At 61.0% G+C, this 70,367-nt stretch overlaps 1 pseudogene; it reads right to left on the bottom strand.

Annotated features, from left to right (window-relative positions):
• Positions 1–29,942: 29,942 nt before the first annotated feature.
• Positions 29,943–62,622, bottom strand: LOC133747004 (nucleus accumbens-associated protein 1-like; annotated as a pseudogene).
• Between the last annotated feature and the right edge of the window lie 7,745 nt (positions 62,623–70,367).

Raw genomic sequence — 70,367 nt, 5'->3', positions numbered from 1 at the left:
GGGTGGCAGGGAGCTTCTCAAGCATGGGGCTGGTCAGCTAAGGTCAGGGTGGGGCTTGACCTTGGCCTTCCGCTCCTTGTCCAGTGTTCTTTCATTTCACTGCCGCTGCCTCTGCACGGAGGTGTGACTGTGGAGCCGTTGTCGTCCAGGTCTCCCACATCCCCGTGCACCTCCCACAATGGGATCAGCCAGCGTGGGACAGCCTGTGGTTGCCTGAGCCTTGCAGCGTAGGAGTGACCGGGACTATAGACGAGAGTGACAGGCTGATTGGTGGCATTTCTGTGAAGCCGAGACTGCTTTTGTTTTTAAACAAAACAAAACAAAAACTGTAATTAAGATGACAAGGCACACAGCACAGTGGAATCACTTAACAGATGCGCACTTAACAGATGCTGCCCCTGGCACCCGGACCCCAGGCACCCGGGCCCCTCCCTGGCACCCAGGATCCTGACGTCTGGCCCCATACCTGGCACCCTGGACCCTCGACGTCCAGCCCCTTTCCTGGTACCTGGGACCCCTGATGCCCGGCCCATTCCCTGGCACCCAGGATCCCGACATCAATGCCCCCACAGCACCCCACCACCCTCCAGCACCCCACCCCACCACGACCCCCTCTACAGCTCAGCTGAGTCACCTCGCCAACGAGCAGGTCTTGCAACCTGGGGCATTTCTGGGGAGATGCCCAGTCTGAGGGCTGCTGGTACTGATGGGGAGGGACAGGCATCAGGGAAGGCTGGGTGACCGGGTCCTGACAGGGTGGGGGGGGACAGAGCCACGAGGCTGGCAGGGTGGAAGAAGGCACTCAGCATAGCACCACCTCTAGGGGACAGGGAGGGCTGGCCTGGAGGGGTAGGGACGCTGGAAGTCTCGCAAGAGTACAAGCTGGCCCCAGGGGCGCCTCCTGGCAGGGCATCCTGCTGCCCAGCGGAGGCCTGGCGACCAGGATGCCGGACCTGTCCCGTGAGCTGGCCCTGCTGCCCTGCCCAGGCGCGACGCCAACAGATGCTGTGGGGCTGGAGGTGGGGGACCCTGAGCCGGTAGCGGCCTGCGCGGTGAGCACTAGCCTCCACAGCTGCCGCTGGCGCCCCCCACCCCTTGCCACTAGCTGCTCGCCACTGGCTCAGCCTTATGGATGCACTGTCCCTCTGGTGTGTGAGAGGAAGACAGATCGGCCCCAGTGAAGCCCCCCAACCCATTCCATCCCAGCCCAGCTGCATGCGCAGCCCCTCCCACAGAGCTCTGCTGGGCAGGGGCCGAGGGGGCCCCACCCCTCCAGGCCTCTCGGGTGCTGGCTTTCTGGGTGCCGCGGGGCTCTCATCCCGGGCTGGGCCACAGAGAAGCTCCCTCAGCCCAGAAGGTGCACAGGACACATGGGCTCAGACTGCCCCCACCGGCAGCGGCCACCTGGGGCTCCCTGGGTGCCTGGCCCTGTCTCTGCAGGGTCCAGAGTATGGTCATCGGTGACTCCACCCCCAGCCTCCGGCCATGCGGGGCGCTACCTGCGGATCCCGGAAGCCACTGGACATGCCTAGCCGGCTGGGTGGCCTGCCCTGCTCAAGGCACCTGCACCCCTGAGCTGGCCGCCCCCACACCACAAAGCCTGGGCTGCGTCGGCACCAGCTCCTCTCTCCCTGGCCCTCGATGGCTGTCTTGGTCACAAAGGACAGCAGCAGGGGCCGCCCAGGCCGCTCCCTAGTGGAGCCTTGGGATTTGAACCCAGGCCGCTGCAGCCTGGGAAAAAGCCTCAGAGCAGAGCTGGAAAACCCAGTCTCCAAATCGGCCTGGGGCAATGCCTGCAGGGCCCCTGCCCTCCTTGGGGGAGGACAAAGGGACCCCGCCCTCCCCTCAGGGCCCACCCTCCTCCTCAGGCCTGGATCCCCCCCACGGGGTCACCCGATGTGACCTGGATGGACACATGCTGGCGGTGGCCAGGCCCACAGGGCTCCCCGTGGCTCTGGTCATGGGGTCCCTGGGTGGCTCTGGCTTGGCTGTGCGCCCTGAGCCTGGCCGGGGTCAGAGCCGAGGTTCCCCCAGCGCAGGGCGCTCCCAGCTCTGCTGTCCCGGGGACCGGCTGTGAACATTCCCCTCCCAGAGCCTGCCCTGCTGGCAGCTCCATCCCAGGGGTCCCCCAGCCTGCTGCAGGCTCCCCCACAGTCCTCACGCACAGCCCAGGCCAGGACGTCCTGGCTGTCTGTCCTGACAGCGTCACTCAGAGCAGAGCTCATGGGCAGCCACCCACAGACCCGCAGGAGCCCCTGCAGTGGCCGCGGCCGCCCACAGGAGCCCAGGGACGTGACTGTCCCGCCGCCCCGCCACCCTGGCCGCCTGGGAAGGCCCCAGAGCCCTGGTGTGGGGCAGCCGTCAGGGTCACTCACGGCACTCCCGGCAGCCCGCGGGTGGGGGTGGGGGTGGGGGCTGCTGCTGGGGCCGCCGGGGCTCTCACTGTCCACGCAGGCAGGCTGGGCCCATGTGGTGCCGGCGATCTGGCCCTTCCTGCAGGCGCAGCGAGCTGTTTGCCGAGCGATCGTTCTCCGCGGTGGCTGCTGTCCCGGTCCAGGGTGACAATCTCACAGGTGCCCGCGGCCAGCTGACCTGCAAGACAGGTGCAGAACCATGCTGAGCAGCCGCAGACGGGGGACCCCAGCCCAGCCACCCAGGCCTGCAACAGGAACCCCCCCCCCCCCCCCGCCCAGCACAGCACCCACGGCGCAGGGACGCTGGGCCCAGAGGAGCCTCCTGGCAGCCGGCACTGGGAAAAACCAGCAGCTGCCAGGCGGCAGGTAACCAACTGCAAGGGGCCTCACCCCTGCCACACCCGGAAGTGGAAGGGCGGGACCTCGAGGCCAGCAGCAGGCCCCTCCCACACGTCAGCCCCTGACCCAGGGAGAGCCATCTGTGCATGGCGTAGCCGCCTGAAACCCGGTGGAACCCTCGGTCCCCTCCCCACCCCACCCCACACGCCAGCACAGGACTGTAGAGGCCACACAGCCCCCAGAGAGCAGCCTCCCCCACCCGGGTGCACAGGCAGCCAGTGGCGAGCAGGGACCTGGCCTCCAAGCCAAGAGGAGGCTAGGACTCCCTCTGCACACCTGCAGGACAGCACACGGCACACGGGGCACACACAGGCAGATGCAGGTGGCACGCGAGTGTGAACACACCAGGGCTGGGAGGCAGGGAGGCTGGCGGTGCTGGGGTGCTCCTAGCAGGGCAGGTGCTCCGGCACCCACCGGCCCCCAACACCCGCTCACCAGAGACTCCACCTTGTAGGCACCCCATCGCTGGCTGGCGGGAGGGGCTGGGCCTGGCCCAGACCCAGAGCAGAACGGCTTCCTCCCCTCCCCAAGAGGTCAACTCACTGGCTTCCTCTCCCCCACCTCCTCCTTGTCTGAAGGTGCAGCACCTGCCCCTCCCAGGGGCTCCACCGTGCAGATAAGCCCTCGCCTGCTCAGCCATGGAGAACGCAACAAGGCAGGTGACAGGAAGAACCGCCCCTACCCCCCCCCCGCCCCCAAGCCCCTGCCGGGCTGTGACTGCTCTGCAGCAGACACAGCACCCCTCGGCCACCCAGGTCCCCGGGATCAGGCTGCCGACCTCCCACCTGGGCGTCCACAGCCTGGTACCCCCCGCCCCCGCCCCGTGCCCCCGACTCAGCCTCCTGCAGCCTTGCTGTTTCGCTCACTCAGCCAACACTGAGTGCCTGCTGTGCCGTCCCCTGCGTGGGCCCCTGCGGGTGAGGCTCCAAAGAAGCCCGCACTTGGGGACCCCAGCCCACCAGGGTGAGGGGACGGCAAGGAGGCAAAATGCAAACCACACAGGCTGGGGAGCAGCTGCACATGCAGCAGGGGACCGCGGGGACACTGAGGCGCCAGTGTCCTCCCGAGAGTAGTGGGCAGCACTTCCACCCGCAGCCCTGAGCCAGGGCCCGAGGCTGCCCGCCTGACGCCCTTGTCCCTCAGGGGCTGCAATGCTGGGCCTCGCTGGGCAGGAAAGGTCAGGCCCGTGAGGCCCACACCCCAGGCCCCGGCCTGGGCGGCCACTCTGACTCTTCAGGTCCAGGACAAGGGACCCATGTGCTGCCTGACGGACACGACACTCGTCTCTCACAGCCACGGGGTCAGGGCCACATCCCCAGAGCCACTTGGGTGGCCGCCGGCTGACCTCTGGCCGGAAGCCGCACCTGTCCACTCTCCATCACCACGCAGCCAGCTCCCCAGTGTCCTCCTCTCCCCACCCAAGAGACCCCAGCATCACTCTATGTCTGCGAGCACCCCACTTCCAAACAAAGCCACATCCCCAGTGCCACAGACAGAAAGCTGAGCTGCGTCTCACGCCATGGACCACCCAGCTCTGCGTGCACACCACATGGCTCTGTCTCAGGAGGACCAAGCATCTGCTGGCACGACTCCTCAGTGGCTGTCAACACATCTGGTTCACCCTGAGCCCCCCGGCCACCCCCCTCCCCCACTGTCCCACAGTGCCTGGGCGGCCTCTGCCTGGGCTCCCACCCTCGCCTGTCACCTCTGATTCTCTCCTGGGGTGACTTCTGTCCCAGCCGCCTCACCCTCCTCCAGGGAGAGCCCCCTGCACGTCCCCCCCACTCCTCCTCCCCTAGGGCTTGGGGGTGTCTGCACTGGGTGGGGACTGGCCGTGGAGGGACGGTTAGCGCTCCCAGGCAGCATCAGTGACCCCCACACCTGCCTGAGATGCTCAGAGGGGAGGGTCTGAGTCCCGGGGAGTTAATGGCCAAAGCCCAGGGTCAGCACGGGTGGCCGGAACATCACACACGGAGTGTTCACAGTGGACACGGGTGTCGCACGGGTGTGGCTGGGCCAGGGCAGTGGTCAGGGACAGGCAGACGAGGAGCCGGGTGTGGGGAAATTAGTTACATGATGGTGCCCAAAGGAAGTAAGGTGGGCGGAATCCAAAGTTGTTTACCACTAAAACTAATTGGCTATGCAACATCAGGGGAGGTAACAAAACTAGTAACAAGTGTATAGACATATGGCTAGCCCTATAGAAATCCCCCCGTAAAATGACCGTTTAAGTGATTGGTTGGTCTTAGCCCTGCCCCAATGACTCTGCAGTTTTGTACTATAAAAGGTTCTGTTTTGCACAAAGTAAATGAGTTCTTGCTAGACTTGGCTCCCCGCTGCGTCTGATTGTCTCCAGGATTGGGAGGCTGGGGAACGGCCGAGCGGCACACTTACCTTTCCTCGGACCCAGTCCATCCTTGTACGGGTGGACTAAGACCCAGCAGCCGGGGGCTCGATGGGCTGGGGCTGCCCCTGGGCCCGCACCCAGTCCTGCCTGGATTTTGCCATTTGGTTCTGGGCGCCAGTGACGGATTGCAGACTGGGGTTTAAAATACTCGGCGACAACCCCTGGCTGATGCTCTGTGCACAGCTGCCCACTTCTGAACCCACGCTTGGAAGTCGCCATGAGGGAGTGGTGAGAGGCGAGAGAGGCGCACAGGCCCCTGCTGGCTACCACGTCCCCGCCCCCGTGAGGACCAGGATGCTGGGGAAGGGCGGGCAAACGATCATCACCGCATCCCCAGCTCTGCTGACGACACCGTGTCCATCAACGCCAGGCCTGGCTTCGGCCTCCAGCCCGGCCACAGGCAGGGGCATGGCCCCCGGTGCAGCCACCAGTCTGAGAATCTGTCTCCCATCTCCGCACACACTGTGTTGGGCAGCGCTGGGGTCTGCAGGCCACACAGGGACGAGGGGACGTCACCCTGGAGGCTGCAAGGCTGGGAAGGGCCCTGCACTCAGGCACGGCGCCTTCTCGGATGAGAGTCCCGGGTCCCACAGACACATCCTCACTTCCATCAAAAGCTCAGCCATTTGTCTTGCACTCCTGTCCGGGCTGGGAAGTGGACCTGGCACAACCCGCGGGGCCCAGGGCAGCTGGCTGTCCATGGGAAACTCAGGAGGGCTGCCCAGAGGAGGAGGAGCTGGAGGAGGGCCCAGGGCCGGATAGGGTGGTGGAGGGCTGGCTAGGGTCCACCTGGGCCACACACTGGGCTCCCCTGAGACCCTGTGTGGGCCAGGTCAGGAGGGGAGGGGCCCCGTGTGGGCGAGGTCTTGCCTTTGTGAGCTGACGACGGTGACCAGGGAGCCAGGGGCCTTAGTCTAGGGTCCGGGCTCTGCTCCAAGAGGGAAGGCCTGGGCACGGAGTGTGCATGGCTAATGTGGAGCCCACCCTGAGGTGGCTTCCTGGGACCCCCAGCACCAGCCTGGCCGCTGCTGCCCCCGGGAGCTGCCTGCGTGCCCCACTGACCAGGCCGGGCGGCGACTTTCCCTCTGTGGTCACCGCCATGTGCTCGCCTCCCCAGCCCATGCTTCACCGAGCCGGCTGCCACACCCCCTGGTGGATCCCAGGCCCCGACCCTCACAGCAGCACAAGGGGAACACGTGGCAAAGCCACAGCACTTGTGGTGTCTCCTGGAAGAGCAGTCGGAGGCAGAGCTCTGGGGGTGGCATCTCCCCCCCCCCACCAGCTGCCCGCAGTCCCATGAGAGCCCTCATAGAGCACAGGACCCTGGCCCGGGCCAGGCTCCACCTCCCAAGAGGCGGCCAGGTTCTCGGCCACACTCAGCAAGGACCTGGCCTGCAAACCCGCCACCCAGAGCCGAGACAGCGACACACGGAGACGACAACGGGGCCAACAGGGGCTCAGGGCAGGGATGGCGCCACCGAGTGGCCCTGAGATGCTGGACGCACGTCCAGGCCCCAGAGCTGTGTCCAGAGCTGGACAGCCGGGCAGTGTCATTGCAGAAGGGCCCAGGAGGCCCCTCCTCTTGTCCACTCCCCAGCCACGGCTGCCTCGGAGCTGCTTCATCTGATCACTGCTGGCCAACAACCGCCAGCTGCTATTTATTTATTTCATTAATTAGATGGGAACAAGCCGTTCCCCGTCACCGCTGCCGGATTAGCTGGGCTTTGAAATCATTCCCGCTCATCCCTTGTTATACCTGTTACACTCAAACGCCGTTTTCAAGATACATTTCTTTCTTTTTTTTTTTTTTTTGACAGGCAGAGTGGACAGAGAGAGAGAGACAGAGAGAAAGGTCTTCCTTTGCCCTTGGTTCACCCTCCAATGGCCGCCGTGGCTGGCGCACGGCGGCCAGCACACCGCGCTGATCCGAAGGCAGCTTCCTTCGCCCTGTGCTCTGGGTTCCGTGGTGCTCACACCCCCTCCACTCACTCAGGTGCCTGCCAGTGCCTCCCACTGCTGGGGACCACTTTGTCAGGGGCACCCACCACGCAGAACCAGGGCAGCCTCGGCTCTCTCCCCTGCACGATGCCCGGCCTTGCTCCAAATCCCAAGGGCATGGTACGAGTGTTCTGGACACCCCATGAGCACCTACTGGGCCACGGGGGCCCAAGACACCCAGGTCGCCGCCCTCGGGAGACCCCCATTAGGGTGAAGGAGCAGTCGAACAACGACCACGTCACCAGGGGTGCCCAGCACGGCCCCCACCGGGCAGGGCTGGCCCGGACAGCTGGGCACCAGGCAAGAAGGCGGCCACAACCTGGTTGGGCCAATGGGATTCAGCAAGCAGGGGCGCTGCGGGAGGAGGGTGCAGGCAGAGAGAAGAAATGGAATATTCTTTTTTTTTTTTTTTTACAGGCAGAGTGGACAGTGAGAGAGAGAGACAGAGAGAAAGGTCTTCCTTTTGCCGTTGGTTCACCCTCCAATGGCCGCCGCGGTAGCGCGCTGCGGCCGGCGCACCGCGCTGATCCGATGGCAGGAGCCAGGTGCTTCTCCTGGTCTCCCATGGGGTGCAGGGCCCAAGCACTTGGGCCATCCTCCACTGCACTCCCTGGCCACAGCAGAGAGCTGGCCTGGAAGAGGGGCAACCGGGACAGGATCGGTGCCCCGACCGGGACTAGAACCCGGTCTGCCGGCGCCGCAAGGCGGAGGATTAGCCTAGTGAGCCGCGGCGACGGCCTCAAGATACATTTCAAACGCTCTGGAACATGCTTCCCCGACAGGGAAGTTCAGGCTGAAGCCGGAATGCCACCCATCCCCCGGGGATACAGCTCAGAGAGTGTAGCGTCCCGTCACACGCCAGGCTGCGGGCGGCATTATCACACCGAACGATTTTTCCTGCCACTTAATCAGGCTGCGAGATCCGAGCACGGGACGTTTTCCTGCGTGCAGCTTGATGCTCAGCCGTGCTTGCAAGCTCGGTGCTTAAGGGATTACAGAGCAGCAATGCCGACATGGCCCCCAGCAGACATTGATGAAACAGCTCCCAGGGATCTCTGTGGTGGCCCCCAGAGGCACCCCCGGCTGCTGGGCAGGCCGCCCTCCCAGCTGACTAGATCTCACCTGCCGAACACCTGCAGCGGGGCTGGGTTCAGAGAGGGGACAGTGAGGACCTCGTGGCCTGTGTGACACAGGCATCTGCTTCCAGTCTTGTGCAGGGGACCAGGATGGCCCCTGGTCGGTCAGCAGCACCCCCTCCTGGCAACTCCAGCTGGGGCTAGGGCCAGGGCCCGGAGGAACGGGGCAGAGGTGCAATCTTGGGAGGGGGTGCACCCAGATGTTGGAGCCAAGAGCGCTGCAGGGAGGAGGTGGGGAGAGAAGTCCTCTGCCACTCGCGGGCTGCAGCTGGGGCAGGTGGGGTCATGGACACAGAGCGAGGTTCACGCCCAAGTCACCTCCGGGCCCCAGTCCCAAGGTGAGACTCGAGATGCAGCAGCAGCAGGGCTCACGGAAGCCCTTCCAGAACTGCCCAGTGCGTGGCCTTTGCTTGCCCCATGTGGACAGGCTCCTGGGCACCTACATGTCCCTCAGGGCACAGGGCTGCCCGCTGGCCAAGCGGAACTCACAGGCAGGTGCAGAGGGCCCAAGGGGCACAGCCTGGGACACTCCCGAGGCTCAGCGCTGACTGGCAGGTGCACCCCAGTGATGGCACAGACCCACCCTGAGAGGTCCCCGGCCCTCCACTGCCAGCTGCAAGCCATCCTCCACAGCCCAGCCTCTGCAGGGAGCGCTCGGGCACCACAGATGGGGCTGCAGACCTGGCACCCAGAGGCAGGGTGTGGACAGGCGGGCAGCTGCTGGTGACAGGATCCCATGGGGTCAGTCACATCACAGCCGCCCTGGGACTGCTGGCAGGGAGGCGCGAGTCCCTGCACTGCAATCCACAGGCAGGCAGCTGCCAGCAGAGCCAGAGCCCTGGGTTTATCCAGCGCACACGTGCACACGTGCCAGCACCTACCTCATGTGTGCTCCCTGTGTGTGCTCACTCCCCTGTGTGCTCACCTGTGTGTTCACGCTCACCTGTGTGTGCTCACCTGTGTGTGCTCACCTGTGTGTGCACACTCAGCTGTGTGCACTCTCACCTGTGTGTGCACTCTCACCTGTGTGTGTTCACCTGTGTGTGCACTCTCACCTATGTGTGCACGCTCACCTGTGTGTGTGTTCACCTGTGTGTGCACTCTCACCTGTGTGTGCACGCTCACCTGTGTGCTCACCTGTGTGCACTCTAACCTGTGTGTGCACGCTCACCAGTGTGTGTGCTCACCTGTGTGTGCATGCTCACCTGCGTGTGCACTCTCACCTGTGTGTGCACGCTCACCTGTGTGTGTGTTCACCTGTGTGTGCACTCTCACCTGTGTGTGCACGCTCACCTGTGTGCTCACCTGTGTGCACTCTAACCTGTGTGTGCACGCTCACCAGTGTGTGTGCTCACCTGTGTGTGCATGCTCACCTGCGTGTGCACTCTCACCTGTGTGTGCACGCTCACCTGTGCTCACCTTTGTGCATGCTTACCTGCCTGTGCACTCAGTGCTGGTGACACACAAGGAGCCTCCCTGCCTGTGTGTGCCCTGACGGTCCTGTTGGCCCCCACCTATCAGCAGCCCATAGGATCTGCTGGGAAGAGGGCAGCTCTGAACCTGGGGGCCTCGCCTGCACCCCACACCCAGGTCCAGCCAGACCCAGCCCATGGAGCCCAGCCCCCAGCCCAGCACCCAGGTCCAGCCAGACCCAGCCCGTGAGGCCCAGCCCCCAGGTCCAGCCAGACCCAGCCCATGGGGCCCAGCCCCCAGGTCCAGCCAGACCCAGGCCAAGGGGCCCAGGCCCCAGTCCAGCACCCCCGATCTGTCCCCTCCGCTGTGGCAGCCCCAAGCCCCCAGCCCAGATGGCCAGCGTGGAAGCAGCCCCTGCTGCAAGCCCATGGAAGACTCGGCTTGAAAGTCACTCCCCCTGCACCTGTTGGCCCCACGCCCCACAGGACTGCCCGCACCTCAGGGTCCTCCCGCCCAGCACTGAGCGACCCTCATGACCAGGACCTCAGGTCCAGCATTCTCTGCATGGCCAGGGACAGGGCTGTTCCACAAACCGGAAGCCACCAGCCTGGCAGGACCCCTGCTGTGCTGGGAGCCGTCTCCAGCCCCTGGAGAGGAGGGGGTTGCTGGGGGCAGGGGCAGGGGGGACAAAGGGCGGCTCCGGGTGACATCGTTAATGCACAGGACCCTGGGCTCCTGTTCCCTCCTAACTGGGTTCCACGCCTCACTCCCTGTGGTGGCAGGCCACGCCCCCCTCCTGAGCACCCCCCCTTGTTCAGTGAGTCCGTGTGAGGTTCCCAGGCCCAGCCCGAATGGTCAGACCCCATGCCCAGGCCTCTCTCCTCTGCTGAGATGCCCAGGGCCACCTCTGAAGACACCTGGGACAGGTGGGAGTCCAGGAATGTGCCGTCCACTGGCGCCTCCTGCTGGTGGGGCCAGGCACTGCGCCCACACGGAGCCCTGGCCCAAAGAGGCAGCTCTGACCTGGAGACGCCCACAGCCCCATCTATCACCCCTTCCTGGTCCTTCCACCCAGCTCAGAGGATGGGAGGGGGAGGTGGAAGAGAGCCTGGCCCAGCAAAGAGTTCTGTGGGAGCCACCGCTGGCCACACATCAGAGCTCTTGGGGTGAACTGGCTGCCCTGCATCACCACTTCTGGGGTCCCCACGTCACCCACGCTGCAGAGGAAGGAGAGCAGGGGTGGGAACCAGGCCCAGGCCACCCCCGCCCATAACGGGACACTGCTGCCACCACAGGTCCAGCAGCAGCACGACCCACGCCTCATCCCACACAGCAGCCCAGTCCCAGGGTCACTGCCCAGCTCGGGGGTGGCCCAGGCCCCCTGACCTTGCAGGCCTGATGCGGCCTCCTCCTGTCCTGCCTGGCTGCCCTGTGTCCAGCGTCCTCGGTCACAGCTGAGGGGGACTCCCTGGGGTGGGAGGCAGTGGCCATCGGGAGGAATGGGCAGGAGCAGGCGCCATGGCCCTGGGCACCCCCTCCTACTCTGGCAGTCCCGCCAGGCTCTGTTCTGGAAGGTTCCCCTAGGGGGCAAGAGGCTGGCACCCCGCCACCCCCAGAGCTCCACCTAAGCTCCCGACATGGTGGAAAGAGAACATGAATTAAAACATCGGGGAAAGATCACAACCAAAACGAGCGAACATTAGGGGCACATTTTAGCCGCATTCCAGAACATTTCAGGGCCCTGGACTGCTTGCAGTCTGTTCCAACTGGAATAAAAAATGCTGGGGAGGAGGCTGGTCCCCAATGTCAACTGCTCCTCACAATTTCCATTTGGAGGAGAAAAAGAAAGAAGAAGTGAGAGAAAATTAACTTTCAAGTGGATGCACGCCAGCTGCTTCCAGAGGGCTGGGCCCCCAGAGGGCAGGCCCGGGTGGGCGGGAGTCACCCCACTGGTAGCCTCCAAACTCAGGGGGCCCCAGAGCTCAGAGGCGCAGGACCCCCCAGACCCGGGAGCCGGCCGGGTGCTGGCTGGGGGCCATCAGGACCCTGAGATGAATGGGGCCAGTGGCAGGTGTCCCCCAAATACTGGCTGGAGAGCAGCCCCCAGAGACTGAACCCCACAACACGGTGTCACGTGGAGCAGATATCCTGCACACGCCCAAACACGAAGGATCTACAGGTCAGTGCATCCTAGACTCGAGGGGGCCACGATCCAGTGGCCGGAGAGGCAGGGGAAAAGCCAGCATGGGGCGAGCACACACGGGAGCCACAGCCATGGCCGGAGCACCTGGGACGTAGCGGGAGCCGGGCACGGACGCTGCCCTGGAGCCGGGGAGAGGGACCACCCTGGCGGCGCCCTGACCTGGAACTTCTGGTCCAGAGCATGCCATCAGTGCCGTGGGCAGAAGCCACCAGCAAGTGGCTACTGCCAGGCCAAGCCCCAGGCCTCCCACACCCACTCCTGTAGGTTACCAAGGTCTCAGCCCGCTGCCCGCTGCCCGCTCTTGGTGTTCCACCCCTCTGCGAACCAAGCACTGAGTAGGCCTGCCTCACCCTACCCAGCATCTCTGGAACTTCAGCGGTCCCATGGTTGCCGTGGCTTTGCCACACCACATAGCGTTTCACCATGAGAGAGAATTCCCAGCATGCCTCACGCTGCAGCCAGCACCACGGCAATACAGGGACGGCGCCAAAAGGAAGCACAAGCTCAGCCCCTTGGTCTGTCAGTCATTCCCTCGAGACCCCCCCATTCCCTGGCTGCAGCCCACGGTGGGCATACAGCAGGCACTCAATACTTGCAGACCCACATCCAAGCAGCTTGACCCCAGAGCAGCCACAGGGCAGGCGCATCCCCTGGGGATGGGAAGGTCTGGGACAGACTTCACGGCTCTGCAGAGCGCAGGTGTTACAGCAAGGGCTCAGGCCCAGCCATCAGCGAAACAAATCAGAGGCCGCTCGGCTGCGCGGTAATTGGCTAATAAAATCGACCTCTCCCCGGCACTGGCGGTGTGGAGAGCGTGGGCTTCAAAGCCTGTATGACCTCTTCTAAATATACCCGGGACTCACGTGCGGCCCGGGCTGGCTCCACGTGGCCCAGGGCTTCCCCCCGGCTCCTGGGCTTGTGCCAGGCAGCGGGCACAGGGGCCACCTTGCGTGCAGAATCCAGGGCCTTCTAGAACCTCCTCTCTCTGCCCTGCCCAGGTGGGAGGGGAAGCAGAGGGGCAGGGAGGCTGTGAGGACACCAAGTGTCCCCTCCCCCACAGGCCAAGAGAGCCAGCCTTCCCAGCAGGCCTGGGCCTCCACAGCCAAGGGGCAGCTCCCAGTCCCTGGCATGGCATCCCACCCGCACAGCTGTAGCTGTGCCAGAGCCAGGCTGGGAGGCAGGCGCCTGGGCCGGGCTCCCGGGTCCTTCTCCGGCCTCAGTGCCCAGCTTGGGGACGCAGGCCAGGACACCGGACCCTGCCTTTGAGAGTACCGCAGAAGAATCATGACACAACCATGCCTTCCACACAGGGCGGGGGCCGACGAGGGGACGGCACTGCGCCACCACCTCCACAGCCCGCCAGGCCTGGCCACCCCTGGCCGAGACCACCTTCCCTAAGGAGCAGCCAGGAGCCCCTGGAGGCCCCGCACCCCTGTTTCGCTGCTGGAGCCACAGCACCAGGCCTGGCATCCTCTGAGACCGTGGAGACCCCGCACCCCTGCGTCACTGCTGGACCTGTGTGGCTGGCGTGTGCTGGTGGGGGCCGTGCTGTCCCCGTATGAGACCTTGGAGGCCCCGACGTCCTGTTCAAGGAACAAAGGCAGAGGAAAGAGGCAACGGTAGAGGCCCTGTTCGGAACTGGCCGGCCTGGCGGTGCAACGGTGAGGGAAGAGGTAGGGCCACCCTGGCACCCACAAAGACCCCAACCCCCCCGGGCCAGGTAGCAGGGTTCCCCGCCACCCCACCCTCAGGGCGCCCATGCACCAGAGGCCACTTCCAGGGCCTCCGAGGCTCCATCCCAGAGACCAGGAGTCCCCCAGCTCAGTGGCTGCCATCTTCTTAGTGCCCGCAGCCGGCCAGACGCCCCCAAACAGCTGCTCCTGCACCCCCAGAGCATGCGGCCGGCCGTGCTCAGGCCCACCAGAGCCAGGGACCAGCAGGCCACAGCAACGCTCCCCACCTCCAGGGTCTCCACCCAGCACGGCGGCCCCCACACCCCCAATAGGGTCACATGGGAGAGGCAGAAGCGACCCAGCATGCACTGGGCCGGAGGAACCAAGGCTTCCACCCAGTCATTGGGGACACGAAGTCCTTCAGCTGAGTGGCCAGGGCTCAGTGGCCGTGGGGTAGAGCCACCTGAGCGCCCTGAGCAGCGCTCAAGCCCGGCTAGACTAGGCAGCTTCCTTCAAGGACCCATGTGTCACGAGCTGCGAAAGGGCTGGGGCAGCGTCCCCCACCCTCGCGGGACAGGCAGCTCCCCTCCTGCTTCCAGTGACGTTGTCTGGAGGTCGCCAAGGTCACCCAGCCTCAGAAGTCACTGCCCAGCGGGGCTGAAGCCAGCAGCTGGGCCCTCCGTGGGGAAACCCCCAGGCCCCTGCCCCTGCGATCCTGGGAGGATCTGGTCCCCAACTCCACAAAGCCAGCCCAGCACCTCTGCTGGGTCTCGGGCTCTGCACGAGGTCACGGGGCATGGGGGACAGAAGCCGGGCCACACGCCTAAGGCCCCTGCCCAGCACAGGCCGCCAGGGGCAAACCTTCCTCTCCCCACCCCTCAGTGGCCCAGGTGACCCCTGTCACGGTCAACCCAGCAATCAGGGACCTGGAGGAGCCTGGGTGAACCCCGGGGTGACAGCAGGAGGAGCCTGTGCACGAGAGCAGAGGGTGGTCCCCGGCCCCCAGGCCCACTGAGTCTCAGGCCCAGGCTGCTCAAATGTCCTGCTGGCCAGCCTCCCCCAAGAACAGGCCCAGGTCCCAAAGGGGACTTGTGTGGAGTGGCCAGGGAGGGGGGAGCTGACCAGCACAGGAGAGGCATAGGGTGAAGGCAGCCAATCAGAACCTCTGAGTTGGGGGGAGGGCGTGGCTCTTTCACAGAGACTCCTCAGTAACCAGCACCCAAAACCCAGGAAACAGCACTCAGCACCCAGCACGCACCAACCAACACCAAGCAGTCAGCAGCCAGGGCCCAGAGCTCCAGGACGCGGAGACAAGACTGACGCTCCCGCGGGAACACTTAGTGCGCACCAGGATGGCACGGGGGGGGGGGGAGTGAAGGTTGTGCTGCTCTCCTGTGAGGCTGGTGTGTGAGGGTGGGGGCTGTGTTGTCCCCGTGTGAGGCTGGTGTGTGAGGGTGGGGGCTGTGCTGTCCCTGTGTGAGGCTGGTGTGTGAGGGCGGGGGCCCTGGTGTCCCCATGTGAGGCTGGCGGTGAGGGTGGGGGCTGTGTTGTCCCCGTGTGTGGCTGGCGGGTGAGGGTGACCCTGAGGGTGGGCTGGGGCTTGGTCTCAGGGATGCCCTGTCAGGCTCCTGGGACAGGTGAGTGCTGAGTCTCCTGGGCCTGTGCACACGCAGCACCAGGCATCATCGCCACCAGGGCCTGGCTTGGGGTCACGGCTCCACGTACCAGGTCTCCCCACAGCCGCCCCGGGGTTTGGCCGCCAGGGCTCTTCCTGTTTCGAGTCTCTGACCCCTGGGGCACAGCTGCTCCACGTGTAAGGACACACGCCTGCCCTGCTCTGCACAAGCATGGCCACTTTGGGTTTGTTTCTTCCTGGAAAGCCCGAGCTGCAGGTGTGTGTGGTGCCTGTGTGCTGTGTGCTCTGTCTGCATCTCCGTTATGTGTACAGGATGTGTGTGTGTGTGCAGTGTGTCTCCTGGTTTCTGTGTAGTGTGCACATGTGACATGTGTGTGATGCTCTGTATGGAGTGTGTGTGTGTGTGTGTGGTGCCTGTGTACTGTGTGCTCTGTCTGTATCTCCATTATGTGTATAGGATGTATGTGTCTGTGTGCCTCCTGATTTGTGTGTAGTGTGTGACGTGTACATGTAACACATGTGTGATGTTCTGTGTGGCGTGTGGGTGGTGCACATGGTGTCAATGTGGTGTGTGTGAGCTCAGTGCTGTGTGGGGACAGCAAGCCAGCAAGCACTGTGTGTGATGTGTCCTCTCTGTGGTGTGTTGTCATGTGTGGTGTGTATGCTATATGCATGATGTGTGTAGCATGGCATGTGCTGTTTGGGGTATTCATGGCACATGTGTGGTGTGTGGTATGCATGGCATGAGTATGGTTTGGTGTTGGTGGTGTTTGTCATGTGTGGTACTGTGGCATGAGTGGTGTGCATGCCATGTGTGATGTGTGACATGTCTGTGGCACATGTATGGTGTTACATATGTGCCATGTGGCATTAACAGCACATGTGTGGGTGGCACATGTGTGGCAACACCTGTGTGATGAGTGCTTTGAATGGCATGTGTGTGGTATGTACCACATGTGTGATGTATTATGCATGGCATGTATGTTGTGTGGGTGGCATGTGTGGTATGTTTGTATTGTGCATGGTGTTTGTGGTTTGGGTGGCATATAAAGTGTGTCACATACATGGTGTGTGTAGTTTTCATAGCATGTACACATGTTGTATGGGTGGCACACATGCATTGTGCATGTCATGTGTGTGGTGTGCATGGCACATGTGTGTGGCACATGCATGTTGCTAGTGATGTGCATTCCACATATGTGTACATATGTGTATCTCAGATACATGTGCATATGTGTGTAGTGTGTAGCACTGTGTGGTATGTATACCACGTGTGTGGTTATGGCATGAGTGGCACATGTGTCTGTGCTGTGCATGTCACATGTATGGTGTGTGTGGTATGCAGGTAGTATGTGTGTGGCATGTGTGTGGTGTGTGATGTGTGTGTCACATGTGTGCTGTGCAGTGCTCAGGCGCTGACGGTCCCTGTCACCACACAGGCAGGGCTGGTTAGTGGCGTGTGGCCTGCAGGTGCCAAGGGCGGGTGCAGAAGGGGACCTCCTGTAGGCCGGCTCGCAGGGAAGGCAGGGGCCCGGGAGGTCAGCACAGATGGAACTGGCCCCCCGCCCCCCGAGCGTCTGCATGGAGCAGCCACAGGCACAGGCAGGTGCACAAGGGAGCATGTGACGTTGTTGGTGTGTGGCTGTGTCCCGACACAGGAAGCACAGGTGGGTCCCCGTGTCCGGGTCTCGCTGTGTGTGCAGTGCCCCCGACCCCCATGCACACTGCCGGGGGGTCCTCTGCTCCCTAATCACGCAGCTGCATTTCCAATCAGCGTCCCAATGCGTGTTCCTGTATTTGTGCTAAGTGGATAAGGAGATTACACACAACCACACAAATACCCACGAGGGCCTAATCACACAGGCGAGCTGCTCTGAGGAAATGCACCTGGTCTGGCCCAGCACTGGCCCCGGCCCGCCCTCCCTGCCTGGTGCCCCTGCACCATGCAGAGCCAACATGGCCAACGTGTGGAGCACTGGGTGGCCCAAGCCCCGGCCCTCCTGTGTGGGTGGCAGGCATGGGGGAGCCCCCGCCGGCCAGCCCCCCGCCCCCTCTGCCAGTCCCTCTGTGTCTGAACTCCTATGGTTTCCGACAGCAGCTGGGAGAATCCCACCTCAGTGTCATTTGTCCTGTGTCACCTGACAGGCGGTGGTAAATGAGGATGTGTGGGGGGGTTCCTTCTAACAATGGCCAGGCCCCCGGGCAGGCACTACCAGCTCCCTGCTGGCGCCCAGGTGCGGGGGACTGCACTGGAACAGGTCCTGTGCTGGCACAGGGAGGCACCGGGACCCCAGCTGGGGAGGCCTCTGCACGCAGCCCACGGATGCCGGAGGAACCGGCGCTCAGGTCCCGCGCTCAGCCCTGCAGCGTCAAGGTCACGTCCATGGAGGCAGCGTTTGGGGCGCAGGCTGCTGAGACCCTCCTGCCACTTAACTCCCAGCCGCAGCACCTGCCTCCTGCCTTTCCTGAACCGAGAGGCTGCGATTCGGTCAGGCCCCGCCTCCGGACCTGGGCCCACCCATACAGGGTCCCTCAGACCGGGCTGCTGTCTGTCCACCTCACCCAGCGGCTACTTCCGGTGGACCCAGGGCCAGGTCCCGGCCACGTCTCCTAAATTCCTCGCACACTCTTGAAAAAGGAGCTGACTGACAAAGATGTGAGGATGTGTGGGCGCATGGTGCCGGGCAGCGCGTGGACGGTGAGCCCTGCCCCTCGGGCTGGCCACGGGGCCGTGCATGGCCACAGTGCACTTCCCAGAGAGGCAGCAAACAAAGCAAACCCCTTCCACCCCGCTGAGCCCTTGGAGCAGCTGCAGCGGCTCAGCCAGCTCTGGAATTGGGGGCTGGGGACAGGTGCTCGGTGGCTGCCCTGCAGGCTGTCCAAACCAACATGCAAACGGGGCTCTGCGCCGGCGTGCTGAGTCCCAGAATCACGCGGCCACCACCCAAGGGCTCGCGGGGGCCCTGAAACCCCGAGTGTGCACGTGAGGTGGGGGTGGAGGCGCTGCTTCTCCCGCGTGGCCCCAGGATGCCATGGCAGAGCACAGACCCCTCCCTCTCTGCCCACGTGGCCGCACCAGACACAGGGGTCTCCTCCATCCCCACACGGTTGAGGACCCCCAGGGAAGCCCCTGTGCCCTGCCCCATGTGAATCCGGGCCATAAAGGCCCCGGAAGAGGAAGGGAAAGTGTTTTCCTGATTTCAGCCATGGCCTCAGCTCCATGCTCTGAGAGCAAACATTAACTAAGGACATAACCAGCGGCTCCCCTCCCCCATGGCCACTGTGCCTCCCCCACTCCCTCGCTGGCATCAGCTGCGAGGACCCCCACCCAGCCCTCATGGCCACCCCACCAGAGACAGGGCGTCCGCAGCAGCCCCTGGCTGCCCTGGGCCAGGCCGAGTTCTTCCAGAGCTGGGCACAGCCAGGGCTGCTATTAAGGCCCCAGCTGTCCTCCGGGCCCACAGCCCCATTCATCACTGTGGCCAGGCCAGCCGGAGGGGGACGGTCGAGCCCCGGGGTGGCCTGCAGCTCCGCACAAAAGGTGGAGTGTGGAAAAGCGGCTCCCCGCGGCCCCATTCTTCACCCTGAAAAACAGAGCCTCATGGAAGTGGCCATTTAAACAGCTCCTTCCCCACGCCCCCAGACAACAAGTCCCAATTGTCCACTGCCTGCCTCTCCACCTCCCTCCTGCTGCCCGGTTGCAGCCCGCCCACCAGGCCCAGCCAGGGGTCTCCGCGGGGCGCCACGCTGCCCACGCCTCCCACTGCTGGGCCCCTGTGGCTCCTGACCCCAGCAGCCAGAGGGCATCTTGGTGGGGCGATGAGGCCCTTCTGCCCCTGGACTCAGACAGACGCAGCCAGGGTGCTGGGGGTCAGAGCAGCAGCGGGCAACTAAGTGGGGTTGGATGAGCGGCACTCATGGTCCTTACCGCTGTGCTGCATCCAGGCCCCGGCCCCGGCCCCGGCCCCATCTGAGACACACACACACGCACACGCACACATGTGCACGCACACATCTCCTCAAGGCAAACCCTGAGGCCCGCAGACTAGCCTCAAAGTCAGCTCCACTCAGGAACACAGCCGGCCCCTGGCCTAGCACTCCACCCACCCTCTCTCCTCTTGAGCCCAAAAGGCAGGCTAAACCTCAGAGCCTCCCCCCACCCCAGGAGGCCCTGTGCCCTCTGTCACTCATCTCAGCTTGGAAATAGAGAGAAACCTGCACTTCCTGGAAAATCACAACGCACTCTGCGCCCTTCCCAAAGCTGAAGCCCAGGGCCAGCAGGGCCAGCAGGGCCAGCAGGGAGGGGACAGAGCATGGTCCAAGCCAGGCAAAGGGCCCAGAGGAGGGAGCCCTCTGGGTCGTGCCTGGGGGCTGGGCTCCCGAGTGAGGGCGCAGGGGCCACGTCCTCCTGGGCGCTGGTCGGCACTGCTTGCAACTTCAGCAAGGGGTCAGGAGCCGGCTGAGCAGGTGCCCCTCTTCCCTCTCCTGAACCCGCCCCCTGCCCTGTCCACCCCGGCTGGACCCAAATTCAAGGGCAGGAGATGCGCAGTGGTCCCGCCTAGGCGGGCTCCCCACGTACCTGCTCCCTCCCGCAGTCCTGTCTGGAAGACCCTGCACATAGCCCTCCCACCAGCTACCTGCTCACCTCTGGCTGAGACAGGGCTAGGGCCAGCAGGGGGCCTCGGGGTCAGGAAGTTCCCAGGGGTCAGCAAGGGCGCTCCCACGACCCAGGTCAGCTGGCGCGGTGCTACCCGGTCCAAGGGGCAACGACTGAGTCCCAGGATCCAGACCGCGAGAGGAAGCCGGCGGGAACTTGGTGAGGGGTCCGGGCGCGCAGAGCCGCGCGCACCTGCTCCGGTAGCCCGGGCCCACGCGGATCCTCGACCGCGCTTGGAGGGAGGCGCGGGCTCGCAGGCCGCACTTGCGATGCCCAGGGGACCCCAGCCTCGCACCTCCCCAGCCCGGCTCGCGCGCGTGGAGCGCGGCTGCCACCTACTGGAGCCGACGGCGGGCAGACGGGAGGCGCTCGCCACCGCGCGGTGCGGAGCGGGGGCCGCCGGCGGCACCTGGGCTTTGGCCGGGGCTCCGGGGCGGCGCGGGAGCGACCGAAGCCGCCGCCGCCGCCGCCGCCGCCGCCGCCGCCGCCGCGCGCGCCACGACCCCGCGCGTCTGCGCGCCCCGCGGGCGGCCCGCGAACGCCGGGGCTCCGGGGTCCGGGCAGGGTCGCATGGCGGGGCCCGGCGGCAGCACCCGCCGAGCCCCGGTCGAAGGCGGCGGCGGCGGCGCGGGTGGGGGCGGGGAGGTTAGCGGAGAGGCGCGGGCCGCGGCGGCCGCCGCTCCGGCCGCTCGGCCACCATCGCGGGCTGCGGGGCGCCGGGGGCCCGGGCGCGGGGGGGCGGCCGCCGCGGCTCCATGAACGCGCCGCCGGCAGGGCCCGGACGGCGGGCCGCGGATTGCGCAACGGCCGGGGCGCGGGGGTCTGGCCGGCCGCAGCCCCTCCAGCGCCGTCTTCCCCCCTCCCCGCCCGCTACTCGGCTTCGCCTTCCTCTTCCTCCTCCCTCGCCGCCGCCGCCTCCCTCGCCGCCGCCGCCGCCGCCGCCCGCGCTCGCTCCGGCCCGGGGCTCAGGGGGCCTCCGCGCCGCCGCCGCCGCAGCACCATCGCCGCTGCCGGGGCCCGCGCGGCCCGGAGGAGCCCGCCGCGCTCCAACTTGCGCCACCCGGGACCGACGGGCGGGTGCCTGGCGGCCGGTGCCGACCTCCGTGCGTCCCGCGCCAGCTCCGCTACGGTCGGGAGAGGTCCGGGCCCCGCGCTGGGCTGCGCCGCCGCTGGCGGTGCGGGAGGCGGCCCCGCGCCCACAGGTGGGGCCCGCGACGCTGCGCCCGCCCGCCGGGCTCGGAGCCGGCCCCTCTCCAGGTGGCGGCGGGAGCGGAGGGCGCGCGGACGCCGGCGGCCGGGCCCGCGCTGCCTCGGACTCGGGAGGCTGGCACCCGGCTTGCAGAGCCGCCGGCGCGCACTGGGCCGCGCTGGGGACCCCGGGGACCCCCGCCGCCCTGCAGCGCCCCCGCCTGGCGCTCGGAAGGGTCATGCGGGCCGGTCCAGCGGAAAGCTGCGGGTCGGGCTCCACCTAGGCGCCCAGCGGCATCACTGCAGAGCCCACAGCAGCCGGCGCCGGCAGCGGGGACGCGTGGCCTCAGGGCGGGCCCAGCCCCCGCGGCGGCACCTCGAGGCCTGGGGTTAAGCGGGAAGCCCGGACCAAGGTCTCTGAGCCCTGACCGCTGGCCGGCGCAACCAGGGCTTGGCGCTCCGAGCTCCGTGAAACGGAGCATCCGCCTGGAGACGCGCACCCCCCTGGCCCGCACCTGGCTTCCTCCCCTGCCCTCGTGGAGGAGGGGCAGGGCTGTTCGGCCCGGAGCAGGGGTACTGGCCCCGGAGAGCCACCCAGCGAACCCGGAGCCTGTGCCTCCAGCCTAGCTCAGCAAGGAGCAGTGACCCAGTGCTGCCGGTTCTGCCTGGGCCTGCCCCTGGCTTTGAGGGGGGCGGGGTTGTGTGGGTGGCAGCGAGGGGGCCTGGCTCTTACACACACAGTGGTCATGTGCCGGGGAGGGGCAGTGGCCAGAGGCTGAAGGGCTCATGGAGGTCAGCGAGATCAGGCTCTGCTGTGTGCATTTGGGGAAACTGAGGCACACAGCACCAGGTTGGCAGAGGAGGCCCAGCCAGAACCTGAGCTGGCCACGTGCCTGTCCTGCCTCCGACGCAGGGGACTGAGAAGCAGGTCCCCCCACACCAAAAGGAGACACAGGATAGCCCAGACCCCGCCCCCAGGACCCAGCCCAGCAGCCCAGGGGCTCAGGCCCTGTCCTGGCAGGAGCTACCACAGGGTACCCTGGACTCCATGTGCAGTAAGCATGGCGCCCAACCCTCCCAGCCCCAGCCCCAGCCAGTGCTCCACGCCGGTCCTGCCTCTCCCAGCTCCCAAACCCTGACCTCCACCAAGGTCGTTGGCCTGGGCGCTCACCTGGAGTGGGCTCTCCACAGCAGAGGCCTCCCAGGCCTACCGGGCACGCATCACACAGGGGGCCCCCAGACCCCACAGGGACCCCAGCTGCCACGTGTGCAGAGTGCCCGGTCGGGCACACGTCCCTGGAAACCGAAAAGTACTCTGAATTTACTAGGGGAATTAACTTTTTAAAGTTAATTCATTTCCTTTTATTTGAAAGGCAGAGAGGGGGGAGAGGGGGGCAGAGGTCCTCTGTCAGCTGGATCCATCCCTAAATGCCTGCAAACAGCCAGGGCTGCGCAGGGCCAAAGCCGGGCGCTCAGAACTCACTTGGGGTCTCCACGTGGGAGGCAGGGGCCCGAGTGCCTGAGTTGGTGTCGCCCGCTCCAGCGTCCACGGAAGCAGGAAGGAGGCAGCAGAAGCGGAGGAGGCACTGCGGTGTTAGGACGTGGGGTCCCAACCATCCTCTTAACCTCCGCGCCCAGCGCCCACCCCTGCTGGGGGACGTGGAGGGATGACCCACCCAGAGGCTTCTATACAGAGAAAAGGGAAAGAAATCTCACCACGACTGACAGGGCCTGCTAATGCGTTTCCAATGGTGGGACGGGGCCTCTGTGCTGTGGGGGCCGAGGGTCCGGAAGACCACCTGTCGGGGATGGCAGGTAACCGAATGTGTACCCGGAAGAGGAATGGCACGTGAGAAGGGGAGAGCCCTGTGTCTGGCCCCCGACTCCGACAGAGCCGACTGTGGCGGCTCCTGAAAGTCAGCTCAGGGCGGCAGCCTGGGCCCCTGGGCCCCGGAGCAGGACCGAGGCAGCCAGTCGCACAGGCAAGGCAACGCGGGACCCGAAATGGTGCTGTCAGGAGCGAGAGATCCAAAGGGTGAGGGGATCCCCGGGCCTGTGCTGAACAGGGGGAAGGGGCTGCAGCCTGAGCCGCCAAGAGGCTGCACACGTGGGACGCCACTGGGGGGCGCCGGCACCCCCAGGCGTAGGCGGATGTGCGGGGAATCCCGACTGGACTGTGCTATTTCTTTCTTTCTTTCTTTCTTTCTTTCTTTCTTTCTTTCTTTCTTTCTTTCTTTCTTTCTTTCTTTCTTTCTTTCTTTCTTTTTTTGACAGGCAGAGTGGACAGTGAGAGAGAGAGACAGAGAGAAAGGTCTTCCTTTGCCATTGGTTCACCCTCCAATGGCCACCGCGGCCAGCGCGCTGTGGCCGGCGCACCGTGCTGATCCGAAGCCAGGAGCCATGTGCTTTTCCTGGTCTCCCATGGGATGCAGGGCCCAAGGACCTGGGCCATCCTCCACTGCCTTCCCGGGCCACAGCAGAGAGCTGGCCTGGAAGAGGGGCAACCAGGACAGAATCCAGTGCCCCAACCGGGACTAGAACCCAGTGTGCCAGCGCTGCAAGGCGGAGGATTAGCCAATTGAGCCACTGCGCTGGCCTGGACTGCGCTATCTCCCATGGTGCTGGGCGACGTTGTCCTGCCCTGGGACCCAGGCAAGTTCAGCTCAGGCCAGAGGCAGGCAGATGCTGGCCAGACTGCCCGGAGGTCCCCCCAACCATGGAAAATGTGCGTTTCCCTAAAGCTGCACCCCACAGGCCGGGCTCTGCCTCACTGGGACGCAGCCAGTAGGTGACACCCAGCGGCAGGGTAACCATCGGTGCGGCTCTCAGGGTCACCTCCGCCCATGGCCGTGCCCACCCCTACTGCGGTTATAGCCGTCCCACCGCTCCACTTTGTAATATTTTAATAAAGAAGCACGCACATTACTCTATGAAACAGGATTTTTAACATTTGATGGCTGTGTTTTAATACAACTGGCTTTCTTAGTAATTCTGTGCATCGTTATTTAATCCTGAGAGGGGCTCCGGTGGCTTCAGCAGATTGCCAAGAGGCCCAGGGTGCAGGACAGGCTGCAGATCAGACCCCTGCCCCTGCCTCTGCGAGAGTCAGGGTGGAGTGGGGCTGAGGACCAGGCACGTGGCATGAGCGAGATGCACAAAGCAGCCGGGCCCCGGGGTGGAGCCGGCCAGCAGATCCCATGCCTGCTTCCAGGGAGGCCCGCCTGTGCCCACAACCTGGCCCTTCCAAGAGGAACGCTCCGGTATCCCCGTGAAGCAAGGAGCCCCTCGGGCTGTGCTGGGCAGCGAGACTCACGGGGACCAGCCGGGACCTGTGCCTCTTATGCCACAGGCGCTGGCCGACACACGGGGGGGGGGGGGCACAGACACCTGTGTCCTACTGGACGGAAGTGATCTGGGGTGGAGTAAAGTGATCCTAACCGTAGTGACTCTGAGTAAACCCAGTCCCAGAGTGTTTGAGAGACCAGGATGGGAACAGAAGAAACCCAGAGACGAACCAGAGGTAAACAATGAAATCTCGGATGTTAGCGTGACTGAGCTGCATGGAGGGTGCAGCGGCCAGAGGGTGGGCGGGGGATGAAGACCAGGCTTCAGGAAAGCGGTATGCGGGAAGGTGGAAGAGAGTGGACACAGGGATGGTGACCCATGCTGGCCGCCTGCGATTGGCTAGAAACCGTACGGGAGAAAGGCAGGCAACCCAGAGGTGCACACTGTGCAGAGCGAGGCTGACTGCGTCACTCGGTCCCCACGAGATCTGACAGGTGGACCGGGAGCCACATGCTCCAAGGAGCTCGAAACCCGGCAGACGGAGGGCAGCCTGGGCAGCAGCCAGCTCAGGCCTGTGTAGTCGGAGGGAGAGGACCGATCTGGCAGCGCAGCCAGTGGTGGGGCCATCTTCACGCTTTTACGGAGAAGACCCTGCACCTGGCCAACCTGCCAACCACAGCGGCCCTGTCCAGCTCAGCTGTCCCCTCCAGAGAAGCAGCTGTCCCCAGAAAGCAGCATGGGGCAAAGTGAATGTTCACCGGCCAATTAAGCTGTCAGGAATACGCCCGAGGAAGCGCTGTGCCTGGTCCTGGGCCGCAGCCGCTCCTTGGAAGGCAGAAGCCCTATAGGACACAGAGCTGCAACCCGACCCCCGCCAACGGGACGGAGCTGTAAATGCTGTAAATGCGCTCGTTCTGTCCACTGCTTCCAATCAGCTCGTGCGCACAGCTAACCCATCACAGCGGGCGGCTTCAGGCGGATTCTTCTGCACCACACAGTTTCCTTTCATTTCCCACACAAGCTCCAGTGCCCTTGTGTTTCTGGAGAGAGCGACACTCAAGGTGAGCGCACACACACACAGGGAGGTGGGGGGGCCCTGCTTCTTACTGCTCAGAGTAGAAAGTGAGGGGCCCGGGCAGAGGCTTGGCAGCCACAGCAGAGCTCCAGCGCGCGCTGGACATCGTATTTGCTGAGGATAAATAAATGGCCCTAGAGTGAGGAGCCGCAGAGGGGAATGAGAGCTGGGAGCTGTGCAGTCCCCAGGGGTGGGTGGGGGAGGGGCAGGCGGTGCCATGATTGGGAGACCTGGCGTCCCACAGAGATGTCAGTGCCTGCTGGTGTGTTCTAAGTGGTATGAACCCCCTTGGCCTCTCCAACCGCCACAGGCCGTGGCGGTGGAAGGCTCAGCCAGAGGATGTCCATGCAGCATCTCAGGTGGGCGGGGACTCAGGGCCACTTGCAGGGGGGCAGCAGAGTAACCTCAGAATGCAGGGGGGGGGGCTGCTTCTGAGTGTGTGCAGAGCAAGGCGCAGCCCGGGAGGCCCCAGCACAGGTCAGGAGCTGGGGGCAGACCCGATGTGGCCCTCGAGGGACCTCGAGATGTCCTGGGAGGGCCCAGAGCATGGTAGCTGCAGCTCCTGCTGGCCCCTGGGGCTAGGGAGGGAAACAGGCCTGGGTGGGAGCCCAGGACCCCCATGTCACCCTCAGCTGGGATGCAGGCAGCGGCTGGAGGCTTGGCTGGAACCGATCACGGTAGCATCTGGCACAGCTCCCAGGATCACAGGAGGACCTGGCCCCAGGGGTGCAGAGCAGAGGCCATGGGAGCCCATGATGCACACCTGCCACCCAGCTGGACCACAGCAGGTGGACTCCTGTGCTGTCAGAGGTCAAGTTCACTACCAGACACACCCCCAAGGTCACACAGCACAGATACTCAGACCCAGCAGAGATGCCCCCAGTGCAAAGTTTGCTGAACAAAGGCCATGCACACAGAGGCTGGAGGAGGGGGCTCTGTCCAGCCCCTGAGGAGCCAGGGAGGCCTCAGTCCAGCCCCTGAGGCAGAATGAATCAGGGCCCCTAGACAAAGCAGCTCTCCCCGGGGGAGGAGTCTGATGAGGCTGGGGGGGGGGAGGCCCCACAGGGGTGGGGACACAGGCAGAGCTCACAGCGCAGGCTGGGAAGCCTGAGGAGCAAGTGTGCACCGGGCTCTCCAATCTCCACAGGCAGAGCTGCCGGGGCCTAGAACGCACCAGCAGTGTGAAGCCGGGGCGAGGGGTGGGGGCCAGACCCGAGCCAGGGTGTGGGCTGAGTCCAGGAGCGGGGAACAGCAGGGCTGGCGGGAGGGAGAGACGTCCCCAAGCAGGGTGGGTGGGTCCTAGAGCTCCTGGGCCCTGGGGCTCACACATGTGGCAGGAGCACGCTGGGCTGCGGAACAGGGACCCCCCCGTGGCCACTCCCCTAGCAGCTCTGCCCCAGACAGCACTGTGCTCTTGCACCCCCGCCTCCTGGAAAAGGGAGGCGGAGGGTGTGAGCTCATGCACACTCCAACTCATGCACACTCCAACCAGGGGGTGCAAGAGGGACGGAACTGAGTGTGAGGACTGTGTGTATGTATGTGTAGCCGTGTGCATGTGCAGGTCTGCGTGTGTGTGGAGTGTGTCTCTGTGTGCAGTACCTACATGCATGAGTGAGCACTTAGTGCACACACGTGCAGTGCATCTGCCTGTGTCCTGGCATGCGCACACCTGCCTGGCTGTGTGCCTTCACTGCACACGCAGCCCAGGCAAGTCCCCGGCCTCCTTCCAGTACCACAGCAGCATCACGGGAAGCCATGGGGCTGGTGTGGGGCCATCAGAGCAGCTTGGTGGCTGGAGTGCTGCTGGGACCCCAGCCCCTCTGTGTGCCGTGCAGCCCCAGGGAGTAGACAAGAAGGTGTCAACCCAGGGAAGGGAGGGGCTGGCAGCCTTCTGTGCACACACCGGGCTTTGCACAGGGTCTCCTGCAGCCCACGAGGCAGGCACAGAGCCAGACTCCTGGAGCAGGGATGGGGAGCGTCACGCCGGGCTCCTCTTCCTGCGTCCGTGCCCCTGTGCACCTGCACCTGGTGCTGGGCATGGCTCCCGAGCAGGGCCTTTCTTCCTGGGTGGTGTCTGCAACCATGCCCCAGGCGCGACTTGGAGAACAGCCCCCAAAGGGCACAGAGGCAGGAGTGCAGCTGCAACAGAGGGCCCAGGAGGAAGCTGGAGTCTTCCACACCTGAGCTTGGGCGTGGGATCCCCTCTCCCACGCCAGCTGCACTTCACTCCCTGAGGGATCCCAGCCCTCGCCTTGCCTGTCTGTCATTCCAAGGAGTGGGAGAAAGGGGTCCCTGGGGGAGCCTGTACCCCCAGCCCGACCACGGTTACACACACAGGCCCGCCCCTCAGGCTGCAGTTTGCCGATAAGATCTGAACACCACATTCAAATGTCACTCATGTCGACTGCATTTCGTGGTGCTCGCCTCACGCCTGCCCAGACACCAGCAATGGTTCCCCCATGCACACCCCAGGCCCCCAGGCACCCAACAAGGAAGCTGGGCCTGGCCTTGCAGTTTCCAGAAACATCCAGGCCGGCAGCAGAAGTCAGAGATGGGTCCCCGTGTCCAGATGCATGCTGCCTCCCGACACCCCCTCTTCCACATCCCTGCCACCACCCTGAGCACTCACGGTGCCAGGTAACCGACCCACGTCACTGACAGGATCCCGGACGGCTGCCAGTGGGGCGTCCACACGAGGCCCCGCGCAGGAAGGCCAGCAGGGAGGGCCCCACGCCCCAGCCCACACTCCACCAGGTCCTTCATGCAAGGCTGGCCCTGGCCTCAGGACTAAGGCAGTGAGCTCCCCACCTCTGCACTGTCCCCTGGCACTTGGGGACCGGGAACATTGGGCAGCTGAAGGAGGCCCGGTGAGGGGCCGCAATCCAGCGGCCCATAAGCCACTGGCTGGGACCACGAAATCAACACAGGCTTCTGGGTGGCTGAGCCATGGTCGGCAGCTGCACCCCAACCACTAGCCACATGTGGATCTCCCCACACTGCAGGCCTGGCCCGTCACTCACATGTGCTGAGACTCCCCGCATGCGGGTGGCGCACACTGCCGGAGGCTGGCCCCAAGCACTGTCTTCCTCCATGGGCACCGGTGGGGTGGGCTCGGCCACACAGAAGGGACTGTGGTCCAAGCTCAAGCTCCGATGCTGCACCGAGACCCAGTTCCCAGGTGGGCGGACACCCAGCTCCAGCAGCGAGCATCCCGGGGCCTGAACTCCACATGGCTCCTGCTCTGGGGGCACAGCAGAGACAGAGGGGAAGGCGGCCAGTTAAAGGACAGCAGAGGCTGAAGCTGGGGCGGCAAGTGACCGCTGGCTGGTCAGCAGGCGGGGGCTCCCTTCCTGGGTGCACACAGACCTTCGGCTGGTCGGCCTGCCGCTGCACTCTCATTTACCCTTTAGCCGCCTTGGAACCCCAGACAAGAGCGGCTGTGACCTCCACGGCACCCACCTTCCCTGTCCAGCAGAGCCGGAACTGTGGCTGCTTGGTGCTTTGGGCTGCCTGGGCAGGGGACCCACACCCCCTCTCCCCCCTCCTCGTCTCCCTGCTCAGGGGCCCGCCGGCTACTCAAGGCCACCTGGCTCTTTGCTCATCTCCCAAGCCTGTCCTTCATCCTGTACCTGGCCACACCTCCCCCTGCAACACCCCAGGGGCACCCTGTGCCCCACATCCTTGCCCCTGGCCAGGGCCTTGGCTCTGGGTCACAAGGCAGCTGGAGCCTTGCCTGGAGCAGGAGTTCAGTGGCATGGGATAGGAGGACCCTCCTCTCAGCCGCCTGCCCACCCCCAGCCAGCTCGCTCTGTCCAGCTTCCGCCAGCTCCTGCCCCATCCCAGCGGCCACCGGGGCAGATCTTATCTCTGACCCGTGGCCACGATTCCCTTGCTCCCCATTTTGAAATTCTTATCGTTTCTGCACACATCAGCTCACACATCAGCTGCCCTGGATTCTCCCTGGTCACTCAGAGTGGGCTGTCTTTCAATGCATTTCCAAGTGGGGATGGGGGGCAGCCTCTTGGCCTGGGTGGGGACCAGGTGCTTTCTCATCTTGCTTGTACACCTGGGGCCTCTGCAGCCACATGGGCAGGACACCAGGGTTGCCCCCCACCGCCAAGCTAGGGCTCAGCCTGCCCCTCCAGTAAATAAACAGAAACATTTTATTCTTGAAAAACAGTTATTTTCCATTCAAATATCCTTGTAGAAATGTAATTAAATTGAAGATGCTACAGCTGAAGTCCAGAGCACACCCCCCAAGGCCACCCAGCACAGGTGCGCAGAGACAGCCGCTTTGTAACAGCACAGCCTGGGAATATCTCTGCCCCAGCCAGCAGGTGACAGGATACTGTGGAGTGGGGAGGGGGCGCAGATGAACTGGACCCACCGCCGACAACACACTTCCCCACACCCCTGGAGAGCACACTGCAGGGGCAGGCAGGAGCCCGCTATGGTGGGCTAGGCCCCGGCGTGGGCCTCGTGCACGCAGTTCTCGCAGCAAGCGTAGGAGACAAAGATGCTCATGGACCGTGGAGCAGACTGAGGCTCTGTGACCTGTGTCAGCACAGGAGAGGCCAGCCGGAGCAGCATCCACCTGGGCAGCCCCTGTTACTTCCCTCGAGAGCAGAGTGAACGTCTCCACAGAGCCCCTCACTCCCTAACTCACCCACCTGTCCATCTATCCACTCACCCACCTGTCCATTTATCCACTCACCCACGTGTCCATCCATCCACTCACCCACCTGTCCATCCATCCACTCACCCACCTGTCCATCCATCCACTCACCCACATGTCCATTTATCCACTCACCCATGTGTCCATCCATCCACACTCCCACCTGTCCATCTATCCACTCACCCACGTGTCCATCCATCCACACTCCCACGTGTCCATCCATCCACTCACCCACCTGTCCATCTATCCACTCACCCACCTGTCCATCTATCCACACTCCCACCTGTCTATCTGTCTGTCTACCCATGAGTTCCCTCATCTAGTCGTCCATCCACCCATGACCCATCCATCCATCTATCTGTTGGTCTATACATCCACCTGTCTGTCTGTCCACCCATCATTCATCCATCCGTCTGTTCATCCATTACTCATCCATCTGTCCATCTGTCCTTTCTTCCATCCATCCATCTGTCCATCCATTCATCCATCATCCGTCTATCCACCCATAAATCCATCCATCCATCATCCATCCACCTGTCCATCCATCCATCATCCATCCATCCATCCATCCACCTGTCTGTGCATCCATATATCTACCTGGCTGTCCATCTACCCATGACCCATCCATCTGTCTGTCCATACATCCACCTGTCTGTCCGTCCACCCATCATCCATCCATCCATCTATCATCCATCCAATCATCCACCCATCTGTCCATCATCCATCCATCCTTTCACACATCGATCTATCTCCTCTCCCTCCTTGCCGCTGGTCTAGGCAAGGAGTGTTCAGTAGAGAATAAAACCCTCACCTGTTACCCAGAGTCACTGCTCTGGGTCAGTTCAGGTCCACAGGGGATGGCCCTGAGGCCCGTGACCTGCAGCTTTCCTGGGCTCCCCGTGGGCTGAGACAGAGCACACAGGTGCCACAGGGCGAGTGACAGCAGGGCTCTGACCCTTGGCCCTGCAGAGCCCAGCTCAGTGAGCACCAGCTTCCCCCAGGGAATGGTCTCACTTGTCCTCTGCGGCTTTTCTGCTGGCTCCACAGGGGCTGGCCCCAGCTGCCCACCATCCTCGCTCCCTGAGTACAGTGAGCAGATAGGACATGCCTCATCTCCAGCGCAGCTGGTGGGGGAACCCATACAGGGCACCCCTGCTGTGTGACGCCCATCTCTCCTCCTGACCTCTGACCTCTTGGACCTCAATCTGAGTGGCTGGTGTTGGCTGCTCCATGAGTAGGAGCCACAGCAACATGGCTGGACCACCGGGCTGTGGGATCAACGCAGGGGGCAGGGAAGTCCCGAGACTGAGAGCCCGGTGCCAGCCGGCGCTGGGGAGGCAGCATCCTTGTGCTGGCTCTGGTGGCAAGACCACTTTACCTGGGGGAGGCACAGGTCCCCTCCCTGGCCAGGGCCCTTCCCAGACACAGGTGAACACACTAATGGCACAGCCAGCACTGGCCCCTGCTGGCCCCTAACCACATCAGCACAAGCCAGGCTGTTGGCGAGGGGCACAGACTCCGTGTGGCCTGGGAGTCCATCCCTTTGCCCTCCAGGCACCAGCACCTATGCCTGCCCCACCGGACCAGGACACAGAACCCCCCACGGATGAGATAGGCCACCATCCGCTGGAGGCTGAATGGAGATAGCAAGGTGGGGGTGGCCCTGGCCCTGTGTGCTGAATGTCAGAGACGGCTGAAGGTCAAGGCCACCGCTCGGCTGCCAGCAAGCCAGCAGGAGGCTCCATCCAGCCAGTGTCTGGTGCGGGAGCTGCCAGCCTGTGGCTCCCCCCATGGCTGCTGGCACCATCTCCTGCCCAGATGGCGGCCCTGGGTCTCGAGGGGGCAGAAAGGTCACAGATGCCATCTAGTGTAGGGGCAGCTCCCCGAAGCTTGTCAGCCTCTCCCCCTGTGCTCAGGAGCACTGTCCATGGGAGCAGTGCTGGGCCCAGCTGGCCAGAGATGCACCTGGGGAGACCAGCCGTCTCTGTTCGTCAGGGGCCAAGGGCTTTGGGGGCTGCAACCTGGACCTTGTGGACCCCCAGGGAAGCCAAATTTGTGTCCCCCAGCCCGAGAAGCCATTTTGCTGGGAGCCAGGCTCCTGCTGAGACATAGGTGATCCCTGGGTCACTGGCCACAGGCCAGCCCATGGAGCTGCTGGGCACTGTCTGTTCCCCTCCCAGCACTGGAAATAATTGGGGGCTATGACCGCATGAACAGTAGCAGGAAAGGTAGCAGCGGTGGTGCATAAACTAGTAGTGGGGGTGGGCTAACGAGTAGTGTGGTGTGCTAACTAGTAGTTGGGCATGCTAACTAGTAGTGATGTAACTAGCAGTGGCTTCATACTACCTGGTAGTAGGGATGTATAACTAGCATTGATGTAGTAACTAATGGTGGTGTCATACTAACTAGTAGTGGGAATGTACTAACTAGTAGTGATATAGTTGCCAGTGATGTCATACCAATAAGTTGTAGGGTATATAATAGTTGTCATATAATAACTAGCAGTGGTGTAACACTAACTAGTAGTGGAGTGTATAACTAGTAGTCATGTAATAACTAGTAGTGATATAATAACTAGTGGTGGTGTCACACTAACTAGTAGTAGGGATGTGCTAACCAGTGTGGCATAACTGTGTGCTAAATAGCAGTGGGATAGTAACTAACAGTGGTGTCACACTAGTAGCGGGGTGTATAACTAGCAGTGGTATCACACCAACTAGTAGTGGGGATGTGCCAACCAGCAGTGGTGTAGTAACTAGTGGTAGTGTCATACTAACTATCAGTGGGGATGTACTAACTAGTAGTGAGGGCGTATAACTAGCACTGGGGATGTGCTAACCAGCAGTGGTGTCATCATCCTACCTGCAGTGAGCAGCGTGGTGCACTAACCAGTGGCCCCCACTACCTGGTGGTGGTCGTGGCACTGAACCCAGCACTGGCAGTGAGAGCAGCGGCCATGGTGGCTCCAACCCTGACACTCCCACTTGTCCTGTAGGAGCCATCCTGTATCCAGCTGTCCTGTAGGAGCTGCCCTGTCTGCCTCCAGCTGTCCTGTGGGAGCCGCCTTGTCTGCCCACAGCTGTCCTGTAGGAGCTTCCCTGTCTGCCCACAGCTGTCCTGTCCCCAGCTGTCCTGTAGGAGCTGCCCTGTCTGCCCCCAGCTGTCCTGTGGGAGCCGCCTTGTCTGCCCACAGCTGTCCTGTAGGAGCTTCCCTGTCTGCCCACAGCTGTCCTGTCCCCAGCTGTCCTGTAGGAGCTGCCCTGTCTGCCCACAGCTGTCCTGTAGGAGCTGCCCTGTCCCCCAGCTGTCCTGTAGGAGCCGCCCTGTCTGCCCACAGCTGTCCTGTAGGAGCTTCCCTGTCCCCCAGCTGCCCTGTCCCCAGCTGTCCTGTAGGAGCCACCCTGTCTGTCCCCAGCTGTCCTGTAGGAGCCGCCCTGTCTGCCCACAGCTGTCCTGTAGGAGCCACCCTGTCTGCCCACAGCTGTCCTGTAGGAGCCGCCCTGTCCCCAGCTGTCCTGTAGGAGCCGCCCTGTCCCCAGCTGTCCTTAGGAGCCTCCCTGTCTGCCCGCACCACAGCCTGGGGAAGACGGCACTCGAGGAACGGATGTGAGGGCCGGTGCAGAGCTGCGAGCAGAGTCACTGTCCCGAGGGCCTTCCAGCCATGGACAGCACAATGGAGGCGACCCCATGGCTGTCTCCTGTTCCAGCGCGTATGCGGCCCTGGCCAGAGCTGCCCAAAGCTGGCTGTGGAGCACACAGATTTCTGAAGGAGGTCAGAGCCACGTCAGTCACTCGGGCTCCGCGTGGAGCATCAGAAATGGTTTATTGATTTTTGCAGAACACAGGGGAGTGTCATTTGTGCAAGCAGCTCATTACCACCTGCTGCAGCCTGGAACTTTCCATCGGGGACCTGGGCCACCCCAATCATGGCCAAAGCCAATCACATCAGCCCCGCGTCAGCACGAGGAGGTGGAGAGGCCACAGGGCCTGCTCGGGATGGAGGCGGCACGGCCCATGCCTGGGGTCACCTGCACCTGCCTCCCTGCACCCCTCACCCCTTAGCTGTGTCACACCTGCCACGGGGCCATGGACACACTGGTGACAGAACCCTCTCGAGCCAGGATAGAAGGCTTTGCTGTGGGGTGTGGGCCCTTCCTGGGCTCTGTGCGTCTGTCCGTCAAACAGGAAGGGAATTCCCAGAGCCGCTGATGGGGACACTGGGCAGTGTGTGCGGTGAGCCCTGCCCTGTGCCCCATGGCCCTCTGGGAATCATGGCTGGCCAGCTCTGCTGAGACATAAGGCTCACAGCTCCCACATCAGCGTGGGCTCCTTCCCCGTCCACACCCCGTCCTCGGCCCTGCTGTGTCCACACCCACCAAGTTCAGAGCCGCAGTCACGTGGGGCCCCCACTCCCACACAGAGCAGAGATGGGTCTGCCCAGGAACCAATGGGATGCAGTGCCTGTGAGACCCCAGGAGCAGGATCAAGCCCACCTTGGAACGTGGTTCTCTCATTTCCGTGTCCGGAAAGTACCTTGTGGGGCTGGCACTGTGGCACAGCGGGCTGAGCCCCTGCCTACAACACCAGCATCCCATGTGGGCACCGATTCGAGTCCCAAGCTCCCTGGGAAAGCAGCAGAGGATGGCAGAACAAAGCACCTGACTCGGCTTCTGCCTGGCTCAGCCCCAGCCATCGTGGCCATTCGGGGAGGGAACCAGCAGATGGAAGACCTCTCTCTCTTTCTTTCCTCTCTCTCTTCCCCAGTCTCTTCTTCTCTCTCTCTTTCTCTCTCCCAGTCTCTCCCTCTATGCCACTCTTTTAATAAAAAATAAAATAAATCTTTTTTAAAAAGAGCAGAAAGTGCTTTGTGTCCTTAGCACCTGCTGGTGCTGTCCCTCTGGGCTCCCAGGCGTCCCAGCATGCCCTCCAGTGACCAGAAGCCAAGAAGGAAGACACGGACATGTTGTCAGGGCCATATGGAAGCCAAGGAGTCCATCTGGATAGCGGCCCCGGCCATCACTGACCCACCCAGGAAGTGGACAGGCCTCTGCCGGGCAGCACATGGAGGCCCCGTGTCCTGACAGGCAGCTGCATAGCCTAGAATGGCTCGGTGTGTCCACAGAAAGAAGACCCGGGCCAGGGGCTCCCAGCCACATCTATCCCCCCCCCCACGATGCTCTCCAGCCGCACAGACAGCCGGCTGGTGACAGCGGCGGGGGCGGCAGGAGGCCCCGAGGACCTGCAGTGTCACAGCAGGCGTGGGCAGGGGCCACAGAGGCACGGGCTGCCCCGGTCAGTGGTTCAGGAGGGGCCTTGGCGTCCACTCCTGGCCGAGGAGACCTCACAGGGCTGGTGTCCCTCTGACCCCGCAAGCCACCCACTCCGGTCCCAGGCAGCTGGGCAGTGCCCCTCCCTGTCCGGGTTCACTTGTTGTTGGACACGGGGACACATTTTCTACAATTGAACAAACGCAGGACAGACGCGGCCTTGTCCACCCCAAGACCCCGAGACGGTGGCTCGCAGCCTGTTTCCTACCAGGAGGACATGCCAAGGGCCCCGCACTCAATACCCCGGGAGAGGCGGGGCGGATCCAGGGGCTTCGTCCCACCCAGACTGAACCTGGGACTGTGCAAGAGGCCGGGCACACAGCACGGCCCGCTGCTGGCAGGAGCAGGAAGCTCCCTTATCTCAGGAGTGGGGGCAGGATCCACCTCGCCCAGCACCCGCACCTGCAGGGGCAGAATCCGGGGGAGGGGCAGAGACGCGGGCACCCACCCCAGCCCCCACAGTCAGCACGACTCCACCACAGTGCCTGGGACGCCGCCAAGAGTCTGGAGGTGACCCTTTCCCCAGGAGGCTGCCATGGTGCTGGGTGACAGGTGGCCCAGCATCTGTGGGAACCCAGCCCCACTGCCCAGGGGGCTGCCCCAGGTGATCTCAGCAAGAGACACTTCTCTCTGTTCCAGAAGCTGGGGTCCAGGGTCACAGCATGGCCAGCCCACGGCACGGCTCCCAGGCGGGTCCTGCTGCTGCCCCCTGCACCCTCTGCGGGCTCTGCCCCTGGGGACTTACAGGGCAGCCACACTGTGCCCTGGCTGACTCCCTCCCCCTCCCGAGCTATAACTGGCCCCTGGTTGTTCTCTGAGGACAGAGCGGGAGACGGAGGTTGGATGGAACTGAAACTGCCTCCCCCAAGGCCAGGCAGCGCCCACCATGGGCAGTGAGTGAGCACGGAGAGCTCAGGCCCTGGCAAGGGGGCCTGGGCCTCTGAGCCTACCCACTCCCCTCTCCCCGAGTCCCCCAAGGCAGCGCCCCCTGAGAAGCCACTGGAGTGACAGGTGCCTCTGCGAATGGGTGTGCATCCTTCTGGGGGGCGGACACTCGGCGGAGATCTCCCTGAGGAGCTGACTCAGGCAGAAAGCCAGCAGAGGGGGGACGAGGAGGGGGCCTAGGTCAGACCCCGCCCCCCATGCCCGGGACCTGGGCTCCTGGAGAGGGAGCTGGCGGCCACCACAGGAGGCCACATCAGGCCGGCCACACCCACCTGTGCTCATGGAAGCCCCAGCTCCTCGGGGCGGCTCAGAGGCAGGGACAAATCAGGTGTGAACAGGGCCTGTGACCCCCGTTCCAGGCCATCTCAAGCCTGTTGGCATGGGTCACCCCTGGGGAGACACACATGGCCCCATAACAAGCACGGGGTGGAGACCGCACCGGGGCACGCAGGCAGGGCGGCGGTGCTAGGCCCAGCTTCCCCAAACAGATCATGCAGCTGTTCCCCTGCTGACCCCACGAGCGCCCAGGAGCCAGGGCTGGTGCAAGGAGCCCTGGGGATGTGGTCAGATTTGCCCCAAGGACCCGTGTGTCCAGATCTCCTGGAGGTCAGAAGCAAGCCAGGCCATAGGTGGACATGGCCAAGGCGTGGGCCTCCCCACCCCCACTCTGCATCCTAATGGGGCAGAGCCCTGTGTACAATGAGAGGTCCAGGTGCCTGGGCCTGTCACCCTCACCCCGCCCCCACAGGCCGACTCCGGCTTCAGTGCAGACCCCCCCAACACAGGCCCCTGGCATGCTCACCTCCCACATATGAAGCCACCCCCCTGGTGCCAGGACAGGGCTCTGCGGCACAGCTGTCACCCTGGCCCCCCCAGGGCAGGCCACAGGGTCCGGTGAGGATGACCGGGTTGCCTCTCACCCAGCCTCCAGCTCGCGGTAGTGGGCAGCTGGAGCTTCAGTCCTGGGGGCAGTCTGGGTCCTACCCTCGCACCAGCCAGGGGGTTAAGCCCGAGGCAGGGCCCGGGGGGCCGGCAGAGCTGAGAGCCAGCAGCTCCACGTGGCCCCTCTGAGCCTCGTGCAGCAGCAGACACAGGGAGTTACTCTCTGAGGAGGGAGAGGTCCCCACGGCCAGCAGAGCAGCCTGGGCGCCCCCGCCCCTGCCTCTCCGCTTGCACTCAGGGTCCCTTCGCCTGCAGGAACCCTCAGGCCTCCTCGGTGGCCATGGCCCCATGACACCTGCTGGGCTCAGCTCCCCATGGGGACTCCCGGCTTCCTATTCACAAACAGAGGTGTTCTACGTGGTCCGCCAGGGCAGCGTACATCCCTGATGGATACAGATGGCAGAGGCTGATTTAAATAAATCTATTAATTATGTGCAGCTTAGCGTGTGTGTGTGCGTGTGTGTGCGCACGTGTGTGTGTGAGCTGAGCTTCTAAATAATGTAATTTTGGAAGCCTCAGCATCTATTACATTTAATTACTTTGCCCCATGGCGTGCGAGATCTCGAGGTAGAGATAAGCAAACCCACAGGGGGTGCCCAGGGGCCCCAGGCAGGGCTCTTTCTCCCAGGGCCCCATCCAGCCTCCTTGGCAGACTGAAGCCCCAGGGCCTGGCATGCTCTGTGAGGAGTGGGCTGCAGAGTCTGGAGACTCAGCCAGGACCCTGAGCCCAGGCTAGGAGCCCCCAGCCCCGCCCCCACCCCGTGCAGGGAGCAGCAAGGGCAGGGGAGTAGGCAGTGGGGCTCTGTCCCTCACACCAGGCTGCCCCTGATAAGATCTCCGACTAGCCACTGCCACCAGGGGCAGCCCCCGCAGAGCCCCTCTCCCTGCCCAACGTCTGTGGCCGGCCCAGGTTGGGGCTGGGGGCTGCACCACGCCTGCCACCAGCAACTCAAAGTGTGCAACTCTGCTTTGCCTGTCTCTTGTCCATTCTAAGTAAGGCCCCCAGGTCTGGGAAGGTGCAGGACAGAGGGAAGAAGCACTGGGTGCTGGAGGGTGGTGGCCTCTCCTGGGACCCCCAGCCTGAGCTCAGCAGGAAGGGCTGGGTCTCTGCTGTGCACCAGGGAGGCTCAGCTGGGGACAGAGGCTGCTGTCAGCTCAGAAGCAGCGAGGGGCACCCACGGGTCAGACACCAGGGAAGCCGGACCCCGCAGAGCTAGAAGAGCGCATGGCCCACAGTGGCCTGTGGGCATACATTCCCAAACTCATTCATTCATCCATTCATTCCTTCTTCCCTGCCTCCCTGCTTCCTGTGCCCTGGCTGTGGCCCTGAGAGGGGCCTAAGGACTCAGTGCCCCATCCCCCGTCCCTCTGACTCCTGCACCTGCTTCTGTCCCTGCCTCCCCCACAAGCCACCCTGGAGTGCTGTCCAGCGACTCTCAAAGACATAGAGTGGCCACCCGGCGGAGGGCTGGTGGGAGCCATGCCTCCCAGAGCTGCACGCGTGGAGGGCCTGACCACGAGTGTCCACGTCCTCTGCAGAGACAAAGCCGATGCTGGCCCCGGAACGCAACCCTCATCCTCGAACACCCGACCCCCTCGGGGGAGCACAACAGGTGCAGCGAGAATGCCGCCTCTAATGATTCTTAAATGGACTTCCAGACACCTGGGAAATTCTGAAATAATAATAATTTGGAGGTCTAATCTGTTAAAACAATAGCTTTTAATATTCATTTGTTACTGGCAATAAATGGCCATAATAATTTGATGATTAAGTGGCGGTGACCTTCACCGAACCTTAACAACTCTCATTTGCATTCTCATTAAAATGACAGTTTCAGTATCATTCTTGGAAATCCCTGATACTGCCCTTTCCAGAGTCCCTCAGGCCTCCCTGAAGAGCCATTAACTCCTGTGATTAAAAATGTGATGTGGTGGGGACGCGTCTTACCCCAGGAAGGTGCAGGTTCAAAGTTTCCCTGCGCACCATGCGCGTCCAGAGTCGTTTCGCACAGAAAAACCCTCACAGGGCAAGCAACAGACGGGAAGATTCAGTGCCCACACTGGGTATGACTGTTCCTTCCAGGGGAGTGAGCGAGCCCGGCAAGCTCACACCCACGCCGGCGGAGCCCTGGCACCCGGCGGTGCCTCCCTGGAGACCCTGCCCCAGCCCGGGCTTGGTCCTCCTGTACAGCTGGGGGCTCTAGGAGCCGGGGTTGGATGAGGAGGAGGTGGGGCCCTGAGCTGCACTTGCTAGGGAGGGAGACCCCGGGCAGGGCGCGAAAGCAAGAAGCTCCCCTCTGCCGGGGGCCACGTTCCCCCGCTGGGATCTTGGCTGCTCCTGGCTGGACAGAGCTGGCCCTGCATGCCAGGCTGTGACCCATGCCAAGCAGCGGAGGGAGGGACAGGCAGGGACAAGACAGGGTGGCCCTCCAGGGCAAACACAGAGCCTGCCAGCCGCCTCTCCCTGAGATACCCACGGGCCCGGTCACCAGCTGACCTGAGCCCTTGTCTCAGCACCCACGGCCCAGGGGCCTTGTGCTTTGCCCTCTGACCTCTGCCCCCTTGCCCCATCCCACCCACCCCTGCTCTGGAGTGGGGCCGGCCAGGCCCTGCTGCCTACTTGGGGCCCTCTGGGGGTTCAATCTTCGTGGTTCTGAGCAGGGGGAGCCCCCTGGGGTTAAAGTGGGAGGAGCCTGCAGCCAGAGGGTCGGCACCAGGAGTGAACAGGGAGGTTAGCCGGCCCCACGAGGCAGGGCAGTGACCGCTCCTGAGTCTGCAGACTCAGCAGGAGCCCCGTGGGCGGCCGTGTGGCCTGGGCCGAGGCCCTGTGTTGTCCACCAGGCAGGGGCCGTTTGGTGGGTGGGGCCACTTGTCCCCACAGCCACTGCACAGATTCAGCTCATACCCCCAGCGTGTGGCTGGGCTGGGGCACGAGGAGGAGGGGATGGGGGAAGGAAGGGTGCTCGCAGCTGGCTGCTTCCCGGACGGGCTCACAGGAGGCGTGCTGCCCACGGTCAGCTCTGCCTCCAGGGTCAGCGGGGCCACTGTGCGGGCTGGGCCGGGCCCCTCCTCAGATGGGAAATATTTTTTTAAGCTTTTGCAGCTGTCAGTGCGATGCATAGACTTCTGACAGGATCGATGAATCGCGTCCTCTGAGGTAATCTATGGGGGAACCCCCACTCTGCCAAGTCCCAGAAGGGTTCCGTGGTTGATCCAGCGAGGCCAGGCCAGGCGTGTCCACGGCTGACCCTCACATGCAGCCCTGGCTCAACCTCAGGGGATTCTGTTCCTGAACCAGGGCTCCAAGCAAGCCCCGCTCTGCCCTCCTCCAGGGCCAGCCTTGGCCACGCCCCCAGAAGCCGTACTCTGCTCCCAGAGCCAGTTGGAGGGAGAGTGGGCAGACCCAGGAGCCCAGCCTGGGGCAGGCAGGCAAGGACCCTGCTCCCCGGGGAGGGGCACCCCAACACCCCATGGCAGGGGCCATGCAGGTTCCCAACAGGCTGCAGGGCGTGGGGCCGGGTAGAGGGGTCTGGAGGCCAGCTGCAGCTGGGAGAGGCACCCGGGAGAGCCAGCGGTCTTCCCACAAGAAGCTCTGTGCCAGTTTGCACAGTGACTCACCCCCCCAACACAGACACCCACCCAGATGCTACCAACAACAGCCTCCACCTTTGCACAGGGGCCTGGGGGCCTCAGGGAGGTGGGACCTGGCTCCTAGGGCCAAGGTCCTGGCAGTGGAAGGGCCACTAGCTGCTGGGATCTCCCTGTTCCTGGGTCCCCCGTCCCCCCACATCTAAGACAACATGCGGCTTGCCCCAAGGTGCTGTATTTAGAGCTGAACTTTAAGCCAAATATCAAGGAGTTCCGCGGTGGAATTCCTGATGGCCCAGCCCCCGCCTGTGCCTCCATAGTGGTGAGCGGCTGTGCTCTGGCCATGGCCTGGGCCCTGCTGTCTTGGGCCAGGGGCTGCTGTCTCCAGACAGGGGTCCCATCGTGGCGCTGAGGGCCGGAAGTAGCCTCCAGGGCAGAGCTGGACCGAGCGCCCCCTGCAGCTCGGCTCCCTTCACTGGGTGTCCATCTGCTGGGGCTGCCCATGCCCTGGCCTCCTCCAGGTCTGTGTCACAATCCCGGGGAGCTGGACTCCATGGTCACTAGTGTGGTCCTGCCACACTGATGCCGGGCTCACTCCGGCCGGCTGAGGCACTGCAGGGGCAGCCAGGCAGGGAGTGGCTTCCCCTGGGGCTGGGCACACAGGGGATGGGACCCTGCAGGCTCTGGCACTTTCCTGGAGCCTGAGACCCAGGGGAGGGGCCTGGCCCAGGACCCACAGCATCCAGCTCCACCCCCCACCTGCATGTGGCTCTGGCCAAAGCCTCTGAGCTATAGCTTCCCATGCAAAGGAGCTGGGGGGGGCGCTCAGGAGCTGAAGTTTGGGGGCGGGGTGGGGGCGTGAGCTTTGGTCCCAGATGCCCCTTCGGGCTGGGCCGGGGTCATTCTCATAGGCATGGTGTCCTCCAGCTCTGAGGTTGAAGCCTCTGTTCCCTGTGTCCGCCTTAGCCTCCTGAGCTTGCTCCCGGGGAGCGGACTCCACTGCCTGCCTGGGACAGCGGAACCTCCCGTGGCTCAGACCCACGCCACCGCCACCACCACTGGCACACACAAGAGCCCAGAGCCATCCAGAGAGCCACCCCCCACCCCACGCCCCACAGTGCAAAGGCACCACACAAGGTCATCTCTTCCTGCCTCCCCCAGAAGCCTCAGCTGCCCCCATGTCCACCTGTCTCCCCATGCTCACACCTTGTCCTGGCCAGGCACGCCACCTGCTCAGCCCCCACCTGGCCACCGGCCCTGTCAGCCTCGCAGGGTGACAGAAGGCACTGCAATGGGGAAGCCAAGGGACAGACACGTATCCAATACATGTGCCCAGCAGGAAAGAGGTCACCACACAGCCGTGTTTGGGTCCCATGGAGAAACGTCGTCAGCTTGGAGCTGTGACTGATGCTCCTGCAAGGGCAGCGGCGTGGGCCTGGGTTCTGGCAAAATCAGCAGCTTCCGCCCCCGCCCCTGCCAAGACATCATGGAGCCCTCACCCTGCACCTTGCGTCCTGCAGAGCAGGGGGCTCACGGGACCTTCGAGGTGGAGGAGACGGGGCCTCCACGCTCAGCACGCTCGGCACACACGGCACACTCCGCACTCCCAGGGCGTGGCGTGGCCCCATGGATCCACGGCTGCTGTGGGCTTCACAGCAGCACCAGCACAGGGGCCACACGGCAGTGGGGGCAGATGGAGGACCCTGACCCCCAGGGACGCCAGTCCATCGGGGCGGCCACATCCCCAGGTTGGGCCCCGTGTGTTGAGTCCCTGTGCCCTGCTTCTCCAAATGCTCTCCCCAGGAAGGTGATGCCAAACACTGGAATCCAATCAGTGCAGGCACAATTGTTCGCTGTGTGAGGCCCGACCCGGGCTCCACAAGCCCCTGGCGGTCCTGGGTGGCCCACGTGACTGCGACTGCCATTCCAGCCCCAGAGGAGGGGTGTGTGCTCCCTGTGGGACAGCTGACGACACGCCCGACACCCTCACTCCACGTTGGCAGGATTCACCTGCTATACTTGCAAACTCCTCCAGGTCACCTCGGTTTCTGTCTCTGTGGCCAAACGGCTCCTTTCGGTGCGTGGGTGTGTGGCACTGTGCACACTGCTTCCAAGAAAGATAATGAATTCAGCAAAAACAATCGGCCCGGCCCCACCAGGAGCCAAGCACTTCCTAAGCCTCCACTGGCTGCCCGGCACCGGGGGGCTGGGGTGAGGGGACACGGGGGGAAGGGGCAGGGCTGGGAGGTCCCTGGCGAGTCCACCCTACTCCTCCCCGTTGAGCCCAGCCCACAGTCTCACACTCCACAGAACCCAGAGCCACGTCACGGGTGCCATGGGAACCACCAAGTCCCTGGTTTGTAAGGGTAGAGGTTCTGTGGCCGTGGCTACCTGAGACAGACGCTTAATTTCAAAACTCCATGGCCTGGCTGAGAACCCAGGCTCACACGGACCTGAGGAACACGGCTAGGCAGATGCAGCCCCACTGTGGGTGGTGGGGGTGGCAGTGCCTGGAGAGGGCGGCTGGGGGCGCTCGGGAGAGTGGTGGCACCATACCAAGTCCCGGCCATCTCCTGGGCCACAGTTGAGTCACGAGCCAGGGCTGCCCAGGCCTGGGAGGCCCTCGGCCCCAGCCCAGCTCCCACCAGGGGCTCAAGGAGCTGCAGCCATGGGGCTGGGGGCTCCAGGGCCACTCGCTCCCACCTGGGCAACAGCAGAAGACACACAGGAGGGAAGATCTCCAGGCATGAATGGAGACAAGGAGTGATGGCCAGTGGGGCAGGACTGCTCGCTGTGACGGGCCCAGTCACCAACAGTGGGGGACACGGGGCGAGGGGAGCTGGCCTCTTCACCCGTCCCCTGGTCAGCCATGGCCGCGGGGTGGGGTGTGCTCTCCTGGGTTTCAAACTTGATCGTGCATCAGACGCAGCAAGAGGGACCCAGGGGTATGGACGCCCAACACCCCAGATCTGAGCTGCATGGGGAACGCGGTTCCCCAGGCCCGGTGGGTGTCGCTGGCCCTGGGCCTCTGCTGGCTTAGGTTGTCTTCAAGATCCAGGGGCCGTCTGGGAGGGGGCAGGGTCCCTGGCATGAGTGAGCTGCTCTCTCTGTCACTGCTATCAATCTCCATGCTTGGTGTCTCACGGGCGCCTGGTGCTGGCAGAGCTGAGCCCGCAAGTGTGTGTCACCTCGGCTCCAGGGCCAGCGCTCCGGGGTCCAGGCCCAGTGATATCACAGATACTCTGGCCGAGAGGTGGGGACGGCTGCGCCTGGGCTGCACCACGGAGGACCCAGCAGCTCCAAGCCCCAGGTCCTGACCAGGTGAACCCGCGGGAGCCCCTCCAGCCGGGGGCTGGCTCGGCTGAAGCCGCGCCTGCCGTTTCGCTCAGAAACACAGACATCAGACATTTGATGGCTTCTATTTTGGTTTCGACACTCCATTTTGGCAGTGCTCTCTCGGGAGCTGGGGAAAACACTTTTCTCTACCATTTTTAATCTTCTTTTATTTATCAAACTTAGCTCCTCTTTTGGTGGATTAAAACAGACTTGGAGAGAGTCTGGAAAAACAAACTCTTGAAACAAGATGGAGCAACTGGCTGTTTGCAGCCCCTGCTGAACCCAGCTGCGGCGGTCTGTGGCGGTGGCCTATTGCCTTCAGCCATGGCTGCCCCATGCAAGGGGCACCTCCTCCAGTGGCCGGCACGGTGGCATTTGGAACCTCAGAGGAGGGCTTGACTATGGGTGTCCGTCGGTCTGGGCCCTGGTTGGGGGCACCCAGGTGCACACCTGTACCCCTTGGAGGGCTCCCAGATAGGCAGAAGGAGGCAGGATAGACACTTTCCAGTACACACTCCCCACTCACGCTGGGGTCTGCTCTACAGCTGGCCCCACCCCAAGGCCCCTGGTCCCCTGGAGGGGTGTCGGGGAGGCTGGGAAACCACAAGAGCACCTCTCCCGCAGATGCTTCCTCCTGCCCCACACGCCCAGAGGGCAGGCAGGGTGCAAGAAGTTGCCGAGGGTCTCAAGGGCCACGTGGTGCCCAGTGGGACCGAAATCTACTGAATGCATCTGTGACTTCCCAATGGCGGGTCTGACTCAAGGCCCTGGCCCAGGTCATGCGTGTGCAAGACCAGGACAGACAGGTCCCCCGAAGGGCAGAGCACAGCGAGCTATGAGTGTCACTGGGATCGCACCAGCCGTGAAGACCTGAAGGGAGGCCAGGGAGGGGGCCTTGCCCCCCAGGGAGGGTGCCCGTCTCCCAGGCTGGCTGGAGAGCCCCCTCCACCTGCCAGCCACCTGCAGAGCCAGCCCCCGGCTCCTCGGCTGACCAGGGACCGCGTGGAGGCCCAGCCTGGCCCCCGATTCTCCTCCCAGCTCGGCGCTGGGTCTCCGCTCCCCAGACAGCCCCTGCCTGAGACCCCGACCCTGGAGCCATCCTCCCCAAGGCTGCCGAGCCGACAGTGCACAGCATGCAGTGCTCCCACCCTCATTCATTCATTCACTCATTCATTCATTCACCCGGCAGTGACCAGGCGAGTCTGCGGACAGTGCTTCTGGCAGGGGTGGGGCTGCTGGCTCTTCCAGAGCAGGGGTTACCACAGGGGCTTCCTTCGCCCTGTGCTCTGGGTTCCGTGGTGCTCACACCCCCTCCACTCACTCAGGTGCCTGCCAGTGCCTCCCACTGCTGGGGACCACTTTGTCAGGGGCACCCACCACGCAGAACCAGGGCAGCCTCGGCTCTCTCCCCTGCACGATGCCCGGCCTTGCTCCAAATCCCAAGGGCATGGTACGAGTGTTCTGGACACCCCATGAGCACCTACTGGGCCACGGGGGCCCAAGACACCCAGGTCGCCGCCCTCGGGAGACCCCCATTAGGGTGAAGGAGCAGTCGAACAACGACCACGTCACCAGGGGTGCCCAGCACGGCCCCCACCGGGCAGGGCTGGCCCGGACAGCTGGGCACCAGGCAAGAAGGCGGCCACAACCTGGTTGGGCCAATGGGATTCAGCAAGCAGGGGCGCTGCGGGAGGAGGGTGCAGGCAGAGAGAAGAAATGGAATATTCTTTTTTTTTTTTTTTTTTTTTTTTTTTTTTTTTTTACAGGCAGAGTGGACAGTGAGAGAGAGAGACAGAGAGAAAGGTCTTCCTTTTGCCGTTGGTTCACCCTCCAATGGCCGCCGCGGTAGCGCGCTGCGGCCGGCGCACCGCGCTGATCCGATGGCAGGAGCCAGGTGCTTCTCCTGGTCTCCCATGGGGTGCAGGGCCCAAGCACTTGGGCCATCCTCCACTGCACTCCCTGGCCACAGCAGAGAGCTGGCCTGGAAGAGGGGCAACCGGGACAGGATCGGTGCCCCGACCGGGACTAGAACCCGGTCTGCCGGCGCCGCAAGGCGGAGGATTAGCCTAGTGAGCTGCGGCGCCGGCTAGAAATGGAATATTCTATGGTCAAACTGTTCCCTTGAGGGCTTGAAAACTCACCAGGGACCCTGTTCTTCAGGACTGCATTTGGGGACAGCGCAGGTCATCACCGGCAGGAGGATTCTTCCTGCCGCCCACAGAACCACCAAGGGTTCTGCCCCTAGCAGCACCCATCTGCCCAGCTCTGCTGCACCCTCAGCCTCCGCGGCCTGGCCTGGGGCTGGATTCAGAATCTCAGCCCTGACCCAGCCTCCTCCTCGACACGCCCCCAGCACCCTGAGACCCCAACCACATCTTGTTTGCTGCCCTGTCCCCGTCCGGGTGCCCAGTGGTGCCCCACATGGCCAGAATCAGGAAGTCGGGGAGCAGGCATCCCCACAGCCTGGTGGACAGGTGTTCTCCTCAGCAAGGGCTCGCGGGGACGCCCAGAGTTAGTGCCTGGCACGCGTGGAGACGTGACCAAAGTGAGCAGCAAGATGCCAGCCACCTCGGCACAGCTGGGCCTGCTCGTTCCCTGCCTCGGGGGACGCTGGTGTGGTGCTAGTGTAATTAGTGCTGGGTTCTCCCCGCTCCCAGTGCTGCCGCTCCTGTGAACCCAGCTCCAATTAGCACCCGCGCCAAGGCTGCACCTTCCTGCAAAACGCTGCCCTGCCAAGCCCAGGACAGGCCAGCAGTGGGGACAGCAGCCTGGAACTGTCCCCACACTGGACACCTGCCAGCCATGTCAGAACGAGCACGCAACGCGGGGGACACCACGGTCACAGCAGTGGGGGCACAGGGGCTCAGTTGCCGGCACAAGGAAGCATCCTACGGTCACTCAGGGTGAGTGGAGATGGCGCCGCCCTCGGCCTCCACCGCCCTCTCTGGGGATCTCGGCTGGGTTCCTGCAGGGACCCTGGTCAAGCTCTCACCAGGACCGCCCCCTCCCACCCCAGCCAGCTTCTCAGCCAACTCCTGTTACTGCCGGCGAGAACCGCTGCCGAGCACACTGGCAAACAGACCCGCTCTGCCAGCCGCCGCCTGGAATGGCGGCCGCACCTCTCGGGTCGTAGTGTAAGGACAAGGACGGAGGAGTTGGCAAATCACGGGTCCCCCGGGAAAGAGCAGAATGGGCAGGAATCAAGCTCGGATCCAGGAGAGGATGGAGGAGTCCTTGGGAGCCATGGACAGCAAACTCCTGGAGAGATCTGTGCTCGGCTCGTCTTCCTGGGCCAGGGGGTGGGGGGAGGTCACTGGTTCTGCTGGGAGCTGGGGACGCCCCAAGGGCCGCAGGCTACAGCACCTCTGTTGACCAGGGGGCAGCGCTGGGGCTCTGTCGGCTGCAGGAGGCCCTGTGAGGGGCTCTCCCCCGGGGGGGCAGCCAGCGTGTGCTGCCCCAGGCCCTCCTGGTATGCACGCAGGGACAGCTCCCCCGGGCAGCCTTGGTCCCTGGGCGCTGGCCTGTCCCCAAGGCTTCAGTGTCCCTTGCATTCAACCACAAGGGTGACGCACACTGGGACCCAGGTGCACCCCCCAGCGCGGGGGGATGTGGCGGGGAGAGTCTGGGAGGACAACGGCACGGCCCAGGGTGCCCCAGACACCGGACTCATCTGCCGGACATTACAGCTCCCTGGAGCTCAGTTCTGAAGGGGACAGCGGCCCCAGTGTGGCAGGGCTGGCAAGAAGCGGGTATAAGGGTGTGTGTGTGGGGGTTCTGAGCACCACCAGCTCCTGTCTGGACTATTCTGCCAGCCTCCCACTTCGATGTCTGACCCCAACCCAAGCCGCCCAGTGGCCAGCGAGAGCCTCCACGGTCTACTGGGCTCCGCCCACCTCCTGCTGCCCCCCACCCTGTGCAGGCCATGGTGGGTTCCGAACAGGCCACACTTGCAGCTGGCTGAGGCGGGGAGGGGCCCGTCCAGCTCCTTCCTGCCGTCCAGGGTGTGCTGACGTATCCTGCCCTGCCAGGTGCTGCCTGAAGCCCTCCTGCCCCTCTGTGGCAGACAGTGTCCAGCATGGAGGCACCTGCTCTACGTCCAGGGGTCCATTCCCCCCGAGCAGGCACCCTCAGGGCCCTGCACTTCAAGCCTCCAACATGACCCCCGCCTGGCTCCCGCTGAAGCTGCACCTGCTTGGAGCGCACATCCAGGGGTACGCAGGGAAAGTCTTCCTGACTACGCCACCCAGCTCAGCCTGCCTCTGCCATCAGGAAAAGTCCACGCGGTAATTCTCGCTGCTTTGGCCCAGGTGCCAGGAGGCAGATCATCTGCTTTTCCTGCTGGTAAGCGGTGACAGCCCCCGTTGCCATCCCCCGTGCGCACCTCAGAGCCGCCCGTGTCCTATTATGGTGTCTTCTCGCCTCCGATTATCTGGCAAACAAACCAATTTGGGAGCCCACCAGGGTCTTTCTGGTCACCTCTCCTGGGCCCCGGCAGGGCTGGCCTCGCCCGCGTCTTCCGACAGCCAGTGTCCTCCGTGAGATGGAAAAATGTCATTATTTACCAAGAAAGCCAGCTCTGAAAATGCCAATTACTCTGCAGGTCAGCAGAAGGCCCCGGGGTACTGCCGGCTTGGGAACGCAGGCCGGGCCCCTCGCTGAGACTGGGCTCCCGCACAATTTCCAACACAGACGCTGAAAACACAGGGCAGTCAAGAGACAAATGTGGTGGGATTCTAGTGCTTTCCCTGGGACCTGCACCCAGGTCTCCCACCAGGGACCTCTGCCTGTAGCCTGGAGTGCCGCCTGGACCCCCGGCTGCGCACTCCCTGCTCTGCCGCGCTGAGCTCTGGGGCAGGACCCAGCTGCCTGGGGACGGGCTCTGGGGAGAAGGGGCACAGCTGTGTCCACTGTCACCTGGAGCCCAGAACCCACAAGGGGCCCTGTGGGGCATGGAAGGCACTGCACCTCAGCCTTTACAAGTCCTGCCCCTGCCCCATCAACCCTGGCCCCTGCCCCAATTTCTGGAGTGTCCTCCACCCAGGGACTTTGGGGCTTCTTCCAGACGCCCCTCGCATCTGTCCCTCTGACAGGCACCTCGCTGGGCTGTGGTCACAGAGGTGAGCAAGCAGGAGGCGGCTGCCCTGAGCCAGCTGCAGCCCAGGGTGGGCACTCTGGTGAGGGCCAAGGGGACAGGAAAGGGCCTGGCAGTGCCCTGCCTGTGTGGTGTCCCTGGCTGTGGTCCCCCTGGCTGTGGCCCCCCTGGCTGTGGTCATCAATGGCTGTGGTTCCCCCGGCTGTGATCCCCCTGGCTGTGGCCCCCTTGGTGTGGTCCCCTTGGCTGTGGCCCCCCTAGCTGTGGTCCCCTTGGCTGTGGCCCCAGATGTGGCCCCTGGCTATGGTCATCCCTGGCTGTGGCCCCTCGATAAGGTCCTCCTGGCTGTGTGGCCCCTGACTGTGGTCCCCCTAGCTATGGTTCCCTCTAGCTGTGGCCTCTGGATGTGGCCCCTGGCTGTGGTCCCCCTGGTTATGGCCCTCAGCTGTGGCCCTTGGCTGTAGTCTCCCTGTTTATGGCCCCTGGCTGTAGTCCCCCTGGTTATGGCCCCTGGCTGTGGTCCCTGGCTGTAGTCCCCCTGGCTGTGGCCCCCCTGGCTGTGGTCATCAATGGCTGTGGTTCCCCCGGCTGTGATCCCCCTGGCTGTGGCCCCCTTGGTGTGGTCCCCTTGGCTGTGGCCCCCCTAGCTGTGGTCCCCTTGGCTGTGGCCCCAGATGTGGCCCCTGGCTATGGTCATCCTTGGCTGTGGCCCCTCGATAAGGTCCTCCTGGCTGTGTGGCCCCTGACTGTGGTCCCCCTAGCTATGGTTCCCTCTAGCTGTGGCCTCTGGATGTGGCCCCTGGCTGTGGTCCCCCTGGTTATGGCCCTCAGCTGTGGCCCTTGGCTGTAGTCTCCCTGTTTATGGCCCCTGGCTGTAGTCCCCCTGGTTATGGCCCCTGGCTGTGGTCCCTGGCTGTAGTCCCCCTGGCTGTGGCCCCCCTGGCTGTGGTCATCAATGGCTGTGGTTCCCCCGGCTGTGATCCCCCTGGCTGTGGCCCCCTTGGTGTGGTCCCCTTGGCTGTGGCCCCCCTAGCTGTGGTCCCCTTGGCTGTGGCCCCAGATGTGGCCCCTGGCTATGGTCATCCCTGGCTGTGGCCCCTTGATAAGGTCCTCCTGGCTGTGTGGCCCCTGACTGTGGTCCCCCTAGCTATGGTTCCCCCTAGCTGTGGCCTCTGGATGTGGCCCCTGGCTGTGGTCCCCCTGGTTATGGCCCTCAGCTGTGGCCCTTGGCTGTGGTCCCCCTGGTTATGGCCTCCAGCTGTGGCCCCTGGCTGTAGCCCCCCTGGCTGTGGCCCCTGACTGTGGTCCCCCTGGCTGTGGTCCCTGGTTTGTGCAGCTTGCATCTCCCTGGACAGAAGTAGGCTGTGACATTTGTCCTGAGCCTGCAGGGAGACCCCCACTGCTTGGTCCTGCCAAGCGGCCTGGGGGTCCAGCTGCTGCTTATTTTTTTCCCCGAGATTCATTTATTTATTTGAAAGGCAGAATTACAGCACGAGACGGCAGGAGAAACAGAGGTCTCTCACCTGCTGGTTCACTCCCCAGATGGCCACAATGGCCCAGGCTGGGCCAGACCGGAGCCAGGAGCAGGGGATCCATCCGGGTCTCCCACGTGGGCAGGAGGGTCCTAAGCACTTTGGCCATCTTCTGCTGGTTTCCCACGCCATGAGTGAGGAGCTGGGCTGGAAGTGGAGCAGCTGGACTTAAGCCAGTGCTCAGATGGGATGCAGGCATCACAGGCAGTGGCTTCCCCACCGCATCACAGTGCTGGCCCTGAGCCCAGTATCTCATAGCTGCCGGAGGTCCACGGAGGTCAGGTGTGCTGAGGCCACCCAGAGGGCCAGCATGTGGCCGGGACAGGATCCGAACCCTTTCCTTCCACCCTATACACAGGCCCCAGGCATGGGGATATGGTGAGAACGGAGCACAGCTTCCCACAGCCGGCCCCCCAGCCCCCCCTTAACCGCTAACCTGTGATGGGTGGGGCTGAGGGGATCCAGTGCTCCCCTCCCATCTGCGCCTGTGCACTCACAGGCAGAGGAAAGGGACAGCCTGGAACATTCCAGAACATTCTGTACCACCAACACGCTCTGCCAGCACGGAGCTATCTGGCCCGATTCAACAGGGTTTCCCCAGCTGCTGCAGACCAGAGCCTGGCTGGATCTTGATGTGGGCAGCAGCATCCTGCACACCGAGTGGCCTCAGAGGGGCTCCTTGACTGGTCCACGGCCCCTGGTAGGGGACCAAGCTCAGCAGGGCCCAGGCCGGGGCACCCCAGGAGCGCCAGCACCTCCTCCCTACATGGCGTCCTGCGCACGTGTTCCCCTTGGCAGCCGCAGACAAAGGCGCTCTGTCCGGGCAGCGTGGAGCCACGGTGGAAGCCACTGCACACAGAGATCCAAGAGTCAAAACACCAGGCCGTCTGGAGATGCTGCATTTTGATACCCAGGCTGGAGTCCTCCTCGCTCCACCGCGTGTCTGGCAAAGCGGGGGCTGCCAGGAGCCAAGGGACCCTCTTGCCGGCCGGGGGAGCTTGGGCCGGCAGCGCGCGGCCACTGTGGGTGTGTCTCTGTGGACGCCTGACTTGTGGGCTGACAGAGGAAATGTGATTGCTGGCTGGTTCCACGGAGGGAAAGCCCTCGCATGGACAGTCCCCTCTGTGTCTCTGCACAGAGCACCTGGGGCTGCTGCCACTCGCCCCAAGGCAGTCGGCTGCTTTCCAAGTCTCCCTCGTTAGCTGAGACTCGCCTGTGTGTGCAGGGCTGCGGGGGAGCAAGAAGAAGCAGTCCCACGCCCACACACGGACGCTCGCCTGCGCCCAGCAGGGCACTGGAGCAGACACTCGTGTCTGTGTGCACATGTGGCGCAGGGCGTGCATCTGAAAGTGCATGTCTGCTTGTGAGTGCAGGCATGCATGTGTGTGTGCTCGTGTATGGCACATCAGCAGTGTGTGTCATATGCAGGCTCAAGTCTGGGTCTGCATGTGTGCACATGTGTCAATGTGTGCATATGCTCTGTGCATGCATGAATGTGTGCATGTGCAGGCATGTGTGTGTGCATGTGTGTGCCTGGGTGTGAGCGGTGTGTGCATGTGTAATAAGCCCATACCCACACGTGTGTGCACACAGAAGCCACGTGACAGACGTCTGCCCACAAAGGACGCCCATTCTCTTGGTCCCCAGGGGTGTGTGTGATGTACACGTGGCGGCTCCACACGCATGCACACACGTGGCTTATCTAGGTGGAGGTGCACGTGTGTGCCTGTGAATGGCACATACGATACATTTCTGTGAGTCACGGAGCAGCAGGACATTTTCACTCCAGTCTGTGGAGTCATTCCAATGCCTCCTGAGTCACCAGCGCACACGGAATGAGAACGGTCCCCTGAGGAGGGCTCCTCCAGGTCCTGGAGCCTGTTGGGGTGCCCACCGCCCAGCAGTTCTGAGCATTGACAGCCCCAAGGGCCAGGGACCCCAGAGCCTGGGGGGAGGGGCGGCGTCCCCAGAATGCTGCAGTAGCCAGGGTGACACCAGGTGGGTGACAAGCGGAACCAGGATGAGAGCAAAGCACAGACGTCTACCTTGAGGCTGCTGCTGGCCCAGAGTGCCCACCCAGAAGCTGCCTCACCTTTCTGCTCCCCGCATGGCCAGGGGCACCCCCCCATGGCCACCATCTCACCCCCTGCTAACCCTCACTCACTGGCTGTGCCCCGTGGCCGGGCACTGCATCCACCTGCACACCACCTGCGGCACAGATCTGCCTGTGCCGACCACCACGACCAGGCCCTCCCTCTGCCCTGGCCTCCAGCCCCGCCCCTCGCTGCCCTGGACCTGCTGCAGGCTGGACTCAGCCTCTCCTCACTGCCCCGCCCACTCCCTTAGTCCTCAGCTCTGGCTCTGCCTCACCTGCTTTCTTGCCCACCTTGGGGGGGAGACGCAGGTGGAGGAGGGGGCCCCAGCACAAGGGTGTTGACCCTTGCTGAGCCCTGGGGTGTGACCCTTCTCCCCACTCTGATTGCACCCCCAGAGCTGTCCCAGTTGTCCTCAAGTCCCGTGTCCTGCTCTGACCGAAGCTCCTCAGCCCGGCCCCGGCTGGCAGCCACTCTGCCCAGCAAGGACGGCAGGGGGAGAGGGGGAATGATGTGGGGCAGGGGGGATCCGGGGTTCTGGGTGACGCTGTCTCACTCTGCTGCGAAACGAGACGCCCAGAGGGCAGATGCACATTGGCAAACCTTCTAGATTCTTCCAGATCCTTCTACAGACCTCTCCCGGTGGCCCAGGGCGTGACCACTTCCTGGGCTCCAGGGCTGGTTGGGATCCTGGTTTGACTTAATTGACCCCCACACTATGCCGAGCGCCTCCCGTGGGTGAAGCTCCAGCTCTGATCCCAGAACTAGGTCCTGGGGCCCGCAGTGGGGGGCAGGCTGTGCCCCTATCACAGCCCCGGTGAGCTCGGGGCCCTGGCACTGCTGAGCCGGGACCATCTGCAGCCGCACTGAGACAGCACAGGGACACTGGGTCCAGGGCTGGGCTGAGGTCTGACCTCCACACCCTCCTCATGCCAGGACCCTCGGGAGGGACCAAGGCACACGTGGGGCTGCCCCTCCCACCTGGGCCCCCAGTGCCCACTCAGCCCCTCCTGAGGGCTGCCTCCCGCAGGGAGCACACAGGTCTCATAGCCCAGGATACTCTCCCAGCTCTGCCACCCTCAGACAGCTGGTGGGAGACCAGCAGGCGTCTGGACACCCCTCAGCCTCATCAGCTCTGAAGCTAACAGGTTCCTGGGGATGCCAGCCACCGCCCCCCAGAACCACACTCACAGAAGCACCCTGGGGTTCTGCCAGGCTGGTCACACACCCTGCACCTTCCTCCTCCTCTTTTTCTTTTCACAGGGGCCTCAGAGCCACGTGTCAGGTGGCAGTCTCGCGAGATGGACCAGCCTGGGTCTCAGTGGCTGGGCTGGAGCAACACACAGGATGTGGCATCCACAGTCGGCAACCTGAGACCCTGAGGCCCAGCCATCAGCCAGCAATGCCCAGTGCATCCTTCTGTTTGCACCTGAGACCAGGATGCCCCAGGCTCTGTCCCTGAAAAAAGGCAGGTGCACAGGGCTGAGCAGGAGCCTGGCATCTGGAGAGGGAGGGGAGGGGCGGGGTCAGGACGGAGCTGCCCGCCTCTGACCCAGGGCTGGATGCTGACCTCTGGGGACAGGAAGCAGCAGCTCGGTCTGCAGATCAGGCCCATGCCAGCCCGTGGACATGCGCCCTCTGCCTGCCCTGCCGAGGGTCTCTGGGTCCTCCCTGCACAGCTCAAGCTCCCCGGGGCTGGTGGGTTGACAGCAGTGCCTGGGAGACCAGGAGATTCCTCGTGGTGGCTGGCAGCTCCTGCCACACTGAAGCCTGCACGGGTGTAGGGTGAGGGGGGCGCCTCTCGGAGCTCCTGTGAGGACCCGGCAGGGTGCAGAGGGGGCAGCCCTCCCTACAGGAGCCACCGCCCACTGGTCCCTGAGGGGCCAAGGTGGAACTTTCTGGATGAGGCGCACAGACACCCTGAGCCGCCTTCTGGCAGGTTTGCTTCTAGCCTGTGCAGGAGGACCTCATGTCTCTCCTGCTATGGAAAAACCTAGGACTTAGACGCAGCCCTAGGTGGCCCCGGGATCCCTCCCAGCTGGGACAACCTCCCTGGCTCCCCTGAGCCCGGCCAGCTGGATCTCACAGGGGCAGGTGTGGACAGCGCTGCCCACTGCTCACCTGGTCTTGGAGAGCTGGGCAGGCCCCAGCCGTGCTTGTGTCCAGCAAGGACAGAGCGGCCCAGCACCCCCACCCCTGGGCACGCCTACAGTGGAGGGCCCCACTCACCCCACACCTTCTTCCCCAAGCCACGCTTTCCAGGGGCCCCACCTGCAGGCCAGGTGGCAGCCAGGGGCTCAGGCTGCTGGGGCCGCTCATCCCTCCCTCTGCAGGCCTGGCCGGGTCCGCCCTGCAGGCCAACATGACTTGCACAGCTGCCTCTGTCCTCTGTGCCCAACCTGGGGAGATGGTACTCCCTGGAGGACAGCACGCAAGAGGTGGGCACTTGCACGTCCTGCTTTCCTGCTGCAGCCATGCCATCTCTGACGGTGGGGACGTGTCGGACACTCCGTGCCAGCGCCCCCTCGTTCCGCGTTTTTTTCCCCGTTTGTTGGCAAGAGGCTGACGGTGATTTCATTTCTGATCTGCCCGTTCAGTGTTCTGCTTCCTGCCTGTCGTCAGTGAGACTGGCAGCTGTCCCTTCCTTCCCAGGGATGGCGCCGGCACCTCAGCTGCTCTCTGACTGCAGGATGGAGGTGCCAAGCTGCTGTGTCATAGGTCAGGAGGTGAACCTCCTCTGTAGGGTCCGCTGTTCTCCCGCGTGTAGGCAGGGTCCCTGCGAGTGGCTCTGCTGTTTGGTTTGTGTGTAACCCTGAGCGGATGAAACACCCAAAGCCAAGATCCTGTCTAACCTGGCTGGTGTCGGACTCCAGCACAAGGACCCATCCCTGAGGTTCAGGGGCCCAGTCTGGTGTCCACGACGGGGAGGGGGTAGGGAGGCTGACCGTGTTGCCAGGCCACACATTGCTGTGTGTGGAGATGGTGTTGAGATGAAGGATCTGGGTTGCCTGCCACGAGCACCCTGAAACACACAGGTTCCTGGCCTGGCCTTCTGACCCAGTCCACATAATACAGACACTGGACAGTGCTCCACAGAGAAATGATTTGTAAAGGCCCGCCAAGACCGTAAGGAGGCCACGTGGTCAGACCACATGGAGTTGATTTCAGGGAGGGGATGCATGTGTCCCGAGAGGACCTCTGAACTCCCACAAAGCCTAATCGTTCCTTTGCCATCTTATCAGCAGGAGCTTTGTGGGTGTCCTGGGTCCTGGCGCGTGGCAGCTCTCGGCTGTCCCAGTGGGCATTGGGCCGGGACCGGGCAGGCCCTGCTCTTGGCTGTGGGGGCCGGCCGGGTGCTCTGAGCTGCTGGGGAGGAGGGCTGGGGCTGCCTTTGCTTTCTCAGCCTTTGGGGGGAGGTGCTGTGACACATGCCCCCACATTGCCTTTGTGGTGGCGCCCACGTCTTCCTGAAGTGACCGTGTCTGCTGCTCCTCCAGCCCGGCGTGTGTGCACCACGGGGTGAGCGACCCACAGACTCGGCCTGCCACCCGAAAAGTACATTTATCGCTACCTTTAAGACCTCATCGATTCCAAGTTTAGTTTCCTTCTCTCCTGTCACTCTTCCCACAAAATGAGTTGAAGACAACAGTATTTTTCTCGATTTGCCTGGTTGTGACTTTTTAAAAATAAAAGAAAGGAAAGCTCTGACCCAGGCCTGGAGCCCCCTCCTCCTGGCCCTGCAGCCTCTGGCCTCGGGGCTCTGGACCCACAGCTTCTTGCCAGTTCAGTGTGGATCTGGGTGTGAGCAGTGTTAAGAGGGAGACTCCCTGCTGTGCTCTCTGCTCGCGGACAGCTCCGGCACGGGCGGGCCTCGGCTGCCAAGCCTGGCACCGGCGACAACAACATGGATCCCTAGGGTTTCTCGAGAGGATTCCGAGGGTGGGGCTCGTGGTGCACACACACTGCTCTGTTGTCTGTGCTGGTTCCGGCTACCTGCCCCTTAAATGGCCTCGGGGGACACAAGCTTGCTGGGCTCCCGGGGTCTGGACTGGGGCTCCCGCGAGATCAAGATGAGCGGGGTGCAACATGGCCATCACATCTGTCCTTGACCCTGTCCACTCCAGGCTGGACTGGCCCTACATGGTGGAGGGGGGTGCTGGCGCAGACCCTGTCTCCCCTGCACATGCACATCCTGACTTTCCACCAGCCGACCAAGCAGAAGTCACAAGGGGACTTGGAACGCACGAGCTGATACCCGAAGGCGGGGACCTCAAGGAAGGAAACCACGGAACCACCCCACGCCTCCCCCAGGAACAGCCGTCCCATCTCACGGGCGATGTCACTGCTAATTTTTCCTAATGACACATTCAAGAAAGAAAGCAAAACAAAAGAACCATCAACTCAGCATTTGTAACAACATATTTTGACAGCATATTTTTAAACTAATTCTCCTCTCCCAATGAAACTGCCGTCTTGCAATCTTTTTAAGTCTATTCAGTAGATACCAACATGATTACCTCATTCTTCTCACGAGGAAGACGCCGAGATACATAATGGCCGCGTGCGTGATCAACATGCAGATGGCTTCATGGCCGCTGTCCCCTCGGGGAGGACCTGGATGGAGGGGCAGCCGTGGGGACCTGGCCCGCTGGGCATTAACTGGAGTGAACGCAGCCCCTCCTGGGGCACCGCCCCCCATCCTTCAGCTGGGGCCGAGGCGGCCTCCAGGGAGGCTGGGCTGCAGCCCCTGTTCCCGCCCCGCCACTCAGTGGTCACCCCATGGGGTAGGGAGCACCCTTTGGCCCCTGGCAGAGCCAGGCAGCACCGCAGATGGGGGGAAGCAGAGTGGGTGCAGACAGCGTCCAGCCCCGGGCCTGGCCCGTGTCCCTCAGCTCCCGACCAGGAAAGGGAGGCGCAGGTGGCCCCCTGATGGTGCCCGTGACCAGCACAGTTCATGGGGTGTGCCCAGGCCTGCGCCTCCCGGACTAGGCCCTGTCCAGTCCAGCAGCATCAGGGAGGCTGGGGCCGGAGTGGAGCCGGGGAGGAGGACGAGGTCAGGTACACAGCCAGGCCTCTGCAGAGAGGAAAGTGCAGACAGGACAGCCGCTCCCGCGAGGGGACCTGGCCAAGGGCGTCGGCAGCCCCTGGAGTTTGAGAGATGCAGAATCCAGGGCTCCAACCCCAACTCCAAATCGGAAATCGTGGGCAGGGCCCAGATGTCTGTCATCCCAGGGGGCGGGGGCGGAGAACAGGGCAGAGTGGTCCTGAGGGAGGGTGGGGGCTCCTAGAGCCTGGAGAGGGAGACTGGAGAGACAGCTCCCAGGCAGGGCAGGCAGCAGCACGGGCGGGGACAAGGCCCTCGGGGGCACCCCCAGGCTGCCCGGGTCCCAATGGGACCCCCACACTGGGCAGGTGTGCTGGGCTGCGTAACGCCCCCAAGGAGCCGGGCCCTAAAACCGGGAAGCTGTAGACTTGGGGACAGGAGGGAGTCAGGACCCTGGGGTGGGGGTGGCCCTGGGCGACTCAGGGGCCCTGAGGGCAGTCACAGGTGCTCACAGGAGGAGCAGGGAGGGTGCAGACATGGGGACAGAGCTGAGGGCGGGAGTCACTGCTCCTTGGGGAGCAGGCGGTGAGGGTGCCGAGAGAGCAGGTGCAGGAGCCTCCAGGAGCCAGGGAAGACGGGGAGCAGACTCAGCCCTGCCCACACCCGGACCGGATGGCGGCCCAGTGACACTCGAGCCACAGCCAGGCCTCCAGGACTCTAGAGAGCAACCTGTGCCTGCCCTCGGATGCCTCTGAACGTGCTGTGCCCTGTGGCTCAGGGGGACACTGGGGGACATGGGGGACTCACGGGAACACAGACACACAGGGGACAGTGGGGGACACAGGGAACTCATGGGAGACTCACAGGAACACAGGGGACATAGAGGACACTGGGGGACATGGGGGACTCACGGGAACGAACACAGGAGTCATGGGGGACCCTGGGAACTCACGGAGGACTCATGGGAACACAGGAGACATGGGGGACACTGGGGAACAGGGGAACTCATGGGGACAGAGACACACAGGGGCACTGGGGGACACAGTGGGACAGGGAGACTCATGGGAACACAGAGGACATGGGGGATACTGGGGTATGGGGGGACTCACAGGGACACAGGGACACTGGGGGACACAGGGAGATACAGGGGGACATGGGGGACTCACAGGGACACGGGGACTCACGGGAACACAGGGGGATGTGAGGGACACTGGAGGATACAGGGGCTCAAGGGGGACATAGAAGGACATGGGGACTCATGGGGACAGACACACAGGAAACACAGGGGGACTCAGGGGGACTCACGGGGACACAGGGGGATGCAAGGGACACTTGGGGACACGGGGGCTCAGGGGGGACACAGGGGGCATGGGGGACTCATGGGGACAGACACACAGGGAACACTGAGGGACTCAAGGGTACTCACGGGGACACAGGGGACATGGGGACACTGGGAGACATGGGGGCTCAGGGGGCTTAGGGGGGAAACAGGGGGCATGGGGGACTCATGGGGACACAGAAACACAGGGAACAGAGGGGGACTCAGGGGGACTCACGGGGACACAGGGGGACATGGGGGACACTGGGAGACATGGGGGCTCAGGGGGCTTGGGGGGACACAGGGGGCATGGGGGACTCTCAGGGGCACAGGGGACACAGGAAACGCAGTGAGCACACTCCCGCCCTTGTCCTCAGCGAGGGCTGGGTGACTGACCCCTATCACGGCTCAGCCTCCGGCCCAGCAGAAAGACCCTGGCTCAGCTTCCCAGGGCAGCTGTGACTACAGGGGACCGAGCGGCCCCCAGGCTACTGGCTCAGTCCACGCCCCCTCCCCCAGTCATCGCTGTCATGGCAGCCTCTCTCCCTCCCAGCACCAACTCCCCACAGCTGAGTCTGTGGCTTCACCTCTTCCAGCCGGCATGGCTGTCCTGACCCCCTCTCGCCTGGCGCCATGGTAGTCCCATGCGACTAGCACCGGGTGGCCCTCACCCCGCCCTCGGGAGCTCCACAGTGGTGGGGCCTTAGCTCCAGGACCCTGTGGTCAGCACAGGAAGCCTCAGGACACCCAGGAGAGAAGTGCAGGTCTACAACACCGAGTTGTGGGTGGAGACGGCCCCATGCAGGGCCACGCCATCCACGGAGGAGCTACCCTCCTGCCCCACAAGCCAGGGTTGCCATGGGGCCCTCAGGGCAGGGACAGGGGTAGCCCTTGGTGGGGTTTGCAGGTCAAGTGGATGAGATCTCGGGGGCACTGGCACCCCAGCTTGGGGAAGCGGCCATGCCCATTCCTCAGAGACCACAGCAGGGCGTGTGCCCATGTGCATGCTCACTGGGGTGCAGGTACACACTGTGTATGTGTGCTGTGTGCACACACATGTGCTTTGTGTGCACGTGGCATGTCGTGTGCGAGTGCGTGCTCTTCCAGCATGTGCAGCAAGCACTGTGCATGGCTGTGTGTAGACTCACATGTTTGTGCTGGGTAGACATACTGTGTGGGTGCACTGTACATGCATGTGCATTGCAAATGTGTGTACTGCTTGCATCATCCACATGAGTGTTGTATGTGCGTGCACGCGTGTGCACTGTCCAGGGGTAGCACGTGTGCTCTGTGTGCCATTGGGGGATGGCCCCTGCCCCACCTGAGCCCTAGCCACCCTGGCCTCTGGAGGACCTGCTGCCCAGGGCCCCGGCCATCGGTCAGTGCCTCGGGCCCCACAGCTCCCCCACCCCCACTGGAGTGAGCAGGCAGGGCTGGACGGTGCAGCCAGGACCTGAGAGCTCACTCCTTGGCCCACCTGCTCAGCCTCGGGAGGGGTCCCAGGGGCAGCGTTGTCCCCGTGGCAGCTACGGGACAGGGATGCCTGCTGCAGGCGCCACTCAGAGGACAGGGCCGGAGGACGGGCAGCAAGTCACTGCCCAGGAAAGCCGAGGAGCGGCGTGTGGGTGCCGGGGAGGGACCGACTGTAGCTCCTGACCAAGGTGTGTGTGACAGGACATGGGGGTGGGGGAGTGTGATGGCCCCCCTGGGTGGGGTGGGGGAGTGTGATGGCCCCCCTAGGTGGGGTGGGGGGAGTGTGATGGCCACCCCAGGTGGGGTGGAGTGTGACAGCCCCCCTGGGTGGGGTGGGGGAGTGTGACGGCCCTCCCGGGTGTGGGGCATGGTTACTGCAGGGACTCCCTCACCTAAGGGCCTCTCGCCCTCGTGCCTGGCCTGCTGGAAGCTGAGCTTCCCACCTGTCACCTCCAGCTCCATCTTGCCCCAGTCATTGATGCAGGCATGCAGGGCCGCCCTCGGGTGAGCAGCTTCAGCTTGGGCATCCAGCTCTGGTGCACCACCCAGCACGCATGGGGGCACACGCCAGTCGCGATGGCATTCCTCTGGCTCTCCTTGAAGTTCCGGCAGTGGTACTTGAGGGCATGGAGGGCACGGCTGTCCAGTGGCTTGCCAGTGCCACAGCTGGGGGCCAGTGCATTCCCGTCAAAGGAGGCGGCGAGGAGCAGCCGCAGCCAGACCTGGTGCCGGGTTCCTGAGCTGCGCCCCTTGATGCACACCTTGGCGCCTGCCACAAGCTCCAGCTTCTCGGAGGGGTCACCCTTGTCCTGGAGCTTGAGGTGACAACGGGTGCCGATCTGGTCAATTAGCTCGGCTGGGAGCGAAGCCAATCTTGCCGCACCAGGATCTGACAACAAGTTCCGGGGGGGCCCTCAACCTTCTCGCTCCTCCTCGTGGTAGGAGCCGGGCTGTCGCTGGTGTAGGCACTCCAGGTGCCCGGGCTCCTGAGCTCTGATGTGCTGCACCTGCTCCCCATGCCCGCTGAGGCCGCCACCGCCCCACTGGCCGGCTGCCCAGCCCACCCCCTTGGCCAGGGCCACCCCCACAGGCTGCGGGGCCACCACCATGGGGCCTGCTGCGGGGGCTGCCGGTTTGCCGCCAGGTCCGGCATGGAGAACTTGGCCATCTTGCGGCTACTGCTGCCGCCGTGGCCCCCAGCCTCCTTGGGGCCACCGTCCCACAGCAGCTTGGCCCCGGCGTGCACTGCACCGAGTCCGACTCCTGCTGCTCTGTCCTGACCTGCGACACGAGGGGCAGCGGCGAGCTGCAGGCCGGCCAGCCGGAAGTCTGTGCCATGGGACTCTGTAGCTTGGATGAGGGCGCCCCTCCGCGTGCGGGCCCTGCAGTCGCAGCTCCGGGAGCTCACCTTCAGGAAGAACTCGGCACCTTTCTCCAGGATCTCCTGGATCTGCAGGAAGCCCACCATGTCCGTGAGCAGGATCTGGTCCCCCATGTTCGTGCTCAGCCGGCCGATGTAGCAGGAGCTCAGGGTCTGCTGGAACGACTGTGGCTGCATGGCCACCGGCAGCTCCACCACGGTGCTGCAGCTGCTGTTGCACAGTCCCCGGGAGTAGGAGCTGCTGGTGGCCAGCACGGCCCAGTGGGCCTCGAAGACCTAACCCCTGACCTCCACTGACACCTCACAGGGCAGCCCTGCAGCTGCTGTTCGCTGAGGCGTTCCAAGATGCCATTGCTGAAGTTGGGGATCTCCATATGCAGGCTCTGCACCATGGCAGGGCTGCACGGTGGCTGCACTCTGGGAGCTCCTGGGCAGGATCCGCAGCAGCGGTTGAGGCCCAGCCAGGGACCTTGGCCTCCACGGCCTTCGCCTCAGCAACTATGGCAGCTGCGGTGGCCACTCATTGTTAAATTTAATTGTTTTAAAAAATGTTGTATAAATGACTAAATTATGTGCTAATACAGATCTAGAAAATATTTGAATTATTAGTCCAAATATGATACCAATATAATATGGTTCCAAATATGTATCTATAATACATTATAGAAAATTATACTGTATCTTATATGATAGTTTCCATCCTAATTCTGGGTGTCTTTTGGACAGAAATCAATGTCTCGATGGATCTAAATTAAGAAAGCCAAAAAGCTACAATCCTGGCCACGAGTGTAAGACTACGTCACCCAGTCAAGCACTGAAGATCTCCAACACTTGATTAAGGAGAGACGCTGGGCTTCTACTGATGATGAAATTAGTGGTTAACAGACGAGATCATGATCACGGGAAGCTCAGCAAGTTAGAGAGCCCAGGGACGGATCCTAGCTGTGTGAACCCAGCGCTAAGAGGACAGTGTGGCAGACGGAGCTCTCAGAGCCAATCACACAGTTCCAAAGTCACCAGCCAACCAATCCCACTCATCTCACAGAGATTTCAGTAGAGAGAAAACAGAAAAGGCCAGGGCAGGATGAAAGGACTTTAAGCAGGACTCAGTCACAGGCAGATGGTGGAATATCTGAAGCTGAGGAAGCCAAAGGTCAGACAGCTGTACTGGATACTAAAGGGTTCATTCACACACTTCTATAGTCCCGAAGTACAGCCTGATGCTTTTTAAACCTGCTCTTCAAAGTACTGATTACTAGGATGCTCAAAGAGATACAAGAGAATACAGACTCTGAGATGAACAGCAGCCAGAAAACAATGCATGGCTTTAATGAGAAATTCAGCCAAAATACAGAGAATTTGAAAAAGAGCCAAACGGAAATCTTGAAAATGGAGAATCCAGTGTTTAATAAAAAGTACAGCCGAAAGCCTCAACGACAGACTAGACCAAGCAGAAGAAAAAATATTATCTGTAGCCGGCGCTGTGGTTCAATAGGCTGATCCTCTGCCTGTGGCACCAGCACACTGGGTTCTAGTCCCGGTCAGGGCACCAGATTCTGTCCCGGTTGCCCCTCTTCCAGGCCAGCTCTCTACTATGGCCCAGGAGTGCAGTGGAGGATGGCCCAAGTGCTTGGGCCCTGCACCCACATGGGAGACCAGGAGAAGCACTTGGCTCCTGGCTTCAGATCAGCGTGATGTGCCAACCACAGCGGCCATTGGAGGGTGAACCAACAGCAAAAAGGAAGACCTTTCTCTCTGTCTCTCTCTCTCACTATCCACTCTGCCTGTCAAAAAAAAATTATCTGAAATTCAAGACATCTTTTGGAATAAACCAGGAACCCCCCCCCATTAAAAAGGATATAGAATGGAGATAGCCTTTGAACTGTGTAGGCCAATATTAAGATAAATATGCAAATTCTGGATATTCTTAAGGATTAATATAAAACAGTAAGTCCCTACATTAAAAAAAAAATGATCAGTGCCTGGTGTTGTGCCACACAGGATTAAGCTGCCTCTCATGACATGGATGTTCCATATCTGAGCACCTGTTTGAGCCCTGCCTGTTCTGCTTATGATCCAGCTCCCTGCTAATGTGCCTATGAAAGCAGCAGGAGACAGCCCAAGTATCTGGGTCCCTGCAGCTCATGTGGGAGACTCACATGGAGTCCCAGGCTCTTGGCATCAGCCTGGTCCCGCCCAGGGAGTTGCATTCTTTGGGGGAATGAACCAGCAGATGGAACATCTCTTTTTCTCTCTGTCCCTCCTTCTCTGTCAATCTGTCTTTCAATCAAAAAAAGGCAAAAAGGAAGAGCAAGAAAAAAAAGGAGTTATCAAACACACATACTAACAATGTATCTCAAGGACCTAGAAAAATAAGAATAAACCAAACCAAATGTTGGTACAGTGAAAGAACTGATAAAGATCTGGGGTTGCTATTGTGATCCAGTTGGCTAAGCTCCAGCTTGGGAAGCCTGCACCACATATTGGACTGCAAGTTCCAGTCTCTGCTATTCTACTTTTTTTTCTTTGAAAGACTATTCAATGGGAAAAGGGCAGTCTATATATATTTTTTTTTGACAGGTAGAGTTATAGACAGTGAGAGAGAGAGAGACAGAGAGAAAGGTCTTCCTTCCATTCATTCACTCCCCAAATTGCCCCCATGGCTAGCGCCATGCCAATCGGAAGCCAGGAGCCAGATGCTTTTTCCTGGTCTCCCATGCAGGTGCAGGGGCCCAAGCACTTGGGCCATCCTCCACTGCCCTCCCAGGTCACAGCAGAGAGCTGGACTGGAAGAGGAGCAACTGGGATTAGAATCCAGTGCCTATATGGGATGCCAGTGCCACAGGCAGAGGATTAACCAAGTGAGCCACAGCACTGGCCAAATATTCCACTTTTTTAATGATATTATGTATTTATTTGATTGATAGATTTACAGACAGCTAGAGGGAGAGATAAAGAGAAAGTTCTGGCTGGCGCCGTGGCTAATCCTCTGCCTTGCAGCGCCGGCACACCCGGTTCTAGTCCCGGTTGGGGCACCGGATTCTATCCCGGTTGCCCCTCTTCCAGGCCAGCTCTCTGCTATGGCCCGGGAAGGCAGTGGAGGATGGCCCAAGTGCTTGGGCCCCTGCACCCGCATGGAAGACCAGGAGAAACATCTGGCTCCTGGCTTCGGATCAGCGAGATGCACTGGCTGCAGCGGCCATTGGAGGGTGAACCAACAGCAAAAAGGAAGACCTTTCTCTCTGTCTCTCTCTCTCTGTCTCACTATCCACTCTGCCTGTCAAAATAAATAAATAAATAAAATTAAAAAAAAAAGAGAGAAAGTTCTTTCATCCACTGGTTCACTCCCCAAATGGCCACAATGGTCAGTGCTAGGCCAGGAGCCAGGAGTTTCTTCTGGGTTTTCCATGCAGGTACAGAGGCCCAAGCACATAGATCATTTTCTACTGCTTTCTCAGGCCATAGCAGAGAGCTGGATTGGAGGAGGCGCAGCCTGGATATGAACTGGCACCCATATGGGATGCCAGTGCCGCATGCAGTGGCTTAGCCTGCTATGCTACAGTGCTGCATCCAGTTATTCCACTTTTAATCCAGCTCTATGCTAATGCACCTTGGAAACAGCAGATGTTGACCCAAGTACTTGAGCCTCTGCCACCCATGTGTAAAACCAGGATGGAGTTCTTGGCTCCTGGCTTTGGTCTCTCTCTCTCCCTCCCTCCTTCTCTGTCAATCTGCCTTTCAAATAAATCAATCACTTTTGAATTTTTTTTTTAAATTTATTTAATGTATTTGAACAGCAGAGTTATACAGAGGGGAGGAAGGGACAGAAAGTGATTTCTTTCATCCACTGGTTCACTCCCAAAATGACCACAAAGGGCTAGGGCTAGGCCAGACCAAAGTCAGGAGCCAGGATCTTCTTCTGGGTCTTCCACACGGGTTCTGGGGTCCAAGCAGTTTGGTCATCTTCCACTCCTCTCCCAGGTGAATTAGCAGGGTGCTGGATTGGAAGTGGAGCAGCTGGGACTTGAACTGGTGTCTATGCAGGATGCTGACATTGCAGGTAGTCATTTTAGCAGCTATGTCACAACACCAGCCTCTCAAATAAACCAATCCTTAAAAAAGATCAGAGCCAAAACAAATGATAAGAAATTTCAAAAAATATATACAAAATTCAATAAAATGTAACTTGGACTTTGAAGACAAGTTTCATGTGGGAGACTAGGAAGAAGCTCCTGGCTTTGGCCTCACCTAGGGCCACCTGGGGAGTGAACCAGTAGATGGAAGATCTTGCTCACTTGCTTGTTCTTCCTCTCTCTCAGTAACTTAATCAAAATAAATCTTTAAAAGATACAGTTACATGAAAAACCCTCAGTCAACAGCAACTTGAGGAAGAAACACTAACAGTATTTCCTCTAAGATATGGAATCAGACAAGGACATTCACTCTTCACCATTCATATCCAATATAGTGTGGAAAGTTTTAGCCAGTGCCATTATCCAATAGGACAAAATAAAAGACACATAAGTAGAAAAGGAAGAAGTCACAGTATTCCTGCTTGCTGATGACATAGCTCTTTATACAGAGTAACATAGACTCCACCAAGAGACTATGAGAACTGATAAATGAATTCAGTAAAGCTGCAGGAAACAAAATTGAGACCTAAAAATCAGCAGTATTTTTATCATCAATAATGAGCTCATTAAGAAAGAAATTAAGAGCAATCCTATTTGCAACAGTTGTAGAAAAATGAAATATCTTAAAATAAGCTTTAATTTTTTAAAATTTATTTGAGAGAGAGAGACTGTATGATTTATTAACTAAAGACACAGAGAAGTATTTTGTAATTTTCTTGCATTCAGGAACTTTTTAATTTTTTAAAATTCAGCATCAGGGTCTCTAGCTAAATTATTATAATAGATTGTTGGTTAAGACTTATAATTGAGTATCATTAGTTTTTATTATTTTGTGTATCTCTTGAAGTCAACATCACATATGCAGATTATTATCCAAAAGTACTCAACTGTGAAAACCCAGAGGATAATACATTTTTTCCTAACAGCACAACTTGGGAAAATATACTCCTCAATGATGCCAAGTGAAATTAATTAGAAAAATAGAGTAAACTTGGTGATCAACTACCATATATAAGAACCTAGAAAAGACTTAACTATAATTTAAAATTTTTTAAAGCAAGACACAATAATTTGTATCCTATCCTATGTCATTTATGCAATGCCCAGATTTTGGTGTGTGACAATAAAGGAATATTTTGAGTTTCCCAGAAATAGCCAAATAAGTGGTCTGAGTTCAATCTAACTAAATCACCTAATACACCAAGTTAACTATGGCTTTTTGGCTATATAAATAGAACTAAAATCTATCAATAAATGAGACAAAAATTAAGTTATTTTCTGTATTGGGAAATATGACATTATACTTTAAAAACCTTAAAAAAAGCATTACATGAATCAAAAACCAAAGAGACTTCCTAGGAATTTTGTAGAAAGTTATAATCTAATTAAAAAGATTTTTAGAGACATAGGGTAATAAAAAAAGTTTTAAAATGTTCACTTTCAATTTATTTCATAGGTCACTGTTATACCATCTACTAAGATAACTAAAAACATGCAAGCAGCTGGTTCTGCAGCTAGACAGATTAATGTAATAGTCTGTAGTCTTCTGTGCTGGCAAGGGCTCACCTCTTTTGGAGAGGAGAAGGTCAGTTGCCCTTGGGAAGAGGAGGTGAGGATGGAGAAACCATAGTCCTTCCACCATGTGGCCATGTGTGCTCCATTCCCTAAGTTAAACATCCACTGCAGCACACACAGGACACTCTCTCTCTTCCTTCACATCTGGCAGTGTTCTCTCGCATGTAACTTGACAAAAAACATGTAACAGTGGTCTGTAAAACCTGTAAGATGTATTGCATAAAACTAATAATATATTCTCAATACTTATACATTTACCATTTTAACACATTATTGCAAATTAGTTGGAAGCCAAATAATTAAATTTAAACCAACACTTCCAAAGCAAGATGTGGCCTAAAACCATTCAAGCACCATGTACCCATACAAATGTCTCAGGAGTTAAACCCAGCTGTTTTCTACCTATCTAAATCAATGAAGAAAACCACAAAGAAATACAAATCATAGTAAAACCTCGCAGGCCATAAAAATAAATCTGTGAGTGTTAGGCCTATGAAGCTATAATTAGGGTCCATGGATTTTAAATTTCATGATTTATTTGTTATAGTTCCAGATATCACCTCTAAACTTACACTAATAGTAACACATGTTCCCCTTTCATCAAGTACATAAATTTGCTATCTAAGGAAAATTTGAAATAATATATCAGAGGTTTAGACTTTTAATAAAAGCCCCAGGCTAAGCTAATTCTTAGCTGTCTTTCAGGTAACAAAGCTATTTCCCTATAAGTCATACTGCTTGTCTTTTCTTGTTAGTGTTTCTAGCCTAGTACATAAAAAATTTCCTACAATATCAAGTTGTTAATGATGATGACAATGATGATGATGACGGAACAAACTGTAACATAAAAGCAGTTTATCATTATTTAGCATTTACCAAGTGAACATTATCCCATAAACCCCCTCATGTCAACTCTATTTTATTACCCCCACTTCAAAAGTGAGGAAACAGAGGCAGACTGTCCAAAGTCTTCAAAGTATTTTAAGCAACACATTATGTTTAGATATTATTTTCAAACAGTCACAAACTACGCATCCTTAAAACTAGCAATCTAATGCTACATTATAAAAATAATGAAAAAAACAGTGATTCCCATAACCAAAACAAGACAGAATTAAAACATTAGTAAAACTTCAACATATTCTGCAAAAGGGTGCATGTGTTAGAGGGTGAACACCAAGGCATAAAGCTTTCTGCTTGCATGGGGTTAGCGCAAACAAATACATAATATGATGGCTTTGCACTTAGATTTTCAAGAGAGCTTATTTTACTTATTTTACCCCAGAATTTAAAAAAGTTGTGGGAGGGAAGCAGATTAGACAATTTAATACTCTTTTGACAGATGAGAAACTAAAGCAAATCTTTACCCTGGACATAAGCTCTAGTGTGTCAGTGGTAGGCTTAAGGCCTGAGCTGTCTGATTGTGAGAAAAGGTTAGGATTTCTGAGGCAGTTTAAATAAAGAGTTGTTACACAAAAGGACTTCTGAACATTGGAAAATTTATGTTTTTTTGAATAAGAGTTACTAGTTAGTTTAAAAAAGCTATAATGGCAACAGAAAAATAATTTTCATCTTCTAAAGCAAATTTTACTAATAATTCTGTGGCTATTTTAATATGACACTGCTACATTTTTCTAGGTTTTGTCTATTAACATTAATAAGAAAATATACACCAGCTCTGTGCTTCTATGAATTCTACTTTAACCCAAGTGCCAAATTCACAGTTAAGTTATTACATTATAAGAGCTACTGCCTACTGGGTAGAAAAACATTAATTTCACACTTTACATACTATAATACTATTTAACAGCAGTGTTGGCCTGCCAACTATTAAAAGCCTACTTTTACATAGTATACTGTATTACCTGAACTTTTTATCTTGCCTTTTTATTACAACACTAAATTAATATGCTAACATTACAACAGTGACAAGCATTGATTAAAAATATGTACTGAACAACAATAGTATTTATTGTGCAAAGCTACCTTAGGAATTTTTCAAAACATAATCATAATTCAGTAATACTAATTTATTTTAATTTTCAAATATTCATAGAAAAAATAAACTAAAAATATCATTGTATCTTCACAATACAACATTTCTCTTTATATTGTGTCTGTTATTTATTATAATTAAACTACAAATGAAACTATAAGCTAGAATTCACCAGGGAAATTTACACACATATGAAGACATTTTTCTGCCTCTGAACTCCATACTCTCCCTCCATGTTGACTTGGTGATTGTTTATTATATTTACCCTTTCTAATAGTATTTCCATCATCTATTTTACATCTATTATCATATTAACATTCCTCAGTCACATGCTAAATCATTAATTAATTAATTTAACTATCTTTTACATTCATGCTTTTGCTTGCTGTGATCAGCTGTGACAGGTTCAGATAGGGGAATCTCTCTATTATTT

This window comes from Lepus europaeus, chromosome 18 (genome assembly GCF_033115175.1).
Source record: "Lepus europaeus isolate LE1 chromosome 18, mLepTim1.pri, whole genome shotgun sequence".
NCBI lineage: Eukaryota > Metazoa > Chordata > Mammalia > Lagomorpha > Leporidae > Lepus > Lepus europaeus.
The sequence above is the reverse complement of the archived record's forward strand: the minus strand, read 5'-3'. Positions and strand labels throughout refer to the sequence as shown.